Here is a 51,876-nt window from a genome sequence, read left to right as displayed (position 1 = left end):
TTAAAAAAAATCAAAAATCAAAATACTTTTTAAAAAAAAATAAAAATTTAAAAAAATTTAAAAATTGATTTTTTAAAAATGAGAATCGATTCTGAATCGCACAACGTGAGAATCGCGATTCAAATTCGAATCGCTTTTTTCCCACACCCCTAATAACAAGCATATAAATTGATTGTAAATTAGGGGCGGGACATGGATAAGCATTCTTGCTTTTTTCCCGTATCCCTTTTCGGTGGGTGCCGTTGCATGTCTGTCAAATTACAAAGAGTGATGAAGTGTTGCTATACATGTCTGTCTGTCGGAATAAATACATTCATTCATTCATTTTCACCACATCTAGTGTGTGTGTGACTATCAGTGGTACTTTAACTTAGTTTTATCCAAGTTTAGAATGTGTGCACAAAGCACATGCACCGAGTGTCTCCTTCTGCATAGTGTGTTCGCTAAAGGGCTGTACAATGTTGGCATGGTTGTAATCCAAACAAACACGTATAATAATTAAGTATTGACGTCTTTTCAGTGGTAGTTTGGATGGAAAAAGAAACATAATGGACAGAGAGGGAGACATTTAGTGAATCGTTTACATTTAGAATGCAGGCGGTGATGCTGTCTGATCACTATCTCATAGATTATCAGTTCGAAGCTCAGGGAGCATACGAAAAACGACAAAAAGGTAAGAAAGTTCAGCAAAGAGGTGCCTTGGGAGCCAGGCTGAATGCTCAAATGGAGCCACCCTATTTAGTCTTTGTCACCACGGTGCTTAAAGAGCAGCAACATATAAAAGGTATTATTTCCAGTAATCTATCTCAGACTGCTGCCAGCCACATAGGATCGGGGTACACAGCACGAGCAGTCCTCTGATTGTGTGTCTTGTTTATCTATTTATTTATTCATTGCTACAAGCCTGAGCTAAAACGTTTCAATCGGCCGGCCATTCAGAGTCCGGCTTTTATGTAAGATTAGCCTGTTTATAGCGTTGTCGCACAGCTTCACAAGTATCAATAGGGCTGCGATTTCTCGCAGTAAACGCTCTTTGTTTCCGGTGAATTACTGCTGCTGAAAAAGAGGAAATGCACTTTCCTTGAATAATGGAGGTTGCAGCGCTTATTTAAACTCGGCGGAAATATACACTAAATTCTGTGAGTCTATTAAATTACTTTGCAGTGATGCAAAGGTGAATAGCCTGTTTACATTTTAGCATTTAGATCCACTATTGACTGGATGCTCACAATATTATGCTAGATCCACTCGACGTCCATTGCACCGGTCCATATGCAGATGAACCCCTCCAAGGTTTCTCATTGTCATCCCATTGGGTTGAGTTTTTTCTTGCCCTGATGTGGGATCTGAGCTGAGGATGTCGTTATTTATCTTATTTTATTTTATTTTTAAAAAAAGGGCCTTATCTTCAACAGACCAGGTTGTCAATGAAATTAGATTTGTTTAAAGGGTTTTTTAAACCAGGCCCAGTCCAGATAATGTCCAAGTCGGACTCAGCAACACACACCTTCATTCATGTACACAGAAAAAAATTAGGGAACACAGCAGATTGCATATAATTTATAAACAAAATTACATTTTCAAAATAAGCATTTATGTACAGTCCAGATTATGTCCAGGTCACTCAAATTAGGGAACACAACAACAGATATCATATAATCTATAAACATTATACTTTCAAAATAAGCCTTTGAGGACTTCTCATCTTTTTTTAATGTTTTTTGGCATCATTATCGTTTTCAACCATGTAACTTTCTAAAATTAGAAAATACTGAATAAATGTTTTAAAGAAAGTAATACTAAGTGAATATCTGTTTTTGGCCTTAGAAATAAACATTTTACCGAGTACTATAATTAAATTGACGAAATCATGATTGTCAATGAACTCTCCTAAAATAACAGAAACCACATTAAGCTTCATAAACACACCAATCCTTAAACACATTTTTTCAACTTCCACCCAAAACAAAGACACAATATGACAATACCAAAACAAATGCAGGGTGGATTCAGGCTCCTGACAACAAAATCGGCAATCATCTGACTCTGTCATATTCCATAATTTTAACATTTTCCCTGTGGGTAAGAAGTTATAAATAATTTCAATTTGAAAATAACGATTTTGCACATCGATAGTGGTTTTATAGATTAGTTTGAATATGGCATCCCATGGCAACGGGCAGTCAAAAAAGTCCTCCCATTTTCCATTTGTGTTGTATGAGGCAGCCTTCAAAGATTTCTTTATTAAATAAAAATTATATATTTTTCTATTTATTTTAGTTCCTTTTTGCCAACTAGAATTTCTTATCAGAGGTTTACAAACTAATAATTTAGTAGTTCCATAATTAATTATTTGTTTCCATCTTTTCCCAATTACTCCAGTTAGTTGATCAAATGAAAAGCTTGAGCAAGCATCACCATACATAGTTGTAAATTCATCATACTTCATAATTGTACCATTCTCATTGATAATATCAATGACAAAAATGATTCCTCTTTCAAACATATTTTTCCAAAAGAAAGGCTTTCCATCTATTACAATATTAGAGTTAATCCATATTAACTGCTGCTGAATTTTTCTGGCACATAAAATTGAAAACACCACTATGAGTGAATTGTTTCTTTTATGAACCCCGCCATGTTTCCCAGCAGACTCTCTGGGAGGGGATCACTTGTAAAAAAGGATACAATTTATTTTGATACAGTACATGTTTTTTGTCCAACAGGACATTTGTGTACCACTCAATGTTTAAATACATCTTTGGAACAATTGATGCTTTTAAAGACAGACACATAGCTTCAAGGTTGAGAAGTTTCAGGCCCCCATAGTCATACTCTTTGTACAAAACCTTTCTTTTAATCTTTTCTGGTTTGCCGTTCCAGACAAAATCGAAGACCCTCCGCTCATAAATCTTAAAACAGTTTTGTGATGGAGCTGGTAATGACAAAAACAAATACATAAATTGAGGAATAATTAACGAGTTGGCAATAGACATTTTACCATACAAGGTTAGGGATTTCCCTTTCCATAATTGCATAATTTTGTCCAGCTTTCTTAGTCGATTATCATAATTTACTGAGCCTAGATCTTCCAGATTTTCTGGGACAACAACACCAAGTATGTTAACTGGTCCATCTGTCCACAAAACAGGCACTTTGCATTCCATTCGAAAGGACGTTCCCTTTAGATTTCCGATCCTTAACATTTTACATTTATCATAATTAAGCTTAAGGCCAGATTGCTGTGAAAATATGTCCAAAAGATTAAGAAGGTTCCGCAAACAATGAGGAAAATCTTATCTTTGTGAATCAGCCTTTTCTGACATGAACTTAATCAAGAACAAACACAGAACACGCCTCACTGATGCACATCTGCAAGACTCACTCAGAGTTGCAGTGTCAAGTTACACACCAGAGTACAACACACTAGTTAACAGCATGCAATGCTAGGCTTCCCACTAACTGACAAAGAAACAGATAACAGATTTGGTGTCCAGTTCAAAGTGTGACATGATTTAAAAATTTGAGAGTTTACTTTTGTATTTTACATGAGTTATTATTTGTACAAACATGGTGCAAAGTAATTCATGATTTGTTAAAAAATGTTAGTGGCTAGCTAGTTAAAATGGGATATTGTGATTTCACAAGACTGTCTTAGAAGTGATCATTTGAAAATGTTCAATTTGAAAAATGTGCACTTAGAGAAAATATAAAAATAAAGTGTTGCATATTGATATGTATCTGTTTCTATATATATTTATTGTGAGAAATCATTAAGATGATCAGTGTTTCCACAAAGATAAATATCATAATTATTAATAATAACAGAGTTAAAGGTAAATTGAGCAAATTGGCTACTTCTGGCAATTTATTTAAGTGTGTATCTAACTGGTAGCCCTTCGCATTAATCAGTACCCAAGAAGTAGCCCTTGGTTTCAAAAAGGTTGGTGACCCCTGCTTTAGGGGCTCCGTAATGACACATATACAGCAGTATACATTGAAATGTTGGCAATGCAAATGCCCTCAAAACACCACAAACAACAGGGGGAAGGAGACAACAAGAAGACACATTTCAATAAGACTAATCTTAACAGTCAATGGAGAAAACAAAAGTATATATATATACATAAATACACACACACCCACATACACAAATACAGTAAAGTGTTATGTTATAAAAAATAAAACCAAGGATATGCATATATGTATACAAGCATACATGACACCCCCCCCCCCCACCCCCCCATCCAAAAAAAAAAAAAAAAAACTCTACTAAGGTATTAATACAATGCAGCTGAGATAGGCTCCAGCACCCCCGCGACCCCGAAAGGGACAAGCGGTAGAAAATGGATGGATGGATAGTGTGCGCCGCTACTATACCTTGGAACGTATAATGTTTAGCAAGCAAACTGTGCGTTTTAAGTTGATCAATGGGGTGTGCTTAAACAATAGCAGCAACATCCAGGCTCAAGGAATCAACATGTTCTTGCTCGTACATGCACATGCATCCTCCGCTCTTGCCATTTCTAATACAATAATACAAGTAGCGTCTACTTCTAATTTACAGTCGCGATCAAAAATGTACGTACACTTGTAAAGAACATAATGTCATGGCTGTCTTGAGTTTCCAATAATTTCTACAACTCTTGTTTTTCTGACCACAGAACTTTCCTCCAGAAGGTCTTATCTTGATTACACAAAAAATTAGCTGTTTGGCAACAATACTCAGCAATATGTTTGGAGGAGAAAAGGTGAGGCCTTTATCCCAGGAACACCATTTCTACCGTCAAGCATGGTGGTGATAGTATTATGCTCTGTGACTGTTTTGCTGCCAATGGAACTGGTGCTTTACAGAGAGTAAATGGGACAATGAAAAATGAGGATTACTTCCAAATTCTTCAGGACAACCTAAACTCATCAGTCCGGAGGTTGGGTCTTGGGCGCATTTGGGTGTTCCAACAGGACAATGACCCCAAACATACGTCAAAAGTGGTAAAGGAATGGCTAAATCAGGCTAGAATTCAGGTTTTAAAATGGCCTTCCCAAAATCCTGACTTAAACGTGTGGACAATGCTGAAGAAACAAGTCCATGTCAGAAAACCGACAAATTTAGCTGAACTGCACCAATTTTGTGAAGAGGAGTGGTCAAAAATTCAAGCAGAAGCTTGCCAGAACCTTGTGGATGGCTACCAAAAGCGCCTCATTGCCGTGAAACTTGCCAAGGGACATGTAACCAAATATTAACATTGCTGTATGTATACTTTTGACCCAGCAGATTTGGTCACATTTTCAGTAGACCCATAATAAATTCTTAAAAGAACCAAACTTCATTAATATTTTTTGTGACCAACAAGTATGTGCTCCAATCACTCTATCACTAAATAAATAAGAGTTGTAGAAGTTATTGGAAACTCAAGACAGCCATGGCATTATGTTCTTTACAAGTGTATGTACACTTTTGATCGCGACTGTATATCGGTCAGTAGATTCGCTGTGGAAGTGCTAAAAATTTCAATTTGACTGACGAGAAATAGAAGCAGTCGAAGTGCAGCCATGTACAGTAAATATGACCGCCCACAAATCGGCGCAATCTGAAGAGATGGTCAGAAAGCGTCTTGAAGATGATCTGTAAAACATAATCTATGCAACATCTCGACCAAAGTACCACCATTAGGTAGAGCGCAAGGAAGTGTTTCAAATAAAGAAAATAAACACAATATGATCCCTTAAAATTGCACAACTATGGCGTAGTTTACTTTTCACCCACAGCCAAGGTTAGATCAAAAATGTTGACAGCTTCTTACCGAGAGAGGTGCTGGAGGCTGAACATGCTACTTTTTTTTACTCCAGAGCCTCTCCTCATGTGTGAGGCAGCTTCATGGCTTTGATAGTATGCAGCAAGAGCGCCCCTCTCCCCAGGGTTTGATATAATGAGTGGGAGCTTACTAAACATGATCTGCAGCTCTCGCAAATAGGCTACTTGAAACAGTAGGAGCCTGAGTAATAACAAGCCACAGTAATGCATGTGTAGCAATGCTCGGTGTAACGTGCTTAAATATAATATAGCTTCAGAGTGGCACATGGAGCTGTCTTAACTGATTCTGAAGGCAAACACCAAACGGCAGCTTCCCGGTTTGTACCGTGTTGTGTCACATTTTAAATGATTGCACGCAGGCTTTCAGTCTGTCAATGAATCAAATTGTACCCCACAATCCACCAAAAGCATTTCTCATCGCCAAAATGCATCTTGTAGGGAATCTTATCACTTGGCATTCAATAATTATACATTCATACATACGCGCACATGTTGGTACTTACCTACATACAGTACATAAGTACATACGCTCCCACATATATACAGTACACAAATACAGTACACACACACACACACACACCTTCTTGTATTTGTTGCATTCTTGAGACCTCCAAAAAATGCCTACCTCTTTAGGACCACCCTTTCTAAATGGGTTGTACTTGTATAGCGCTTTTCTACCTTTTTTTTTAAGGAACTCAAAGCGCTTTGACACTATTTCCACATTCACCCAGTCACACATTCACACACTGATGGCGGGAGCTGCCATGTACGGCGCTAACCAGGCCCATCAGGAGCAAGGGTGAAGTGTCTTGCTCGAGGACAAAACGGACGTGACTAGGATGGTAGAAGGTGGGGATTGAACCAGTAACCCTCAGATTGCTGGCACGGCCACTCTCCCAACTTCACCACGCCGTCCCCCTATAGATATATAAATATTTGTATTCACAACATTAATATTACATACGTACTATGCAAATGTAAAGAGGTAAGCTTTTAATTAATTATTTTTATTTTTTGTTTGTAATTGTTTTTTATTCTTCATTATTTACTTAAAGTTACTACAGTTTGTCTCTATATACATATTTATTATTTTTTTAGTTTAATTTTGGCCAATGGGGGCACATTTCAATGTCTTACACACACTTGTTATTACATATGTTGGCCAGAGGGGGAGCACTTCAAATGTTAACACACACTTGTTATTTCATATGTTGACCAGAGGGGGGAACACTTTTAAAACTGACACACAGTCAATTTGAAAAATCCCTCCTTTTTTAAAATGTTGGTAGATTTCACCACCAGGGGTGCAAATGAGAGATTCAGTATTAGCTGCAATGGTTTTCCGTATTGGGACCATGATTTCGGTTCTCACTTGTTCACAGAAGGTACTTTTCCTTGATGATGTCTCAAGAAGGGTAGAAATACAAGAACAAACAAACACACACACACACACACACACACACACACACACACACACACACACACACACACACACACACACACAGTACATACATCCACATTCACTGTACAAACATACATATACACATACTGTACATATGCAAGCACATATGCATACATACACTCATGCATATAATCACGTTTCATCAAACATATATTAACGTAGTTCCCCTAGGGGAAACTGGGTAAAACAGGGCACACTGATTAAGCTTAACCTATTGGTACTATAACAATCTACAAGTTTAGTACAGGGCAGCACGGTGGCACAGGAGTTAGTGCATGTGCCTCACAATACGAAGGTCCTGAGTAGTCCTGGGTACAATCCCGGGCTCGGGATCTTTCTGTGTGGAGTTTGCATGTTCTCTCCGTGACTGCGTGGGTTCCCTCCGGGTACTCCGGCTTCCTCCCACCTCCAAAAACATGCACCTGGGGATAGGTTGATTGGCAACACTAAATTGCCCTTAGTGTGTGAATGTGAGTGTGAATGTTGTCTGTCTTTCTGTGTTGGCCCTGTGATGAGGTGGCGACTTGTCCAGGGTGTACCCCGCCCTCCGCCCGAATGCAGCTGACAGAGGCTCCAGCAACCCCCGTGACCTCAAAAGGGACAAGCGGTAGAAAATGGATGGATGGAAGTTTAATACAGTTCACTTTTCTTTCTTCCCCTCCATTTATCTGCTTTCTTTTGTAATTCAAGTTATCATTACATATAAATATTGTTGCATTTGAAACAATTGTATTGTTGATAATATACAAACGTAGATATTTATTATATTTTTTCCTTATCACTAGTACTATTTCTAATGGTATTTTTTTGGTTCCATTTGTAGTGTAATACTGTTCATTTTCATTTCTGTGTTATTGATATTAACTTCACTAACTGCTTCTCTGCTATCACTTTTCGTATAATATTTGTTCATATTGTATTTGCTGATGTTGTTCTGTTTTTGTTGTTGTGTTTGTTGTTGTTGTTGTCGCTCTGTTTTATCCCCTGTTGTCCCCGCAATTTCCACCTCTTCCTTTTTTTTCTTCTTTCCCTCCTGCGCCAAACATTATTTTTAAATCCATTTAATAAAGTCAAATACAAATAAGGCAACAAGAGAAATATCCCACACTTCTCTTTTGTAAGTAAATATGTACAGCAAATATGGGCGTCTACATCAACAATATGATTTGCCTGAGTGGCTAGACAGGACAAAAAATAATAATAATAATTCAATAATTATGTTTAAGAATCAGCAGAATTTATTTGCTACATATTGAGACTTCCCCCATATCTTCAGCAGGCAGTCTATCTCTAAAGTCCTCTGAAAGACACTTGGGGCCTCACTTATAAAGATGTGTGTGGATTCCAAAGTAAAACATTGCATAAGCACAAACCACAATATTAAAAATTCAGATTCATAAAAGCATGCTGCGCACACTTGGACTCACTCTTCTCATTATAAATCACACCTGATCATAAATGGTCCTGGACTCTTTTTTTTTTTTTTTTGCTGTCTTTTCCCCACAATTTACTTTCTGCAAGAAACCCTAAGTTTATACAAACATTTAATAAAGTCAAATACAAATAAGGCAACAAGAGAAATATCCCACACTTCTCTTTTGTAAAGTAAATCCGTATAACAGATATGGGCATTGACATCAAAAATATGATTTGCATGAGTGGCTGGGCAGGACAGATTAAAACAAAATAAAAAAATAACTTGGAACGTCCCGAGGGCCAGAATGTGGACACTGGTGGGCCGGATGCCGCCCGCGGGCTGTAGTTTGCTCTCGTGTTGGCCTGAAGATGGACATGGCGACTCCAATGAAGAAGTCAATATTTTTAGAGCGGTTGCTTATTATGTTAAGTAGAGTAACAACACTATTTTTGGAGGGCTAAGTAAAGTCATAATCAGTGTTGGGTTAGTTACTGAAAACCAGTAACTAGTTACAGTTACTAGATTTCAAAAGTAACTCAGTTACTGACTCAGTTACTTACTCCAAAAAGTAATGCGTTACTGTGAAAAGTAACTATTTAGTTACTTCTTTTTTTCTTCTTTTTTTTTTTTTAAAGCTCCCATTAATGCCCTTTTAGCCTTCATTTCAGTACTGTTATTGCACTGGAGAATAATACAATGTGTTGATCAACTTGACATGCATTTGCATCACTGAACTCTGCTAAGCAATGTGGTCTACATACAACACACAAAGACAAAGATATGTTTCAAAGGGCCAATTTATTTCAGGCCAGAACAAATTGACACAACTATTTTAAATAGCTGCAACATAACATACATAAGTAACAAACAGCATAATAAAAACATAGCTGTAAACCAAGTAAGTACTTTAACTTTAACTTTACATACACAAAGCCTAACCAGTCGTTTTTTCTCTCAAGGAATTCTGAAATAAAATCATGTCTGAAGCCCAGAACACTCTACGCATTCCCGCAGTTATAGTTTAGAGATAAGGAAAGATTGGCCTGGCCCACTAGGATCTCTCTTTATGTTTGTGAACTTTATAGTCCATACATTTCGAGTGATGTGATAATCAAACACTCTAGAAGTCTAGAATGAAAGAGTATATAAGATAATTGAAAGAGTCTGTGTACCTTCAGTGATGAATGATGAGCAGAGGCAGAGTTTGGAGTGTCTTCTTTAGCTTGCTTTCCATGTTTATGTACTCATTGTCCACTGTGTTCAGGAGCTTGGAAAACGTTTTCGTGCCATTTGCTGTTTGACGCCCGTATCATGCTAATTCGCTGCCTGAAAGCGGGTGACTCCACTGTATAAATAGCCTGCATGTCTTCTAGCACATACGCTGCAATGGCTCTATCAATGTTGTCCTGGCTAGCAGTGCCTCGTTAAAATCAAGCCGCTGTTGCTTAGGAGGTGAAGTGTGTCTCTTTACTAGCTTTGTTGAAGCATGCTGCTTTTGTAGCTGTTTCAGCAGATTTGAATTGCTGTTTTGGGCAGTAGATGGGATCTTTGATCCAAGACACAACTTACATTTAACTAAAATGTTATTTTCTTTGTACTCGACAAAAGAAAAGTAGTGATAATATTTAGGCTGGCCAGATTCTGAAATCCCAATAAGAGGACACATATATGCGTGCCAATGCGGGCAGCACGCCTAGGTGAAAATTTGCTAATGATACTTGAACTTGCTTTATAAATAATATATTTATTTAAATACAGCATTTTTTCTCCTCTGTTGACAGCAGTGTTGGCGCTAGGAATTTTCAAAATGGTGTCCCAGGGACCCCATCAAGTCATAAAAACGGGGTCCGACAGTAAATTTTTGGGGTCCCACTTTTTTGTAAGCGTTTTGAAAACAAATGACAAATGTATGCATTATCCTGTTATATCTCACATTCTATATTGTGTTTCGGAAAAAGGTTATCATAAACGTTACTTAATTCATTTTTAAAAAATTATAAAAAAAGAAAACACATTTGTATACATATGTAAATGTATTCAGTTATAAACATTCATTCACTTTCTTCTTTCCTTCATGGATCTAAACTTTACCACTGCTCCACTGCTGGTAGTTTGTCTATGTTTTTATTTAATAAGTGGCAGGTGTATTTACTTCAGTATAAAAGTGTAAAAAGTGTTTTGCTTCGGTCATGAAATGATGATAATGGTGTGCCAGGGTATACATACATTTTATATATACCGCTTTAATCTCTGGAGTCTACATCAACTTCAGATCTATCCCTCATTTCAAAATGTTTTAGTTTTTTTCATGTTGTTTTTTAGTTTGTTTGTTTTCCGCCCTTTTTTTGTCAAACAAAACTATGTTTTTAATGGCAAACATACAAAATATGCAAAATCTTCCACCAAAAATATTTTTCAAAGTGGAATATTTGATGTGAAGTAATCGGAACCTTGGATAGGTCAATAATTCATATTAACATTGATTTTGATTCAATATTATGTTTTGAGCAATGACAGTTTGAAAGAAAAAAAAACAGCTTTGTTTTATTAGTCAACATTGCAACTTTTTCTAAATTACATTTCACCTTTAAGCTTTTTTATTTCACTTTTGTTATGTTTTTGTTTATTTTAATAGTATTTTTAGAATGTGCTGTGGGCCTTTAAAGCATTAGCTGTGGGCCGCAAATGGCCTCCGGGGCACACTTTTGACACCCCTGCTATAGATAATAAAAAATGTAATCTGATAAATCTATCGATACAAAGCGGAGCCTGGCAACGCATGCACATTTATCATAACTCTCTCGCTCTCTGTCTTCGCCCGTCCCTCACGAATGCTGCTGCGCGCACCCCTCCCCTCCCTCCTTCTCCACACCCAGACACACACACAGCGCCCCTCTTCCTTGTGACACAAGAGATTCAGAAGGACGACACCGCAGCGCTCCAATAAAACACACTCAGATCTTTTGTTTCTAGCCAATACTACATAAAAAATAACGTAAAATAACGCAGTAACGCATCATGTAGTAATGGTAACTGAGTTACAGAATATAAAAAATAACACTTTAGATTACTAGTTACCACCGAAACTAACGGCGTTACAGTAATGCGTTACTTTGTAACATGTTAGTCCCAACACTGGTTATATTTAATACAAAGAATAATTGGAATGACAATATTTGAGCAATCATAGTGTCCGCATCGGGCCTAGCGATTCACTGAAAAATAATTGACATTTAGACTTAAAGGGGAACTGCACTTTTTTTGGAATGTTGCCTATCGTTCACAATCATTACGAAAGACATGACAGAGGCTGGATTTTTTTTATTTTATGCATTCTAAATATTAAATAAACGTAAATAAAAGTCTGCTTACAGCGGAGCAATTGGGAGCTCCACTATTCCGCCCATAAAATCAGATTCAAAAAGCACCGACAATACTCCATTTACATTTCGTGACTTGAATATTAAGCAAGTGTTAGTGATATTGTTATTATAAGCGACAAACCATTTATAGCGGCACCGTGATCACTTCTGTGTATCCCTATGTTTACATCACCGCTTCCTTACTCCCTGTAAGTTTATTGTAGAACATAAATCGTGCATTTCATCTGGACAGAAGATGGCAAAAAATACAATCCGACAAGTTGGTACACTTTGACAGCCATATAGGACCTGAAACTGGTGAGAAAGACACGAAAAGAGCTTGTACCCCACTCTATGTTTCTTCGCAAGGATTATGAGACATTTTTCATCTAAATGGGAATATATGAACATCCCAGCAGTCGGCATCCTACTGACAGCAGACATTATACAGTAAGTGATAACTTTATATTAGAAATGGCAACAGCGGAGGATGAATGTCCCATAACAAGAAGAAAGAGAAAAAAAGAAGCTTATCGACTACATTGTCGCCACGGAATACAAAGGCGGACATGCGCAATTTTTCAGGATCCCAAATACAGATCAACAGGTACCAGAAGGTAAGAAAAGTTGCTTTTGCATAATATTGCAAAACAAAACGCCAGATAATATGTCTTACCTTTTACACACCATAATAATACTTGCATGTTGAAGCACAGTACAATCCATCAAGCGGTGCGGCTTCATAGCTTACCAAAGTCGTACTACAACATTTTGATAGATTTTTTAGCGCCGTGTGTAATGTTCTATATATAATGGAACATTTAAAATGTTGGTGTTGTTTACTTGAGTCATATTGCCATCATAGCGCAGTCTACACATATCTCTTATGTTTGACTGCCATCTACTGGTCACACTTATCATTACACCATGTACCAAATACAATTGCTTCGAAGTCGGTAAGCAAAACCAGAATTATTCCGTACATTAGGCGTACCAGGAAAAAAAAAGATTTTAAGTGCGCCTTATAGTCTTCAACGGCGGTGTGGGCGGATGATGGTTGCATAGAAGCTCCACAACGGTGACAAAGGCGGAAGAAGGCTGCAGCAAAGATGGGCCCCTAATTGTCTTGGTCTCTATGCCATTGTACCCTGGCCTTCTCTTTGCCAAGGACAGTGTGGTGGCTGTCTGTGCACCAGTCTCCCCACTTTAAAAGATTTCACGCACAGGCGTTCTCCTGAAGGCAATCCCACCAACAGGAGGACAATCATACTCGTTTCGAGTGATCGCCGACGATAGTCCGGAAAATATGGTCGGCTCTAACAAATATACAATACACCCAGAATTAAATAAATACAACATTAAACACATGTGTTGTTAACTATTTTATAGTGCATGTGTTTGTTTGGTTTTATGTGAGGATACCATCGGGTGTTGCTGATTCCATTGTCTGAAAAGCCTTGCATGAGTTCTACGCCTGGTCGGAAAAGTTTTCGGCATGGAATATTTCTATGAATATCAACGTTACTTATGCACATTTACATTTTTATAAAACCTATAAATGAGGCCAATGACCTCCACCAACCAGCTTTTTTGTGGTCCCAATTCAAAAAGTAGGGCACTATACCCTTCCAACTTATAAGGCCTGATTGCCATGGGAAAAAAGGGTGTCACCATATTTAAGCGTCTAATGCCACCGGCACCATTCAAAAAGGCAAATCCTGGCATATGTGAAACGTAGAAGCAAGCATCACAAAATTCATTAAATATTTGAAGCACAGACTCAGTGTTCAATCAAGGAAGGATTGAGAGTAATTCACCTGCATTCACAGCAGCGTCACATTTCCATATTCCGTTGTGTGCATAAACATCCCCACAGCTGCGCCATCTTGGCCTATTTGTCAAGCTGATAATGAATCTGATGTTTGCAAAGCAAAGAATCGCTTCTCATCCCACTTTTAACTCAGATAATTAGCTGCAGCTGCCTCAACCGTCTCAATGACAAAGAGTTTTAGAGCCAAAGCCATACAAATGCAGTTTGTTTCTTAGTCTTGAAAGGGTTTTGAGAAAAAAGCGCTAAAGCCCATTTCTGTTTAGAGAAGCACTAAAATATTTAAAACAGTTCTGACATCTAACTGGCAGTTTAAAGTGAGATTGTTCGTCCTGATGTATTTCATTCAAAAGATTTGCAGTAGCTGCTGTCAGTGTTCATCCGACCGGACTAAAAGTCTTTCTGCTTGCCCTTTTTTTTAAGTCCATCCCCGAACCATTTCCTCACTAGTGCCCTCAATAATGGCCTCAGTTTAATCTCCAGCGTGCCTTACCTTTCCCTTATTTTCATTTCCCTTTGAGATAGCAGAGCTCCTCTCACTCTGAGCTGCTGGAAACAATCACAGGGCATGGCATGAATACGAATGCTGTATTTTGTAGAGGTTTTCCTCATGCAACTGTTTTGTATTCTCCTGCCGAGCGTCCAGCTGTGACTAAACATATTATCATGTTTTGAGAAAAAGAAAGCCATATGACATCTCTCATAAATGCAAATGTATCTACTGTAGGTTGAAGGAAAATAACCCAATTACATGTGAATGATAGACAGAGTGCACCAGTCCTTTTACTCTGGGGTTTCTACCAAATAGACCTGCACTCAATGTGATGGTAAATGATATGTGTTCATACTGGCAGGAAATTGTGCACAAGCAGGGGATGAGCATTATGCATGGTGGAAAGACATCATGCATATGTTTGTATTTTACATGTAAAAGAGGGTTTTTTTCTGGCAGATGGCATATCAATAGAATTTCAGATGAAGCTTAATGCTGACACGTCATATTTCCCATGTTTGAAGGGGACGGAAAGACAGTGCAGTGTTTTTGATACATTCATTTTATCTGAATAACTGCCCACCATGAATAAATTTAGACTGCCACCACTGGTCCTCTCTTATAAACACGTTATAATGAGACTTTAAAAAAAAATTTTTTTAATGTATTTGTATTTTATTTTTTTTGCCTTTTGGTTCGAGACTCTTTGAGGCTGTGCGACAAGGGGTGGCACTTTTGTGACTTCTGCAGTGCTTTTTTGTGGGCTTACGGGAGCCTTTTGGCCGTGGGGACCAGCTGCTGGGTCTCTGCCACACTGGAGTCCGTTTGGAGAGACTGGAGGAGATGAGATGCGGATGAAGGGACAGGGCTGCGGAGCTGGCGCTGGGCGCCGGGACGAGCAGTCTTCACGATGTCTTGGCTGAATGAGCGTGTATCGGACGCCTCGGTCTTGGACGCATCGTCGCTCATCCATGCATACTGGACACTGGCTGAGAGTTGGTGGGCGGCCGAGGGTGGAGTCGGCTCTCTTGGTTGCTTTGTTGGGTCTGCTCCTGTCTCTGGCCATGTTCCCCTAACCCCAGCAGACAATGGCGTGGAACACCGCAGAAGCCCCCCCTCCCCAGCGTTTACCTGTTTCTTACCTTTTTTGTAAATACTTTAATAATCCCTGAGGGGATTATTAAAGTACTTATGATTCTGAATGTATCTTGTCACTACAACTCTCTACAGCAGGCGTCAGTAAGCGTTGTAACTCAGCTTCTTAACACAGCTCCACGCACCTAGCCTGCCAAAGAATACGATGTAGAAAGAGGATTCAGTATTGCACCTTTGTTGCTATATTTAGCAGGTGTGCTGGAAAGAAAATATGTCACAGCTGAATCGTAATTTGTATTTGTTAAATTTCTGAATTAATCCAGTATTTTCTAGGATCCATTATTAAAAGCCAATAAAGATACAAAATTGCTCTAATTCTTTCCATATGCTGAAATCTGCAAGTGTTGAACATTCAGTAGTTATACTAATAATAATTCAGTTCAGTTTAGTTTATTTCGAACATGCATACGATACAATGCAATGCATCACATATTTTCAGTTGTTTCAATACAACACGTCCAAAAAGGAGTAGGAAGAAGAAAATATGATTTAATCCTACTCCTTTTCATATCATAGCAGTTGTATCCCATTTGCTTGTTCTGTTTGTAATAATACATTTAATTTATAATTTCATCAAACAAGATCAAAAAGTGCTACAAAGTTAAAACGTTACAAACAGGGTGGAGGAGACAAAACATACCAAATAAAAACAAAAAGACGAGATTTAAAATCGTATTTGTAATTAGCAATTATATACTGTATGCCTTTCTGAATAAAACGTTTTTCAAACCTATTTTAAAAGAGTGGAGGCTCTGAATAGCCCTCAGCTGGATTGGGAGGCTGTTCTATAGGCGTGGTGCGGGCAAACAGAAAGCTCCATCTCCCATGGTGGAGAGCCTGGTGCTGGGGACTTGGAGGAGCAGGGTGTTTGTGGAACTGAGAGTGTAGGGTGATGAGTTCTTGAAGGTAAGTAGATGCGTGCCCATGGATGCATTTATGTGTGAGTAGCAGCATTTTGTAGTTGAGATGACACAGAGAGCCAGTGCAATGATTGAAGGACGGGGGTAATATGCTTGTGTTTACAGGCTCTAATCAGGACCCTGGCGGTGCTGTTTTGCATGTAGTGCAGTTTCTGGATGGTCCTGCCAGGTATCGAGATGAAGAGCCTGTTACAGTAGTCCAGCCTTGAAGATATGAAGAGATGGACCAATGTTCTGCTGCTATGAGGGATAAAGTGTGACAAAGCTCTGAAATATTGCAGAGGTTGTAAAATGTGGTTTTGCACAGATGTTTTATGTGGTCATTGAAGGTTAGGTAAGGGGCAAGCTGAACTCCCAAGTTTGTTGCTGAGGAGGAGAGAGGAATGACCTGTCCGTCGAAGGTAAATTGGGATATGGGTGAGGAGTGAACCTGATGAGGGGTAGCAATGAGGAGTGCTTCCGTTTTACTGCTGTTCAGCTGAAGGGACTTGCTCTTCATCCATGCCTTGATTTTCTCAAGGCAAGAGCTAAGGGATGACAGGGTTTAGGTTGGTCTTAATGTTAAGTTGTGTGTTATCAGCGTAACAATGGAAGGAGAGTCCGTCTTTGCTGATGACATGACCAAGGGGAAGCATGTAGATCAGGGGTGGGCAATTATTTTTTACCGGGGGCCGCATGAGCAACCCGCGCACTGCTGGAGGGCCACACCGACAATATTTCAATTAAGTTTTGCACAAATTATTTTTGATATACCGTAAGATAGATAATAATAATAATAATATTTTCATTTAACCTAACTTATCTTTATACAAAAGCAGATGGCTTTTGATGGTTTTATTTTTAACACTTTCTTACACAACACTTCCTGATGTATATTACAATACAAAAATTTCAATTTCTGTCACTTCATCCTGCATCCTCTTTGTTGTGAACGTAGCACGTCTGTAAGGTGATTGGCGAAGAAGGAAGAAGCGTTGCTGTTGCGGAAATGAGGAGTGAGGATTGGTTTTCCTTTTGGAAAGAACGAGGTAAGTTGAGCTGTGTTAGTATAGCATGCTCAATAAAAGTTTAAAAAGAACGTCAGACTTGGTGTGCACTTCTTCTGGACGCTACAATTGATGTCACAAGTGGGATGAAATGCCTCCCAGTTCGACTTGCCATCAAACCTGGGAGTCTCATTGAGGGCCGAATTCCCCCCGTGGCAAGCAGCGTGGCTGCACCTGTAAACGCTGTCTCTCTCTCTCTCTCTCTGTGTCTCTCTGTCTCTCTCTCTTTGTTGCGAGCTCCTCACGTGGCACGTACCTCCCGATGACGTAGCACACAAGCAGCGCAGTATGCGCAAAGTTTTACTTCTGACACCAATTGTAGCGTCCAGAAGAAGTGCACAGCAAGTCTGACGCAATTTTTAAACTTTTATTGAGCAAGCTATACTAACACAGCTCAACATATCTCCTTCCTTCCACACGCACGTCTCCTCACTTCTCATTTACACAACTCAAGAAGACAACATCTACTTCAGCAGGTCGTTACACTATATTCTTTAAACACAGCAACATGTGTACCACAAATACACAAACACGGCTTTACCTTTACTTGGCAGTCCATGTCTTTTTTAAAACACGCCATTCGTCATCAACTTTTCTCTTTTTAGCGTCTCGGGGATAACCGCTGTGCGCCTTCCCTCACAGGACATACGCACATATAACACTTTTCAAAATAAAAGCAGCACAGTTGTATTGCACGCACGACAAATATGTTTTTTTTAATTTATTTTGTATTTGTGATTGCCGCTGCGCGCACGAGCATACGTCCACACGGAAGTAATACAAATAACGCTTTTCAAAACAAAAGCAGCACTGTTGTATTGCACACTCGAAATAGATACTTTTTAAAATGTATTTTGTAATTTATAATTGGCCTCACGCGGGCCGGACAGGGACATACAAAGGGCCGGATGCGGCCCGCGGGCCGCAGAATGCCCAGGTCTGATGTAGATGGTAAAGAGGATTGGAGCAAGGAGTGACGCCTGGGGAACGCCACAGGAGACATGAAGCGGCCTCTACTCACATCCTCCAAGCGAGACATGTCCAGTTCTATTAGAAAGATCAGACATAAACCATTGTAGTGCGTGGTCTGTGAGTCTCACAGTGTTATGGAGATGCTCGAGGAGGATGGTGTGGTCCACGGTGTCGAAAGTCGCTATCAGGTCCAGGAGGACGAGGGGTAATGGGGACCCAGAGTCAGCAGTCATTAAAAAGTTGTTTGTCACACTGAGCAGAACTATGACGGTGCCATAGGCTGAACCAAAGCCTTAATAAAATGTTTCAATAAGGTTATGTGCGAGGTGGTCCTGGGGCAGTGTGGCAACTCCTTTCTTGAGTACTTTAGATAGAAAGGGGAGGTTTGAAATAGGCAAATAGGCCTGTAGTTTGCAAGATTGTCCGGGTCGAGGAAGGGTTTTTCCAGGAGGGGACAAATGACAGTGGCTTTGAGAGCTGGTGAAACATGAGCGGTTTGAAGGAAAGGTTAACAGCCTGGGTGATAATTGGGCTGAGAATGGAGATGTGTGATTTAAGCACAGTGGATTGGAAGGGGTCTAAACAGTAGGTGGTCGGCTTGATTCCTCAAATGGTTTTCTCATTGTGGCTTTGTTGTACCTTGGAGAAGTAAGGGAAGTGTAGCAAACTACGCAGCAGGGGGTTAAGAGGAAGGGGAGAAGAAAAAGAGGAGCTGAACAACAGAGAGTGGATGTTGTTGACTTTAGATGTAAAACGGTCAATGAAACTGTTGCATCACTCAACTGTAGCTTCAGTGAGTGAGAGGGATTGTGGCTTCAGGAGGGGATTTATTTTGGAGAAGAGCTTCTTAGAATTGCTAGTGTTTCGATTGATGACGTTGGAGTAGAATGCCGACCGAGCATATTTCAGTGCCTGGCAATAAACTTTTTGATGCTCACGGAAGGCCAGCTTGTGAACGGTGAACCCAGTTTGTCTGAGTTGACTTTACAGCGCATGGCTGGCTATTTTAATTGTCCGTAGTGTCTGAATGCACCAGGGAGCAAAGTGTTCAAACGTGAGAGCAGAGTGTTCAAACGTGACTTCACGCGTCTTAAGAGGGGCATGAAGGTTGAGAACACTGCTCAGAAAAGTGTTGTAATTCTCCACTAGATTGTCCACAGTTTCAGAGTCTGAGCAGGAGATGTGCTGGAGGTCTGTGGCCAGATCCACTGAGGCCCCTTCTACACTAAGCCGGCATTAAACCTTATCCTTGTCCACACACACACACAATGGTCGTTTAAGACCCCCTCGCCCCCTCCGCCCGCCGGCGCAACACAACCTAGTACGCATGCGCAGAAAATGCGCACGTCATAGTCACCTCCAGTGTTGCTTTGTCTGCAAGTTCTTAAATTAAATTAACCCTTGTGTGGTGTTCGGGTCTGGGGACCCGTTTTCGATTTTTCTTTAAAGAAAAATGATACAATTAATAAATTTTTCAAACTGAGACTCACTGGCTTTGGCTCATTTTCTGTGAAGAACATATATCAGAATACATATTTAATGACCACACACCATACACCCCCCCTACACATTTCTATTACGTATAAGATGTCCGGGGTCCACTGGACCCGGGCTAATAGAAGTGTGGAAATTGATGTTCTGTGTACCACACGCCCACACACACACACACACACACACACACACACACACACACACACACACACACACACACACACACACACACAGCAGGCCTAGACGGGGAGGACAGAGTGTAGGTACACAGAACATCAGAGGGTCAAATGTGCGACAAAATGAGCGCAGACAGTGTTGACAAACAATGTTGCAACCTTGTGTGGGAACCGCAGGTGCAGAAACACAAAAGAAGAATCCCTGTGGGATGCAGAAACTGGCAGAGAAATTTCCATGCAACGTTCATATTGTTGTTACTCAGCCAGCGTTTGTGGGTCTTAGACTTAGACTTAGACTTACTTTTTATTGTCGTTCAAATTTGAACTTTACAGTACAGATAAGAATGAAAATTTGTTGCATTAGCTGGTTGGCAGTGCAGGATAAAAAAGCAATAAGGTGCAGATATAAATAAATAGATTACTTTAAAGATAAATATATTGCACCTTTGCATATGCATCTACATTTATGGATGTATGTTATATTGTCTTTATATTCCAGCGAGTTCATCCATTTTTGGGGGGAATTGAGGGGATTATTATGATGCGTTCAAGAGTCTTACGGCATGAGGGAAGAAGCTGTTACAGAACCTGGAGGTTCTGCTACGGAGGCTGCGGAACCTCTTTCTAGAGTCCAGCAGTGAAAACAGTCCTTGGTGTGGTTGGGAGGAGTCTCTGCAGATTTTCTGAGCCCTGGTCAGGCAGCGGCTTTTTGCGATCTCCTGGATAGGAAGAAGAGGAGTCCTGATGATCTTTTCTGCCGTCCTCACCACTCTCTAGAGAGACTTCCAGTCTGAGGCACTGCAGGCTCCAGTCCAGACAGAGATGCTGTTGGTCAGCAGGCTCTCTATAGTGCCTCTGTAGAATGTGGTGAGAATGGGGGGAGGGAGCTGTGCTCTTTTCATCCGGCGCCAAAAGTGCATGCGCTGCTGAGCTCTTTTTACAAGAGCTCCGGTGTGTAGGGACCTGGTTATATTGTCAGCCATCTGCACCCCCAGGAACTTGGTGCTGCTTACCATCTCCACCGCTGTGCCGTTGATGAAGAGTGGAGCGTGGCTGGACTGGTGCTTCCTGAAGTCGACAATGATCTCCTTGGTCTTGTCAACGTTCAGGACCAGGTTGTTGGTTCTGCACCAGTCAACCAGATGTTTCACCTCCTCCCTGTAGTCCATGTCGTTGTTGTCACGGATTAATCCCACTACTGTTGTGTCGTCCGCATACTTCACAATGTGGTTAGTAGTGGACCTGGCGCAGCAGTCATGGTTCATCAACGTGAACAGCACCGGACTCAGGACGCAGCCCTGGGGGGCGGTGCTCAGGGCGATGGCACTGGAGGTGTTGTTGCCCACTCTCACAGATTGTGGTCTGTCTGTGAGGAAGTCAAGCAGCCAGTTACATAGGAGGGTACTGAATCCAAGGGTGGCCAGTTTGCTCACCAAGTGCTGCGGGATGATGGTGTTGAATGCCGAGCTGAAGTCCAGAAACAACATCCGCACGTGTGTGTCCTTTCCTTCCAGATTTGCTAAGCTCAGGTGGAGTGCAGAGGAGATGGTGTCCTCTGTGGAGCGGTTAGGGCGATAAGCAAACTGGTATGGGTCGAATGTGGGGGGAAGTCTGGAGACAATATATTCCTTTACCAGCCTCTCGAAGCACTTCATTACAGATGTTATTTGGGATAAGTCAGTATTTTAACATAAAAGTGTTTGATTGTGAGGCATTAAAAGCCACAAAATGCAACAGGTCTATCAGACCCACAAACACTGGCTGAGTAACAACAATATGAACACCACACAAGGGTTAAACTTATCTGAACAATATCCAGTGTTGTGGTAATTCAATTAACTGGAATCCAGTGCGCTGCGGGGCCCAATTGTAGTTAATCACTCCTGAGCTATTATAAATTAATAAAATCTTTAATGGACATTTGGAAGTAAACAATGTGATAATTAGCATTTTACAACAATTAATCCAGGGATCTAGATATCTGGTCAGGACACTCCTCACTCTTTTGTCTTCACCATCATTGTCCATTCGACTTTATATACTCTGGACCTAAACGTTGAGTCCGCGATGGCGTACAATAACTGATACAGTCTGCTTTGCCAGTCCAAATGTATTCAATGCTTTCCGTAGTTCTTCCTGACGCCACTTCCTGTGTGGAGCGCGGTCTTTCTGACGTAACTTCCTCTCCAAACTCAGTATGTAAACGATCAATGAGTCCATACAGAGCTAAGAGCCGGAGAATCAAGAAATACACGGCGCACTTACCCGTGTAAAAAATGTATTCAAGGAGGGGAACCTTAAACAATGGTTTAGTGTGGCTGAAACGGGGCTTAGGCTAAATAATTATTTGTTTAAGGAGTTATCCTTAATGTAGACAGGGCCTGAGACAATACGTTTCAAATTCCTGAAAGCTATGTGGCGCTTGGGTCTGGATGGAGGCAGCACAGATGTCAGAGTCATTGAGACTGGAATTGTGAATTTCTCTTCAAGACGAATAAAGTATCTATTTATGCCTTTTCGGTATTTTTTCAATCACAAATCAACTCTACTCAAGGTACAATTCCAGCAATAAAACATCAGTAGAAGAAGACACAAAATGCAATACTAGTGTCTTACATTTTTTTTCTCTGCTTTTTAAGCACTACGGTGTCCTCGTGAAGCTTAATAAGGTGCAGGAAGCAGACCTACACTTCCTTATTTACGATATGAATACTATTAAGCTCCACAATGTAGCCACTGGTGTGTCTTCTCCAAGAAGAAACCCACAAAGTCTGTGACAAAAAGTAGTAAAAACCTCTACAACACGTAATGTACAGAACATTTTTCTGCAGATTGTGACTCATTCTTTCTCCCCTCTATTTTTTTTCCCAATTCTGTCGTAAAATTAACACAATTTGGTATGACGATTCTACCAAAGCACAAACTACGGAATATGAAATTGCCTCCAGTCTTCTGTAAGAGATGTCAGCAGGCTTATATCAGTCTACCCACATTTTGGAGTTAAAAGTCGGCATTCCAAAATGTGCTGCAACTCACCAGTAAACAAACATAAAATTAATACTATGTCTATTATGTGGGGGATTCCACCGGTAGACATCATTTTTAGGTCCAAAATTATTTAAATACTGTTACGGTACAGCGGGGAAGAAGGACGTCATTTTAGCTCTGTTTATTAATATATACTATTATGAAGTGTGAAACTAACCCAAAATGTGTACAGTGTGACTATAGGTAGGGATTAACTGAGTCGTGTTACCAGGAGCGTTGAGCGAGGTGCAGAAGTCCAAGAAGGCAAGGCAAGCTCGGAGATCCAGGGACAGGCAGGGGGTCAAGGTCAAGAGCGAGGCTTCAAAAGTTCGTGTCCAGGCGGGAGGCGGAGATCCGAAAGGGCAGCCAGGGAACCAGAGGGAATACGGGGAGACAAGACACACTGCTCGTAACCAGAGAATGGAGGAATGTTGCTGGAACGAAACATGAACACGAGACTAATAAACACACAGAGGAGGAGAAAACACAGAGAGAGAGAGAGAGAGAGTGAGCATAGAGCTAGAGACGTGTCGGCTTACTGTACCGAATAGGTACCTACGTACCGGCCCGGAACGCAGGTCTGCGTGGCTTGAGAAGCACAGGGAACTCATCAGCGTCAGATGTGTGATTGCAGGAGTGACGCGTGCAGGTGCGCATTTGGAGGTGTGCTCAGCGGAGCGCACGGATGAATGCGCAATGGAATGCGCCCAAGCCGCGACAAATACCTGCCAATGTTGTCAGCATTATAGGGCCATTTAAGCACTGCTGCCACCTCCCCCCTGGGGCCCCGACCAAAAACACTGCAAGACAGAGAAAAAAGAAAATAAAGTTCAAATGGAAAGGCTAAGTAAATGTTCATTGATATACTTAAGGCAACAAAACGTGTGAAGAATTAATTTCTCCACTGTGCCTGAAAAAGCACAATTTTTGTTTTTGTGTACTTAGATTTTTCAGCCTACTGTAGATAGACCCCCGGCATCTCGCTGTCAATGGCAAACAAGAAGTTAATGAAATATCAAAAGGCCAAGTAACATACATGAGCACTCAACACGATTGGAGTGCAGGTGGGAGGTGTGTGTGTGTGTGTGTGTGTGTGTGTGTGTGTGTGTGTGTGTGTGTGTGTGTGTGTGTGTGTGTGTGTGTGTGTAGGGGGGAGCTTCCTCTTCCTCCATTCTGCAATGCTGCACCCGCAGCAGTCCTCCCGTGGAGGAGGGGCACTTGGAATCCCATCTCGCAGTGATGAAATTCTTTTCATCATGCCACATTTGCATAACAAAGGTGCATAAAATGCATTATATATGGTAACGTGTAACTGTAAACCACCACGAGAAGAACCAACACTGTCACCTATTCTCCAGGACTAGTCACCAGCTCCTTTGCACTTTATCTCCCATTGGCGCGAAATGCACCCCAGCCACTACCTCGCACCTTTCATGTCATTAGAATGTCCGCGCCATTTAAAAAGTCATTCAACCATACAACTGCAACATATTAAGGATGCAAACGACCTGATATTCCCTGATGTCGTACACCCAATTTGAACACACCCTTTTAAATGGCAATATCGTTGAAGGCTCATGAACCACAGACTTATCTCTTATGACACCGCCCTCTCGGAGTTCAGCGAAGCACAGAGACGAAGCTGTGGATCTGTAATATTTCATCAGAGGTCAGATGAGAAGCCATGCCAGGTGTCGCTCTAATTTAATGGAGTCACCAAAGACAAAGAAGCAGCCTCAGGGAAGACCCTTATTGTGAAGCCTGACTACACTAGTACACAAATTGGACAAATGTAATCTTGTGTCAAAATGGTAAATATGTTGGCATACCAACTACTTAGATAGATAGATAGATAGATAGATAGATAGATAGATAGATAGATAGATAGATAGATAGATAGATAGATAGATAGATAGATAGATAGATAGATAGATAGATGGATAGATAGATAGATAGTACTTTATTGATTCCTTCAGGAAAAAAACTTACAATTAAAATTCCAGCAGCAGTGTACAGAATTGAGATCGAATTTAAAAAAGTAAAAAGTAAATAATGGGGGTATTAATGTGAATAAAATAGAAACATATTACAATAAGAATCAAAATAAAAAGCAACAATAAGAATACAAAATATAACAGTAGAAATAAGAATATTACAAGAGAAACTAGGCAGTAGTGACCATGTTATGAAAAAGTATTGCACTGTTATTGTTTTGCAATACTTACAGACTACATGCCAGAACACACATACTGTATATGCATATATTATACATTCTTCATAAAACTGATATTTATTTTTAGCCTGCAGCTGATTATTTCCTTTGGACATGCAACAGAAAGTCAGACAGAAGGGAATTATTGACCTGATTATAAAATGGCATATTTCCCGAGAAAAAAAAGACGGAAAAATACAGGTTTTCTCATATTCGGTGGTCTGTGGATTTATACATGCAAACCAACAGGTGGCCAAATGACTTCTCCTTAACCGATAAGCATCTAGCGTATGGATGGGTGCCTTTCACATTTGAACCGATACAGAAGCAATTCCCGATACCACTACTCAATGCTACCATGTCCAGTACTTTTGTGTGTGTTGATAAATGTTAATTGTTAAATAAAAAAAACTATATGTCATGATCCGTTGCCTGGATTTGTTTAGTTTTTATATTTCTTTAGTTTGTGATTAGTTCTGTTTCAACACCCTTGTTTGTTTTCTTTGTTGCCATGGGTGCTGATTTTTCTCACCTGCCTCTGATTAGCGGTTGGGAAGCTCACCTGCTCCCGAATCTCTAATAAGAGAGCTATTTATTCCTGCCTCGCGCCATACTCCTGCCAACCTTATTCGCAACCCGTTACGTTTTCTACTTGCCTCCGACTCGTTTTGGCTAGCTAAGCTTTACCGTAGCTTCCCGTGCCATCGGCACGTTTTTCTATGTCCGTACTCCTGCCTGTTTATTGGAATTAATCATTGTTCTTACCTGCACCCTGCTTCTGGACGTCCTTCTGCATCTTGAAGAAACGACTACCGCAAAATCATGCTACCCCGACGTGACACCATTTCTTCAATGGAACATTTTAAAAATTAGCTGATTGTCACGGTTCCAAATGTTGGCTATTGGCAAAGCCATAAAATGTAGGGACAGAAGACGACGTGAAGGTAACATAATAAATTAATTGTTGTTGCAGTACTAACGTTGTACGAGCAGTCGATCACAGGTTAATATATAAGCTGTCAGTAAGGCACAAAGACTTGCAAACAAAAGCAATGCATCAGCCTCGTTTGAGAAGTGAGACTGACAAATAAACCCTTCTGATTAGTGATCAGGTGTGTAGCTCAGCACTCAACACAGGAAGCGGCAACATAGGAGAGAGAGAGCGAGAGCAGTGTAACAGAAAACAGGAAAACCACAAAAAAATGATGACCAAAATTGTCATATGGTATCATGACACTGATGACGATAACTGTGCTGTACGATTCTTAAATCTCATTTACTTATTACATTTCTGAGTCTCATTTGCAAATATTATATGGTCTTCTGGATCTGGTAGTGGCACTACCCTCTCCTGCACCGAAAGTCAAATCACTACAAGGTCAAATTATCAAGCCACAACACATTTAGTTTTAGTTTCATTGTCATCTGTGTAGAATGTTAATAGGTTGTTCTAAAGAGCCCATGTCATCCATTTGGTATTTTCAAAGTATAGGCCTGCCCATAAGTGGTTTAAATGCTATATAGAAATGGTTAGGTACTACAGAACTACAGCAACATAAAAATATCAAAATATGACTCGCATATTACAGAGGCAGCTTGCAAATGCTGAGGCACATATAGCTTCAAAGTCTCTGCGTTTTCAACTGCAGATTTCTAAGCATCTGCTGGCATGAACATCAGCACTTCATGGCATGGGTTTCCATGGCAAAGCAGCTGCTTGTGAGTCCTAATCCCCAAGCACAATGCCAAGCAGTGGATAAAGTAGTGTAAGGCACGCCACCAGTGGACTCTGGCAATCCTGAACCCTGCTTCTCTTTGTGGAAGTCTAGGTTTCCATATGCTAGAAGAGGGGCTGTATTGTCTTTCGATTGTGTTAAGTTTGAAGTTAAAGTTGATTCTGATTGGTGGTGTAGGATAGATAAATATACACAATGGGCTTGTTTAAATGAAGTTAACCTAGCAAGTGAGAAGACATGTTCACATTGTAGTGATGTTGAGCTATACAGGAAATTGTAAATTTCATCCTGCTGGATCGATCACATTGAAGCTTTAGCGGTTAGCTTCTTGTACCATCCTGCTCGGTGTGTGTGTGTAGCATTAGCCATTCCTTTTCCTCTAGTCCTTCAGTGATAAGGAACTGGAAGAAACATAGTTTATTTCCTGCCATGGTGGTGAGGATTAGTATCTTAAAAACGGCTTTGCACCGGATAGACGGCAAGTTAGTTGCAACTTGTGTTCTGGCAGGACACTCACCCTCCTGGAATTCATGCAACTCATGGGTGTCGTGTGTGTAACAATAATATGAAAATGTATTTGTGTCTCCCTGCAGTGGCGTGTCCAGACTTTTTTCAGGACTGGCACAGGGACCGTCAGTCTACCCCAAGAGCAGCTGTAGCTATTATAGTAGCCTACCACCACGAAGTATGGAGTGAATATTCTTGCGAGACAATTGTTGACATTAAACAATAACGATGCCGCCGGGAATCCAAACCATGTCATGTGGCACAAAAGATGAACGCTTTGACCAGGGGTGTCAAACTCATTTTAGCTCAGGGGCCGCATGGAGGAAAATCTATTACCAAGGCGTGATAACTTAAAAATAAAGACAACTCCAGGTTGTTTCCTTTGTTTTACTTTAGCCAAAAATAGCACAAGCACATTATGAAAAGGTACAAATCATAAATAATCCTCTGGACAAAACATTTCATGTTTGTTGAACATTCTGAGGAAATTGGTGCAGTTTCAAAAACACAATGAACTTAGACCTTGTCTCAGTGTATCTACAAAGCCAGGATTAAACTTTAAGTCACAGTCTTTCTGGGATTGAACAAAAAACACAACATGTAAACTCTTTTAGGTATCAAATATCTCCTTTGTCATGTCCACGTATCAATCCAGTGCTAACTCAACAAACCACAAGAAACGGAGTTACAAACTATTCAAAAGGGTTAAGTTCACTTTTCTCGTGTTTAACAGAGACATTTTGGGGCAACGAGGATGCCAAATGACGATGTGTTCGAAGCAGAAGACATAAAACGGCAGGTTTTAAGTTTCATGGGGGTCGAGGAGGAGGAGGAGCCACAGTCACCCTTTGTTGTGTACCTCTTGCTTGGCCCTGGTATAAACCGTTTGTTTGCCTAACAGAATTGCTATTGTGACGTCCAGTGGACACATTTAGAACAGCAGTTTATTTCATTAAAAAAAAAAAAAGCAGCTTAATTTTTATACTTGGCAAACTGATCACTCATAAAACCTGTCAGGCCCGCGGGCCGTAGGTTTGACACCCCTGGCCTAGACCATTACGCTCTCAGAGAATTGTCACAATGCCAATCCAAATTTAGCATAAATATATTGTTTCGTTTCAATTTTGTGTTATACCGCTCACGGAGCGGTAAACGGCTTGGATTAAGTTGGCTGTCAAATTTAAAACCATGCACTGTTATTCTTTTATACTATCCATTTTCTACCGCTTGTCCCTTTCAGGGTCACGGCGGGTGCTGTAGCCTGTCTCAGCTTTACATTCGGGCGCAAGGCGGGTATTCTTTTCTACTAAAGGCATTTAAAATAAAATTAAATGTTACTCTCTATCCAGATTCCAAACAGACCGCTACTCTCTACAGACCACATTTTCAATGTAGTTTCCGCAGTTTATATGTTGTCGAATCTCCTCGTAAAATCTGAACCGCGACCCGAAGCGGTGACATGCTACAGCCGGGCAGCGAGGCTTCTCACGTTATAATTTCTGGCTCTTGCCCTACATAAAGCAAGCCTCAATACGCACTTCGCAGAAAAGCCCCCTTTCATTCGCAGACGCTTCGAAGGCTCGTCACATCACCTGATTAAGCACACGACCACCACCCGCAGGATATGTGCGCACCGCGCACTTATGCTTCAAATTGTTCCAACTCTGAGTGGGGTGGCACCCTCGACCAGTGTTTTTCAACCACTGTGCCGCGGCACACAAGTGTGCCATGAAATACAGTCTGGTGTGCCGTGGGAGATTATGTAATTTCACCTAATTGGGGTAAAAATATTTTTTGCTCACAAATAATTATAATCCGTAAATAATGTGCCGTTGTCGAGTGTCTGTACTGTCTAGAGCTTGGCAGAGTAACCATGGTATACTTTTCCATATCATTTAGTGGCAGCAGGTAGCTAACTGCTTTGTAGATATCGAGAACATGTCGGGTCACGATCACAATATGCAGACGCCAGCGGGAAGCAGCGTGCAGGTAATAAGTTATTTTAAGCTTAAACCAAAAATAAACAAAAGGCAAGTGCCAATATGAAAAGGCATTGAAGCTTAGGTATGGCTATGCAAAACAAAATTAAAACTGAACTGGCTGCAAAGTAAACAAAACACAAAATGCTGGACGACAGCAAAGACTTACAGTGTGTGGAGCAGAGACGGCATCCACAAAGTACATCCGTACATGACATGACAATCAACAATGTCCCCACAAAGAAGGAAAGCGTCCGCACAATTTAAATAGTCTGGATTGCGAAAACAAAGCAAGTGTGGAGAATAGCGCTCAAGGAAGACATGAAACTGCAACAGGAAAATACCAACAAAACAGGAGAAAGCCACCAAAATAGAAGCGCAAGACAAAAACTAAAACACTACACACAGGAAAACACCAAAAAACTCAAAATAAGTCACGGCGTGATGTGACAGCACACCAACTTTGAGACAAGAGTTATAGTGATGCATGCTTGGTTATGGTTTAAATTCATAACCAGCAATTGCGAGAACAACTTTTTACTGTCAATATCGGCTACTGAGTTCCGTTTTTTAAAGATTTCTGCTTGTGGTGTGCCTCAGGATTTTTTCAATGAAAAAAATGTGCCTTGGCTCAAAAAAAGTTGAAAAACACTGCCCTAGACAACCCACTGTCTTCCTAGGCTCACGTGAGTACAATAATTACCGTGTAAATACTGGGACAGAGCTGCAGTAAAGATAATATTTTCATCTTGTATTCATCTCACTAAGACAACAGTTATACGCATCCAATTTCCATGGGAACATTTTTTGGAAGGCTTTTTCATGATCCAGCATGAAGGTGACCCAGTGCAGACAGCACGGTCCATAAAGGCATGCTTGGAGGAATATGGTGTAAAAAAACTTGACGCCCAGACCTCAAGCCCATCAAACGAGGGTGGATTATGTATTTTATCCTTCAAAATAATAACACAATATATAGGTCTGATGTGTTGTAAAGAAACAGACATGTCTGTTTACTTCCTTGGGTTGGGAAAACAAACAGGAGTGGGGAGATGTGATGCTCTTGCTCGAGATCTTGAGGAAAATATATTCTTAATTGCTGCCATCATAGATTTGTCGGCATATGCACTGATCCACTGTGAGTAATAGAGCACATGTCTGTTGTTGCAGTTGTACTGTATATTATATCCAGTTATAAAAACAAAGACTAATAAGTTTAGAACAGATGAGAAAGCCTCAGGGCCTGTTTGTCCCCAGTTAAAGCAGCGTAGGTTAAAGTTTCTGTGCGCTGCAGCCCCGTTTATCTTAACGGGAAGAAGGCTGACTTTTATTGAAAAATCAACAGGCACTAGCAGGAATGAATGCAGCCCCCATCAGATGCATTACATAAATTATGCTTTATCAGTACCATGCAAGTCCCACCGATATTCAATGCAGAACTTGGGGACCTGAGGAAGATTTGTAGGATTAGAGGTTGTAAACCAGGCCAGGTCGATATATTGAACGTCTCCACACTGAGAGCGGCATTCAATTTCCCAACAATTAGATACACCTGAAGGTTAATATGGTGCTGTGTTAATCTGTTGTCTTTGTGTTATCAAAACCAACACTGCCTTGTCCTCTCTTGTCTTGTTTGTGTTTGTGCGCATACAGTACCGTGTCGTCAGTGCTGCCATCTGTTTGCCTGACAGGTTCAGATCCCTGGCAGAGCATCCATACTGATATAATGGAGGTCATTGAGTCATTAATAATGCCGAGACACTAATAAGCGGCCGTTCATACTGTGGCTTGGTGAGCACTCCGGATCTTTTCTAGGGAACATTAAATGAAGTGAGTTCCCACTCTGACCTTGTAGCCACACTAACTTCCCCCATGAACTGCAGTATGTTTTTAATAAGGGTGTCTTTAATGCCTCGTAGCAGTTTGCTTTCTATCCAATCCTCCTAGCTGATTTGATATTCAGAGGAGGTTGTGGGTCTACTGGCCATATGAAAATACCATTTCTCTCCTGGGATTTGTGGAGATGTCCCTGGTGTGGCAAACACAGAGCGCTCAGAGGCAGGGATGACAGCAACATTACACGGGTGGAGTGAAACCCCACACAAGCCTATCTGGCTTTATTCATAACAAACCATGACTTGTCCCTCATTTTGTGTTGCAGTGCAAAGCAGTAGGAATTCCAAGTTACAAATCAGAGTCAATTGAGAATGATGGGGTCAACAAAAATGTAACGTGATAAAGCATCCGTAGCACTTGTTTTTTTTTACAGAGCCAAAGCCACTGCCAGTGCCAGGCTTTATACATTCTAATCTGGAAGAGCCAGAAAGATGGACTGATACTGACCAACAGAAAGTGCTCTTTTTTTGCTGCCGTCTGCTATTTAAAAGAAGAGGAGACAATGACTGTGATGTCCTTCATTCCTGTTTTTTTTATCAGAGATAATTCCTTTAGTTATAAGGACAAAGATGCTCTTTGTTCTCAATCAAGGAGGATTTTTACGTCGAAGGTTGTGTTTGAGAAAAATGAAAGTATTTTGTGCAGAAGCAACCACTGTGAGTCTCATTGCAAGCTTCGTAAAATAATACCTATGAAGGGAGCTCATATGTTATCGAAGTCTATTAACTAAGGGTGCAGGATAAATATTGGACCAATAATTATCAGGCTGAAAATAGTTCTGATAACCAATTAATAATTTAAAAAAACGCTCCAATTAGGCGAGATTATCCATTATGTGCTGTTAGGATGAGCAAATCAAGTGCAAGAGAAAAGTCTCCCACATGCCTTGCTGCCAGAAATTTCCCAACTCGTCGTCAACCCATCCATCATGATAGACCAGTCAATCTTTTGGACTTGTAGATCCCGAAAATAATATGACATGACATGACAAGATGGTCTTTCAAATCTCAAACAATCATAATTTGCGCAGTATTATATTAATCATCGAATGGGAATTCTGCTTCAGAGTTTCCACAAGGTTTCTATTGAACCTCTTCAATACTTTCTTTCATACAAACTCTGGCAATACCGTTTATACTCATAGATTTGGTTTGCACACTTCAAAAAGCAGTTTTTGTCCCTTACATGTCGTAAAATAATGTCACGCTATTGAATAGAGACAAGTCAAACACTGGCACCAGGCGGAAAATGCCCACTCAGTCTGGAGCATGGACCTTTAGCTCATTGATTGGCTTTCTGGGGCTGCCTTTTCTTCAACGTTACAATGATTGATAGCTGACAATTCAGCAGTCAGATGTGAGACAAGACCGAGTTGGCCTCTACGTGGCAATATGAATCACGAACAAGTAAGATAAATAAAAAATCCAAACATGCAAAGTGTAGTGCTCTACTCAAAAAAAGTTATGTTATTGACCAAGACCTGCGCAAAAGGAATAAGAACATAAATGGCAGCTAAAGTGTTTGTGATTTCTGGACTCTAATAACTGCTGGGTAACTATTGGACTAAACCAATACTGGATTAATTAACCCAGCAAGATAGTTTTCTAATTTAACCCAGCTAGATGGGTTATATATTCAACACAAATGCTGGGTCATTTTAACTGCAATGCTGGGTTATTCTACCAAATAAATCGGTTATTTTCATGTTTTCTGTAGTCCAAATTTCATAGTAATTTATGACTCCTACAGGCAGAGGTAGTTACTGCAATTTGTGTTTTTTAAGTTTTTTCCTCCTTCTTTTTTGTTGGCAAAACGTCATCATGATCGTAGTTTTTAAAGTATCCACCATTGTTCATTGTAGTTCAGATTTACTAGACTGCATATACTTCTTAGTCTATGAAGATAAATGTTAAACAATTATAAGACAATATTATGAGTGATTCTAAACTGCTTTCGAATACAATCACAATTTAATGTGAAGTCCATTTAGCACAGTTGGCACTGATAAAGATGGTGAACTACCACCAAAGGACTTAACTATTCCACACGCCAGCCTTACTCATAGTTTCAACTTTTGGTTCTTCATAAAAGTATATTGAACATTGTTTGTCCTTAAAACTGAGTTTGATTGCAATTACATGTTCCAAACAAGCAAGTAATATATTTTTAGCAACAAAACAACAATACATTAATCCATAAATTAATCAAAAACGTGTAGCTGCAATCCACTCTGGGAATATGACTCACCCAATGGAAGTCAAGCTCGACGCCTACAGGTGGACGTTGGTATTGCAACTTGAAATTTTTGCAGCTGTCGGCTTGGGTGCTTCCAAAGTAAAAGTTGCAATACCGACCTCTGCCTGTAGGAGTCATAAACCATTACAATGTACAAACTAAAATGGCAGGTGTTTTGAGAGACCTACAAAACAAAATGGCGGCCGGATATGACGTACACCTATATCCGGTTTTGATTCCGATTTACGCCATGCCCACTTCGTGTGACATCACCCCTCACTGACCCCCCTGAACAGATGGTGCCCCTGTCCCTAGCGTTTTACAGACAGAGATATTTCTCGCTCATAAGTGACAGGTTATAAGGTAACTTATTAAGTACATACAAACCTTTTCTTTTACTTTATCCTCCCAGATCACGAGGCTGACCGCTTGACACCATCTCAGGAGGTAGAGAGAAGCCAGGAGAGAATCATTCCACTATGTAACCCAGCTGCAGGGTAAATTGTATTTCCTTGCTGGGTTGTAACTTGAATTTTGGGGATGGGCAACGTCCCAGAGCTGACCCAACCAGTAACCCAGATGGCTGGATTACTGGTTGGGTCCGCTCACAAGAACTACCCAACTCTTTAGAAATAACCCGTACATATGACCGAGCTGGCTTAACCCAGCATTTGGGTAGACAAATAACCCAGCATTTTTAGTGTGTGGCAGTGGTCGTATCAGCCTTTTATTCCAGCGGACATGGTTCGAAAAAACAAAGTTAAAGTTATTTATTTAATTCTGTTAATTTGTACAAATTATTAAACAATTAGCTTTAAATGCAAATTACTCCAAAACATGCATCTAATCCAGGGGTGTCAAACTAATTTCAGATAGGGGGCCACATGGAGAAAAATCTACTCCCAAGTGGGCCAGGCTGGCAAAATCGCCGCACGATAACTTAAAAATAAAGACAACTTCAGATTGTTTTCTTTGTTTAAAAATATTCTGAAAGTGTACAAATCATAATGTTGTTGGGTTTTTTTTACACTTACATGTTGCGGTTAAGAGTATTCTATCTTTATTTGTCGTTATTTATACTTTCTGAATAAATGATGTGATAATGTTCATCAGTCAACTCATTGGTGTTAATTTTCAATCTATCAAGATAAAAAAAATAATATCAAAATCAAATTACAGGATTTTATTTATGTAGTTTGTTCATTTTCCTCGACTGGTGCACTGGTTTATTTTTTCACATATGTAACATAATCTACAAAGATACAAATAATTACTATTGTGACATCCAGTGGACACATTTAAAACAGCAGTTTCTTTCATTCAAAAATTTTGGCTCATTTTTATACTGAGCAAACTCATCCCGCGGGCCGGATAAAACCTGTTCTCAGGCCTGTTCTGGCCCGCTGGCCGTACGTTTGATACCTCTGATCAAATCCCTTCAAATCACGCCCCTGTACATAAACCAGTTGTGTGTGTGTGAGCGTGTGTCCCCTCCCACTTTTGAAATCCTAATTTTGTCCTTGTTCATTCTCAGAAATTGTTTAAAAATCCCCTCGGGTCACCATTTGGAATTGTTTGCTTGTCACAGTAGTGACACGCAAACAATCAAGTACACACACTGAAGCGAGTATATATTAAACAGAAAATATGTTGGCCCCAAGTAGGGCTAAACTAATCTCAAATCAGTTTGAAAAGGTTACAGTAATCTAAATAACATTTTGTGCTTGGGTTGAGTTGTTCTCACCTTCACGCTCCTTCACTAAGCACCGTGGTCACCTCCACTTTTGCTGATGCTGCACAATTGAGAGTTGAGATTGGTTGATTGTGTGTGTTTTATGCATGCTTGTACACAAACTACACTGGCTGAGTATTGCATGGAATGTACACACTCAAATGTCACTGGTGGCCGATAGTTAATCAATATTTCAATACGATTGATTTATATATGTCATGTCGTCTAAAGGTCCCCTGTGATGAAGGATAGCCAGTAACTCATTAGGATGCATGTTTTGACGTCACACCATCACATCCATTTTTTTTAGGTGGGTGGGCGTTGCATGTGTGAGGTCCCTAAAGGGCAACGACATCGGTGTGTTAATGCCTAATTCATTCTGCAGGTAGCCACTAACTGTTCCATCTCATCCTATCGGCAAATACAACCCTGACGGCCTGGACTTTCAATTTTTACATCTCCTGTACAAATGCTAATTTAAACCATTAATTTAAGCTGACACTATTCTTTCACTTCCATCTTCTCATCCTCCCTGGTGGCGGATGGAGAAGCAGTTGGGGGTAGTGCCTCAGTAATTGGAGAAACCTTCTGAAACATGCAGATGAAGCAGGGTGGAAAGGGAAAGAACGAAAGCGGGATACAGACTATATCCCTAATTACGAGTCCCCTTTTCTCTCATTCTCTCTCTCTCTTATTCTGTCAGAGTGATATAGCCGAGATGCCCCGTCCGCCTGCTGCCCTCCACATAATTAGTGCTCAGTGTAGAGGGCTGAGGGTGGATTGACGCTCGCATAAGGCTCGAGTGAGGAGGGGGTGGCTGGCAGGGGGGTTCACAGGGAAGCCGAGGCTTTGATGGGAGAGTTAAGAGCACTGTCAGCACACTCACTTTTACATGTGTTGCAATGAAACAAACTGTCAGCTGACACCCAAGTCTCGCACTTTGTAAGTGTCGTAGTGTGAGATCGAAAGGAAAGCAAGAAAATGAAAATCTGAGGAAATATTACAGTACTACTTTATATTAAAAAGTCAAATTTAATGAGGTGACACATTCCAAGTGGCGGGGGGGTGATGAAAAAGGCTGTAGGAAGAGACCCCGGCGGCACACTATAGGAAAATGGCTGGGAAGCAGTCATCAGTAATTAGTATATCAGGCCACACATAGGTTCTGCTGCACAGTCTAATGAGACAATCAATTCTTATATCCACATTCATTTTACACAGTGCACCAAAAGTTAATATGTAGATGTCTATAAATGTTCTCATTTATCCAGGCCATTGTATTCTCAGGGCATTCAATCCATCGCAACCGGAATATTGGGTTTTTCTTAGAAGACGTTTTGCCTCTCATCCACCTCATCAGTTCATGCTCATAGACTTAGATTATTTGGATCTAGTCCTAATACGTAACTGTGCTATTTAACCACGGCGTCTTATGGAAATTGTGACTTGAAGATGTAAGAGAAATAGTATTTGGAAATAGGTGAAATATTAATTATATACATTATTATGTAGAAGTGCACCATATTACATATTCAAGATACATAGTCTTACGTCCGTCTGTTCTTCCTGGACTTTGTCACACCGCGGTGAGGGAAGTCATGTTTGGGGTTGTCTGGCAAACTTCCTGTTTTATGTTGAACGTCCAATCCTCTTGTTTCAGGCCACTTGCCCTTCCTCCTGTGTCACTGGTCTGATGTCTCTCCTGATTGCCTGATTGTGGCCACCTGTGTCACCCTCCCTCATGTGTATATAGTCCTCGCCTTTCACTGTTCTGTTGCCAGAGTATATCGTCTCACCGTGTACCTCCAGCCATCTTACACAGTCTTGTCCAAGTCGCTAAGTATTGCCTTACTTTAATCCTTGATTTCTTTGTACCCTCTGGAGAAGAGTGATTTTGATTGACTAAAGTTTTTGGTCAGTTTTGTTTAGCTAATTTCAAAGTGCTCTGCCTTCTTTTTTCCCTCCTCTTGGAGCGCTTTAATTTGTAGTTTTCTTAGCACTTTATAGTGTAGTTTCTGTTTATAGCTTTTTGTCTTCTTTTGGTGTAGCTAATCATAGATTGTTGTTTTTTGTTATTGGATCAGTGTAGATTTTGCTATCTCCCGGAAGAGTTAGTACTTCAAGGGATTCTGGGTATTTGTTCTGTTGTGTTTATGTTGTGTTACAGTGCAGATGTTCTCCCAAAATGTGTTTGTCATTCTTGTTTGGTGTGGGTTCACAGTGTGGCGCATATTTGTAACAATGTTAAAGTTGTTTATACGGTCACCCTCAGTGTGACCTGTATGGCTGTGGATCAAGTATGCCTTGCATTAATTCGTGATGAGAACAGCCGGTAGATATTATGTGACTCGGACGGCACGCACGCAAAGGAAATGCCTTTAAGGTTTATTGGCACTCTGTACCTCTCCCTACGTCCGTGTACACAGCGGTGTTTTAAAACGTCATACATTTTACTTTTAGAAACCGATACCGATAATTAAGAAACCGATACCGATAATTTCCGATATTACATTTTAAAGCATTTATCGGCCGATAATATCGGCAGCCCGATGTTATCGGACATCCCTAGTATCGAGTCTAGAGTTTATAGCCATTTGTTTATTCACTCTATCTGAAGAGAGTTCCTAGAAACTGCAGAATAAAAGTCTGCGTCAATCGTTCCCCGTCTGCAGTCCTCATTTTTGCCAAGACATAACAGACTTAACCACTGCCCTCAACATCGTCATCCAACAGACCCTGATAAAGAAGCTTCAAACGTGAGGGCTGAGTGTCTCACTGGGGAACTAAACTTCCTGACCAACAGACTTTCAGGATCAACAACACTGTCTCCTCGTCCATCATCCTCAGCACTGGCTCCCCCCTGGGATGTGTGCTGAGCCCCTTCCCCTTCACACTACTGACCTACGACCGCATTGCTAAACACTCCAGCTGTCAAATTCTGAAGTTTGGGGACTACACAGCAGTGGGACGCTTCACAGACACCGATGAGTCCGAATACAGAGAGGTTGTTGCCCCTGGTGGATTGGTGCAAAAGCAACACCATACAGGAAGGTCAGACACCGCCTTTATCCTCTAAACATTGGAGGAGCAGCTGTGGAAGTGGTCTCCAGCTTCAAGTACCTTGGGGTTACTCTGTCTAGGGACCTCAACTGGACACTTTTTCTGCTCAAGAAGGAACACCAGCGTCTCTACTTCCTTAGGTAGCTGTGCCATGGTGGACTACGAAGCTCCATTCTTCTACAGGCGTATGGTGAAGAGTATCTTTAGCACGAGCATAGCAGGGTGACACAGCGGCTGCTCGGCTGACTAGAGGAAGGCACTGCACAGAGTAGTGAAAGATGTTCAGAAGATCGCAGCCTTCCCGTCACAGACGTCTTCATTTGCAGATGCAGAAAGTGGTTTGTTCGTATCGCCAAGGATTACGTTGACCCTGCACATCCTCTCTTTGATCCCCTCGCCTCAGGCAAAAGGCTGCAGAGCATCCAGAGTAGGACCACCGGACGGAGTAATATCTTTTTTTCAGAAGACCACCACTCTCCCCATCTTTTCGCAAGTAACACCTAACTCGCACACGTGTCCTAACTAAACTGGGCTCTTATTTGGTTTGGTTTGCTGTCATTGTTTTACATTCTGTTTGCACTACAGGATCACAATATGTTGTAAGTGTGTATTTATTTTTGAATCTATTCATATTAAACGATGTAATTTATAACCATAGTGTATTTATATCTTATTGCGTCTAAATTATAATGTACATATTGTTTTTCTTTTTGTACTTACTGGGCTAAATCTAAGACCTTGGGTACTACGTTTCATGCCATCTCATGTGTTCTGCTATGACAATCAACTTCCCTGAATTCTTGAATATATTTGATTATATATAATTGAGATTTTTTAATACAGTATTTTGGTTACCTAATTTATGCAGAAGTATGAGTGAGGATCACACCCTCATAAAGTTCTGCACTGCACTAAACTACAATCACAGTAACCACATCATTGCCTCTGTGACAGCGTCAATCAAATCGGCACATTTTGATACGGATCTTACATGGAATCTTATTTGATTATGCATATCACTACAAAATCCAAGCTTGCAATGTTGTTTTAGTTTTCTACCAATACACCTTTAAAAACAAACCTCCGGTATTAAGTTCACTTCACTGTAAGAAATTAGGCAAACCATCTTGTTTGTTGTTATACAGTTAGAAAGTCAATGTAGGACAGCCTCAGGGTGAGAAAGAACTTCCAACACTGAAAATAAGCTTCCTTTTATTGCCTGTTTTTTTGTTCATGTAGTGCAAGGCTCTTTACGGAAGAGTTCTCTTTGACGTTTAGTAATTCCTGTTTTGATTATTTTGGTTTGTATACTTGAGTGTCTCTTTGCGTTTGTTAAGTCCTACGTACTGTGGAATATACTGTTTATGCTGTTTGTGAGTCACATTTCTGATGAAATAGAGCAGTGGTTGTCAAGATTTTTTCACCAAATAAAATGTTGCTCTCCAAGTACCACCATAATGACGAACATTATAACACAATAGTGTAGCAGGCTTAAGTATTCATTAAAACAAGGGAGATGTTTTACTAAACAAGAATATTTAATACGGTTGGCCAATGTAAAATGTTAGAATAATCATGTATATATATTATCACACAACTTTAGTATGCTTAAAGTCCGTTGCTATAGTTATTAGCTATTGTGTTCAAGCTGTATTATTCCTATCTGTGCAAGGACAAAACTTCTTGTCTGAGGGGTGGCCTCAGCCGCAGATGTTATTTTTGTTTTTAGCCCGCTAACAGCCAAGGACTTCAAAGACCTCAACGAAGATAAGACGACAGCACGCAGACGAAGCAGAGACAAGGCGAAATCACAAGTCCCCAGCACATTCCGTCACGTATTGTGCGTACTGGACCTGCTTTGCATGATATATGTGACCACTCCTTTTAGAGGCGGCCTCAGTAATGTTGACCAGGGAACTCCTGAATAAATAGAGGGACGCGGGAGCTGTACCTTAGAGCGTAGAGCGAGACTGTGACTAAGTGTGCAGCTCCATGCGTTCTCCTCATGAGCTGAATTGAACTCTGTCTCCGCATGATTCCTTGCTTCTTGTCTGCTTAATAGATGTCATCAGTGTTTGAACCTGACAAACATTACACACATTTTTAACAGAAACAACGTGTTTGAAAATAGTGAAGTAAAACACTGTACCGTATAGACCATAGGGCGCACCGGAATATAGGGCGCATTATTGGAGTCATATTATTAAAATGTTTTTCTAAATTGAAAACACTTCCTTGTGGTCTACATAACATGTAATGGTGGTTCTCTGGTCAAAATGTTGCATAGATTATGTTTCACAGATCATCTTCAAGCCGCTTTCTGACATGCGCCGTTTTGTGGGCGGTTTTATTTACGTGGCTCACCTTCGGCAGCGTCTTCTCCCCGTCATATTTGTTGTAGCGGTGTAGCGTGCAAGGACGGGAGTGGAAGAAGTGTCAAAATATAGAGCTAACTGTTTTAATGACATTCAGACTTTACTTAAATCTATAATGGAGCAGCATCTCCTCATCCGTAAACAACAACACAGGAAATGTGTCCCGTGAAAAACCGTCCGACCGGAACTCTAATAACTAAAGTTTCTTGGGTGAATAATGTAAACTCACTACACCGGTATGTTTTAGCGCTTTCATGGCGAGTTCACTGACAGATATAAGTAAGAACTTTACAGTACTTTATATTAGAAATGGCAACAGCAGAGCATGATGTCACATAACAAGAAGATAGAGGAAAAAGAAGAACCTTGTCGGCGCAGATGCGCACAATTTTTCAGGGCTTCTACAGATCCCAAATGCAGATCAGCAGGTACCAGAAAGTAAGAAAAATTGCTTTTGCATTATATTGCAAAACAAAACGCCAGATAATATGTCTTACACACACCATAATAATACTCGTATGTTTAATGCACCGACAATCCTTCAAGCGGTGCGGCTTCATAGCTTACCAAAGTCGTACTAAAACATGTTTCTATATTTTTGAGCGCCATGCTTAATGTTCTATATTTTCAATGGAACATTTAAAATGTTGGTGTTGTTTACTTGAGACATATTGCAATCCTAGAGCTGTCTACACTTCTTTCTTATGTTTGACTGCCCTCTACTGGTCACACTTATCATTACACCAGACACCAAATAAAATAGTTTCGAGGTGAGTAAGCACTGTCGAGTTTTGAGAAAAAAAAAATGTTTTAAGTGCGTCTTATAGTCAGGAAAATACGGTACTTTAATCAAGTGATTGTGCACGACCACATACAGTTTGAGAATAATTAATTTACAGGATATCAGTATAAACCCAGAGGGTAGTTGATTCAATGACCCTTTCACAATCCTACTTGACATTTAAAAGCACTCACAGTGCTTTTAAATGTTAACACCTCTGTGTTAACATTTTTCAATCAGATTGATAATGATGTCTGATTAATCCACATAAAGATTTTTACAGCCCGAGCGTTAAAATATGCCAATTAGCTTTTGCTGCAAAATTGACCAAAATTTAAAACATTTTGCCAGGATGTCCACAACATGTCAACAATGTTTGTGGAGTGTGTTGCCGCAGGTCACTATAAATGCTTGCACACACACATAGCCACTGTGTGTTTAAATCTCCACACGGACAGGTCAACTTTTATCAATTACAAAAAAAACCAAAAAACTCCTCTTCGAAAAGCCTATTCTCTCTGAGATGAGTCGAGAAGCAAGAAGCTGTGTAAAGAATTCTTGGCCAAGAAAAGTCACCTACCGCAGCAAATGGGGGCTCAGCGCTCCGTCTTTGCAGGGCGTCGCACTGCTCTTATCGCCCACCACGGGGCCGTGGAGGGGTAATAGGATTGTGGCTCACAGAGAAAGTGGCATGCTCACTAAGCAGGCGAAGGCTGGGGCACATGTGCGGTTGTCCAGCAACATGAAAGTAGAGCGGAGCAAGCGGGAGGATGCTGAGTTCTCCTCACTCCATAAAATAACCCTGTTAAATGGAAAACTTTGGAGGGTCAGTGGGAATCTGTTCCACCAGTGTCTGTCATAACAACCCGGATATAACCTGTAATCCCACAGCCAAGAAAATGAATAGCTAGCAGTTACATAAAAATGTATTTTCTGTACAAATGAATTCTAGGCAGAGAGGCAGCAAAGAAAAGAGGGTGGTGGTTTTAAAGTTTGTAGTCAGTGTCTGACTGTCTTGAGTCCTTCCTTGGCTGGCTGAGTCCCAGCAACGGCACAGCATCCATTTTGTGTTTAAGAAGATGAAAGGAGCACTGGGCTCAGAAGGGATGGGAGGGGGTGGTGACCATGCACATTGAGCTTTGCTGACTTAGGCAAGCATTGATGTAATTACTTCAACAGTCTTATTCTGTAAGGATGACAAGGTTTCAATTGCACGGGGTTTGCCCATCTTCTCTGAGTCTAGTTTAATGGATACAGTCTTCCTATTGGTCACATAGTTTTTCGGGCTAGGTAGACTTCTATATTGAGGTTCCAAATAAATGTGTGGAAATCCACACATATCAATTCAGTTGAAAGTGGCAGGAACACCACAGATACTGCATGGAGAACCAACACTACAATGTCTATGGATGTTCTCACTCATCCAGGTCATTGTAAACTCAGGACATTCAATCGATAGCAACTGAACTGCTTTGTTTGTCTTAGAAAACGTTTCGCCTCATCCAAGTAGGCTTTATCAGTTCATGTTCATAGACTTAGGTTGCCTCTACACTGAGACGGCTAAGGTTATACAGGATACAACCCACCTAACCTTATCCCTGTCGACACACTCTCAATGCCATCGTTTAAGCGTTGGTTTAAGACCCCCTCCCTCTCCCACCCGCCGGCACAATGCGACCTAGTAGGCATGCGTGGAAAATGACAGACGCACATATATTATGTCATAGTCACCATAGAAGTGTATCCTTATCCGGCATATAAACATTGAAGCTGTTAGACTAGTCCTATTGTAGTGAATCACACCTGAGCCATCATACATGAATCAAATCTTTAATGGAGAAGTGAAAGTAAACAATGTGATAAAGAACATATTACAACAATCAATCTAGGGATCTAGCTATCTGGTCAGGACACTCGTCACTCTTTTGACTTCACCTTCATTGTCCATTCTTGCAATCCTGCCTGTGCTTGTAGGCTGAAATTGGCGGTCGTACTCAACGGCCGCAATCCACAGACTTTGTTTAGCGGCTCCTTCATGGCTTCACAGTAGTTATGGAGTACAAAACAAGCATACACAAGTCTAGTCGGCCAAGTAATACAAAGCACACGCTACTTTTATCAAATCCACAGGAACACGCATTCTCGTTGTCTCCCCTTCGACAAATGGACAAAGTTTTTCGCTAAGTAGAATCACAGCTGACTTGGACATTCGAAAGTTCTCTTGCCATTCCTCTGACACAACACACTCTGTGACAAACATATCCCACCAGGCTGCCGTTCTTACAGGCCTTATCCAAAACCGTCGCTCAACATTGCTATGTTGCCGTCTGAGATGTGTTGTATCCGAAATAGCTGCATTCGCACCTTTCCTTCTCTTAAGGTTTTCAAGTGTGATTTCTACAAGCGCCTGTACATGTAGAAGAAGGAAAAACACGGGCATGTCTGGATGATTCCCCTCCATCTTTCTAGTGGTTACCTTCGAGTGGAAACCGGTTGTTATAAAGCTGGCCGTGGCGCGCTCTTTCTGACGTCACATCCTCTCCGAACTCCATTTAGAAACAATCAATGAGTCCATACAGAGCTAAGCGCCGGAGATTCGAGAAATAGATGGAGCACTTACCCGGGAAAAAAAATATCCAAGGAGGGGAACCTTAAATGATGGGTTAGTGTGGCAGACACATGGTTTAGCCGACCAATATAATTCTTTGAGCATGTACTGATGAAGCCTACATGGATGAGAGACGAAACGTCTTCTAAGACAAACCAAACAGTCCAGTTGCGATTGATTGAATGCCCTGAGAATAAAATAGCAATGGTTTCATCAAATACAGCCTAAGTCCTGAAGACATGGGTAATTAGTACCGTATTTTTCGGACTATAAGTCGCAGTTTTTTTCATAGTTTGACTGGGGGTGCGACTTATACTCATAAGCGACTTATGTGTGAAATTATTAACACATTACCGTAAAATATCAAATAATATTATTTAGCTCATTCACGTAAGAGACTAGACGTATAAGATTTCATGGGATTTAACGATTAGGAGTGACAGATTGTTTGGTAAACGTTTAGCATGTTCTATATGTTATAGTTATTTGAATGACTCTTACCATAATATGTTATGTTAACATACCAGGCACGTTCTCAGTTGGTTATTTATGCGTCATATAATGTACACTTATTCAGCCTGTTGTTCACTGTTCTTTATTTATTTTAAATTTCCTTTCAAATGTCTATTCTTGGTGTTGGGTTTTATCAAATAAATTTCCCCCAAAAATACGACTTATACTCCAGTGCGACTTATATATGTTTTTTTCCTTCTTTATTATGCATTTTCGGCCGGTGCGATTTATAATCCGGAGCGACTTATATATCGAAAAATAAGGTAATGACGTTTTAGGGTTATTCTCAATAGGGAGGTCTGATGGGTTAAGAGTCTTCATCCAGAGGGCTGAAGATCAAGACATCTGGAACATGGTAAGAGAGGAGGTTTTCCAAATGCTGGCAAAGCTGGATGTTTGTTTACTGTGACAAAATCATGAGAGATTGGCATGATTGGGAATTATTGGCAATTTAGTATGCATCTAAACACTGAGAGATGCCATGAGTTTATGATTATACAGAAGTGCCCCCTCATCTGCATACTGCTTCGCCTGTCTTATTTAGTTTGATGGATGGTGCTGTTTATCGGTCACACTCCCATCAGGACAGTTTCATTAATTACACACATGCTGAACGATGACAGCCGATTGCAGGGAAGCTTAAATTGATGTCTGGATATTTAAATTTCCGACAACATTTGCAAATAAATAGAAACAAGTTCATCACTTTGAGAGGAAGAGCTCAACAGCAATGGTGACCAGATGGAAGCCATAATTGGGAACACCGTCGAGAACATTGCATTTGCATTATCAAATCTTTTATTTGCTACTCTATGATTTGTACAGGACTGCTGTTAGTTATGTAGGTCAGTGGTCCCCAACCGATTGGTACCGGGCCGCGCAAGAAATAAATAAAAAAAATATGTATATATTTTAATTAAATCAACATAAAAAACACAATATATACATTATATATCAATATAGATCAATGCAGTCTGCAGGGATACAGTCCGTAAGCACACATGATTGTATTTCTTTATGGAAAAAAAAAAAAAATCCACATACGGTCAGGACAGGTGAAAAGTAGGTTGAGTAACCATACATAACTACAACATTTAACACACATTGAGTAACAGGTCCACATTAATGTGGACACATGTTTGTTTAGAAAAAAAACAAGAACATGATGTAAATAAACAGGGTAATGTCACAAAGCTGAAAGCGTTGCTTGCAATGTGACTCCAGGGTGCAGAGAGAGAAGAAAGCATTCATGTAATATGATAATTGATTTAGCACAAAACTTAATCTAGCGCAGCGAGGGAGTGCACAAGAAGCAAAGGCCTGTCTAAGGCTATGTCTACACTAAGCCGGATAACCCCTTAAACGAATAATTATTTAGCCTAAGCCACGTTTCAGCCACACTAAACTATCGTTTAAAGGCCTACAGAAATTGTTTTTTTTTATTTAAACGGGGATAGCAGATCCATTCTATGTGTCATACTTGATCATTTTGCGATATTGCCATATTTTTGCTAAAAGGATTTAGTATAGAACAACGACGATAAAGTTCGCAACTTTTGGTCTCTGATAAAAAAAAGCCTTGCCCCTACCGGAAGTAGCGTGACGTTGTCAGTTGTTCACTTCCTCATATTTTCCTATTGTTTTCAACGCAGCTAGAGCTATTCGGACCGAGAAAGCGACGATTACCCCATTAATTTGAGCGAGGATGAAAGATTCGTGGATGAGGTACGTTAGAGTGACGGACTAGAATGCAGTGAAATACATATCTTTTTTCGCTCTGACCGTAACTTAGGTACAAGCTGGCTCATTGGATTCCACACTCTCTCCTTTTTCTATTGTGGATCACGGATTTGTATTTTAAACCACCTCGGATACTATATCCTCTTGAAAATGAGAGTCGAGAACGCGAAATGGACATTCACAGTGACTTTTATCTCCACGACAATACATCGACGAAGCTCTTTAGCTACTGAGCTAACATGATAGCATCTGTCTCAAATGCAGATAGAAACAAAATAAATAAATCCCTGACTGGAAGGATGGACAGAAGATCAACAATACTATTAAACCATGTACATGTAACTACACTGTTAATAATTCTCAGCCTGGCAAAGCTTAACAATGCTGTTGCTAACGACGCTAAGGCTAACTTAGCAACTTAGCAACCGGACCTCACAGAGCTATGATAAAGACATTAGCGCTCCACCTACGCCAGCCAGCCCTCATCTGCTCATCAACACACGTGCTCACCTGCGTTCCAGCGATCGGCAGCGCGACGAAGGACTTCACCCCAACACAGATGCGGTTGGTGGCTAGCATCAGCTGGCGCGTCTGCTATCCAAGTAAGTCCTTCTTGTTGTGTTGCTACAGCCAGCCGCTAATACACCGATCCCACCTACAACTTTCTTCTTTGCAATCTCCATTGTTCATTAAACAAATTACAAAAGATTCACCAACACAGATGTCCAGAATATTGTGGAATTATGAAATGAAAACAGAGCTTTTTGTATTGGCTTCAATGGGGAAGCCATACCTCTGTTCTCCTGGCTACGTCACGCGCAATACGTCATCCTCCAAAGGCGTTTTCAACCGGAAGTTTAGCGGGAAATTTAAAATTGCACTTTATAAGTTAACCCGGCCGTATTGGCATGTGTTGCAATGTTAAGATTTCATCATTGATATATAAACTATCAGACTGCGTGGTCGGTAATAGTGGGTTTCAATAGGCCTTTAAGGTCCCCTTCCTCTGTCATTTTTTTACACGGGTAAGTGCGCCGTGTATTTCTTGAATCTCCGGCTCTTAGCTTTGTATGGACTCATTGATCGTTTACAAACTGAGTTCGGAGAGGAAGTCAGGCCAGAAAGACAGCGCCTCACACTGGAAGTGACGTCAGAAAGAACGCGCCACAGCCAGTTTCATAATAAAGCGGTTTCGTAACTCTGAGCTAACCACTGGAAATATGGAGGCGAGCAATCCAGACATGCCCGTGTTTCTCCTTCCATCTGTACAGACGCTTGTGGAAATAATACATGAATACCTTAAGAGAAAGTGATTTCAGCTATTTCGGATACAACACTTCTCAGACGGCAAGAGAACTTTTGAATGTCGAGGTCAGCTGTGATTCTATTTACCAATAAACTTTGTCCTTTTGTCGAAGGAGAGTCAACGAGAATGCAGGCTCTTGTGGATGTGATACAAAAGGTAGCGTGTGCTTTGCCGTCCAGAGGGAAGACTACGGAAAACGGCGAAGCTTTTGGACTGGCAAAGCAGACTGTATCAGTTATTGTCCGTCATGTATGTCGCGGACTCAACGTCTACGTCCAGAGTATATAAAGTCACCAAAAATGAATGGACAATGAAGGTAAAGGCAAAAGACTGAGGGCTGTCCTGATCAGATATCTAGATCTCGAGATTGATTGTTGTAAAATGTTATTTGTCACATTGTGTACTTTCACGTGTCCAATAAAGATTTGATTAATGTATGATGTCTCAGGTGTGATTGACTACATTAGGGCCCCACAGCACACTGGATTGTAGTTAATTGAAATACCACAACACTGGATGGATATTGTTCAGATAAATTACGTTTAAGAACTTGCACACAAAGCAACATAGGAGGTGACTATGACGTGTGTATTTTCCGCGAATGTGTGTTAGGTCGCGTTGCGCCCGGCTGACGCATTGTGTGTGTGTGTAGACAAGGATAAGGTCAGGTGGGTTTTCCCCTCGATAACCTTAGCTAGCTTAGTGTAGAAGGGGCCTTAGCAGCGTAATCACAAAACAATGCAGCACAGCATGATTGCAAACACAACAAAATGATCCAGTCCTGTTTAAAGGAAACACTCTGATTGGCCAACAGGAACAGGTGTGTCTTGATTGCCAATCAGGGACAGGTGAGGGAGCCATCGCTCAGCAACATACAAGGAAGGCACACATGCACAGGAAACTGGAAATATGTGAGTTGGAACAGCAATAACAAGTCTCTTTCCTCATGCAAAATGAAACATGATTAATATAGATCACAATAATATTTAATCTTGATTCATTTAAGTTAATCAACAGCTGCCCAATCGTTTGACAGAACACATTTGTATTATATAAAAAAATAATAATCCACATTCATTTTAGCAAGTTGTATTGTCTTGAGAATAGTGCGATCACTGAATTTGCCCTTGGGAAAATGGCAACTATCTAGTTCCACACCAGTGGTGGTCATGCACAAGCATGAAATGATACACACCGAGGGTGCAACGAGATTGTAAACCTCATGTCATATAAGCGTCACAAAGGAGACTGCTTTTGTTTATTCTGCATTTTCTTTTTTTCCAATTTATTTCCTGACAGGCCCGATGAGATAATGTGACGAGCGCAGCAAGATGGTTGTCAGGACGAGACGGGTCTTTCTTCTGGCTGTCACTTGGCTGCTATCAGGGACTGTGATCTGTCTGAGAGCATCCCCCCTTCTCTAAGAAGGTCAATAGCGCGGACACTGACAACAAAACATGTTTTTGTTCAGTGAGTGACACTGGCACTCCGTGCATACTGTTGCTAACATATAAACGCCTCAATGACAAAATGGTGCACTAATAAAAAAGACACTTGGAGTTGTTTACGCTGCAATAAAAGGATGTCGATGTTTCTATTAAAATAAAAGGTGATGTAGACAGATCCTAAAATATTTGCAAGGGTATAATACATACATTTTTGTGCATATTTTACATGGTTCAAAAGATGAATGATTACTTCTTGTTGTATTCATGTAATTAATATATAAGATTTATGCTTCTTAAAGTGACTTCAAATGTCTTCCTCCAGTATGATTGCAGACTTCAATAGTCAATTCTTTGCTGTCCATTGTGATGTCTCTGCTTCTCTTTACTCTGTCTTAGTGTATATTCCCTCTCGTCATCCTCTTTCTTGTTTCTCTTCTAGTCTTTTTCTTTCATGTGCATGAAGTCGGCGTACTGCACTTTGTCGCAGGGGTGAGCTCACGCTTCAAGTCACACAATCCTGTTAGGAACTGGCACAACTTTGTCCATGTGATGCCAGTCAAAATATTACAGTCTGTTTGTGGATATAATAAGCACTGGGCGCAATATATGCCATAATGAGGCTTGTTTATACATCTTCATGGTGCAGGGGATATTGGAGAGACGCCATATTGGTTAAGCATCCAAATCTGTTCATGTCAATGTGTGTTTTGAGTTCCTATTTGAAGCAGAAAAGCCAGACACGAATGTGATGCGACAAAGTTATTGGCTTTCCAAATATGAGCCAACAGCCTGATCAGAATTCAGCAGGTGTCCTATGTATCCGAGGGTGACGTCTGTTCAGGACCATCAATCAGAGCTAAATGGCAGATGGTCCTCTCCGTGGCCAGGCAGGAAGTGCTCTAACACAATCGCTGCTGCAACACAGGGAGCAGTCTACCTGCTGATAATCCATTTATGCACAGACAAAGCTGCTTTAATCTCTACCCCCCCGTTCTGCACACAACAAGGCCACTTTCCATGCTGACAACCACTGATCCACTGCACACATCACACAGGATGACAGACCATGTTATAGTGACTACTTAACCACATCCACATATGGCAAAAGGCTCATGGACAATACATTAGCATGCAACGCTTAATTAAGAGGCAGATAACTGCCATTCATAGTGCCTTTGTTAAATCAAATGATGCACCCAATTAGAGTACGAAAGGACATCGTGGAATTTCAGATCCAAAGGAACAATGCAAAAACAAACGGTGGATCCTTTAATCCAGTGTTTTTCAACCTTTTCTGAGCCAAAGCACATTTTTTTCATTGAAAAAATCCCGAGGCACACCACCAGCAGAAAACATAAAAAAATTAAACTCAGCAGCCGATATTGACAGTAAAAAGTCGTTCTCGCGATTGTCGGATATGAATTCAAACAATAACCAAGCATGCATCACTATAACCCTTGACTCAAAGTAGATTTACTGTCACGACCTGTCACATCACGCCATGACTTTTTTTGAAGTTTTTAGTGTTTTCCTGTGTGTAGTGTTTTAGTTCTTGTCTTGCGCTCCTATTTTGGGTGGCTTTTCCTGTTTTGTTGGTATTTTCCTGTAGCAATTTCATGTCTTCCTTGAACGCTATTCCCAGCACCTGCTTTGTTTTCGCAATCAAGACTATTTAAGTTGTGCGGATGCTATCCTTCTTTGTGGGGACATTGTTGATTGTCATGTCATGTACAGATGTACTTTGCGGACGCCGTCTGCTCCACACGCTGTAAGTATTTGCTGTCATCCAGCATTCTGTTTTTGTTTACTTTGCAGCCAGTTCAGTTTTAGTTTCATTTTGCATAATCATCCCTAAGCTTCAATGGCTTTTCTTAGCGGCACTCGCCTTTTGTTTATTTTTGGTTTAAGCGTTAGATACCTTTTTACCTGCACACTGCCTCCCGCTGTCGTCTGCATATTGTGATCACAACAAACATCTACAAAGCAATTAGCTTTTGTACCTACTGATATGGAAGAGTATTACACAATTACTCTGCCGAGCTCTAGACAGCACAGACACTCAACAACGGCACATTTGCGGATTATAATTACTGGTTTGCAAAATATATTTTTAACCCAATTAGGTGAAATTTCATAATCTCCCACGGCACACTAGACTGTATTGCACAGTGGTTGAAAAACACTGCTTTAATCAAATAGTCCAGCAATTACAAATATGTCACAAAAAACCTTCACATACTCAAAAGTTGACATACCTCGGCAGAATGTGTGATTTCTTGGCCATTTCTAAGGGAATATGAAATAACAAACACTTTTTTTCCACTCATGGTTAATGGTTGGGTGAAGACATTTGGGTAACACTTTAGTATGGGGAACATATTCACCATTAATTAATTGCTTATTAAAGTAACAAAGACTTAATTTAGAGTTATTTGGACACTAGGGGAACATATAAGGGTTAGGGTTAGGATTAGGGTTACTAAAAAGCAATAATTCTGAGGTTATTGAGGGAAGACTCTTAGTTAATGGCTTACTGGTTGTATAATAAGGCCATACAGAATAAGGCATTAATAAGTACTTGATA

General features: G+C 40.6%; 1 long non-coding RNA gene across 1 annotated transcript; it reads right to left on the bottom strand.

The window, feature by feature from the left end:
* Positions 1–23,248: 23,248 nt before the first annotated feature.
* On the bottom strand, positions 23,249–42,420 carry LOC133656822 (uncharacterized). The gene is made up of 3 exons (XR_009827165.1): positions 42,258–42,420; positions 23,728–23,964; positions 23,249–23,598 (listed from the first exon to the last, which is right to left on the bottom strand). It is a non-coding gene; the product is annotated as an uncharacterized LOC133656822 (long non-coding RNA).
* Between the last annotated feature and the right edge of the window lie 9,456 nt (positions 42,421–51,876).

Source organism: Entelurus aequoreus, linkage group LG09 (genome assembly GCF_033978785.1).
Source record: "Entelurus aequoreus isolate RoL-2023_Sb linkage group LG09, RoL_Eaeq_v1.1, whole genome shotgun sequence".
Taxonomy (NCBI): domain Eukaryota; kingdom Metazoa; phylum Chordata; class Actinopteri; order Syngnathiformes; family Syngnathidae; genus Entelurus; species Entelurus aequoreus.
The sequence above is the reverse complement of the archived record's forward strand: the minus strand, read 5'-3'. Positions and strand labels throughout refer to the sequence as shown.